At 38.5% G+C, this 57043-nt stretch overlaps 2 long non-coding RNA genes across 2 annotated transcripts; one reads left to right on the top strand and one right to left on the bottom strand.

Annotated features, from left to right (window-relative positions):
- Positions 1–12050: 12050 nt before the first annotated feature.
- Positions 12051–49894, bottom strand: LOC137193596 (uncharacterized). The gene is made up of 4 exons (XR_010930855.1): positions 46958–49894; positions 15168–15473; positions 14891–15070; positions 12051–12415 (listed from the first exon to the last, which is right to left on the bottom strand). It is a non-coding gene; the product is annotated as an uncharacterized lncRNA (long non-coding RNA).
- On the top strand, positions 49062–54444 carry LOC137193597 (uncharacterized). The gene is made up of 3 exons (XR_010930856.1): positions 49062–49152; positions 49420–49589; positions 52210–54444. It is a non-coding gene; the product is annotated as an uncharacterized lncRNA (long non-coding RNA).
- Positions 54445–57043: the final 2599 nt, after the last annotated feature.

Genomic DNA, 57043 nt, shown 5'->3' with positions numbered 1-57043 from the left:
TAACCGGATTCTCCAGATTAAAATGTTGATGTTGATTTGAATCTGGATTTTCTGGTTCTTTGAGTTGGCTTAAAATTCATCTGTGACTGTCATAACATCAAGTCCTTAAACCCAAACAGACAAAACTGCAGACTTATTGACAGTTAGCTGGATCATGACCAACACATTTTAGGGTGAACCCCAAACATGAACTCATTTTCAGATACAAATACTTTATCTAGCTGTCTTAGATTTATAATGAAAGAATGTTGATATAATTATAAATTTTAGATGAGAACATGCAGGTTATTGATAAATCATTATGATCTGTTGGTGTAATTATCACATTTTATTTTATCATGAAAAGTTACCTTTACATTCTCCTGAGGTGCCACCCTTTGCTGGCGACTCTGCCACCTGTGCATCTGTTGTGTTGTTTTTATGTGTTTTTAATGATTTTTAACAATTTTTGATTGTGTCGGGTGGATTGGATCTTGATGTCAACTTGTCTGAAATCAAGCTGAAGACCAGAAAGAGAGTCTGCAGAGGAGGGGCCCAAGTCAGGAACAGTTGGTGAGGGTATAAACCTGTGTTACCCTCCATTATTATGGGGAATGTCCGCTCCCTGGTTAATGAGGCAGATGAGTTGACAGCTTACTTGGGGTATGATTGTCTATACCGACGGAGCAGCCTACTATGTTTCATGGAGACCTGGCTGTCTGACAGGGTACCAGAATCCCATGTGAAAATGGAAGGATTTTCACTACACAGGATGGACAGAGACCCAGGGAGGACTGGCAAAAAACAGAGTGGCAGTGTTTGCCTTTACATTAATGATCAGTGGCATCATCCTGGTCATGTAACGATGAAGGAGAGACTGTGTGACCCTAACATTGAGCTGCTTGTGGTAAGTTGCCGACCTTACCACTTGCCCACGGAGTTCTCTAAAAAAATATAGTTCTCTATATAAAAATCTTCTCTAATAATAAACCTTGGGTGACAAGAGAGGTTAAAGCTTCTGCTAATAGGAAGAAAACTGCATTCTTCAGTGGTGACAAAGACAAGATTAAAATTGTTCAAAGGGAGCTAAAAGCAATTATCAAACAGGGTAAACGTAACTGTAAGGAAAGGGTTGAAGGACAGATGTCCTATCGTAACACAAGGGACCTTTGGAATGGCATGAAATCTATTACTGGCTATGGGACCAGTAATCCCAGTTTCCTTGGCTCTGGGAAAAATTTAAATGAGGCAAACCAGTTCTTTTCAAGGTTTGACAAATTTGATTTTTCTGCTTCCCACAGGAGCATCATCTTATTTCTTGCACAAAGTAGTTCTGAGGACTGTAGCCCAGCTATTGCTATTACTGTTCGACAGAAGTTAAGGTGCCTTAAGGCTAACAAGGCAGCAGCATCACTGAGGATGATAATAACAGGATCAATCAGATGATTAAAGAGGCTGGCTCTGTGATTGGCCTTACCCCAGACTCACTTGAGGTCACTGTAGAAAAGAGAACAAGGGCCAAACTAAAAACAGTTCTGTACTTTGAAGGCCAGACCAAAGCTCATTCAGTGAGTGATGCCTCAGTGTCCTGCTGAATGACTCAGAAGGTCTTTTGTTCCAGCAGCGGTCAGATTTTTTTAATGAACACTTTTAGATGTGATTTAGATCCATAGCACCATTCAGCTGTCAACCATGTCTAAATGGCTTTATGAGGTTATTTATTTGTTGTGTACTGTGAATACAATGTCTATATTGTTTGCTTCAGCTGGTAATCATGTCTCAAATGGCTTTTATGGTGTTATTTATTCACTGTGTCCTGCGAATGCATTGTCTATATTGTTTGTTGTCTGCATGAGTTGATTTGGTGGCAAATGAGTTTCCCCTTTGGGGATTAATAAAGCTGTCTAATCTAATCTACATAATAAAATATATTACACAAATATACAGAATGAAAGTTTGAACACTAAAAGAAATCAATCCAAATGTAGTTAGGGATACTCTGAGCTAAGAGGCTGACTGTTAAAAGACCAATGGAACCAAAATATATAGCATTCAATATTAAAGTTGCTTTCTGAGATGTTTTAATAAGGTTTAATTTTCATAGCAACATCACTCTCAGTCTAACCACATTAACTGGTAATATCTAAAACACTGTGGAGCACAACACAGAATGAAATAACAGCAGTAACAATGCAGAAACACAGAAAATCAGACTAATTTCCAGGAATTGCCCCAGTGCATGCTGGGTTCCCAATACACCTACTTCATTTTACTGCAATAACATGGTCAGCATTCAGCCAATTATATGAATGCTGATGATTTTGCCTTTATTACTTAAGATAACTTCATCCAGGATTAAAAATCAGTCCTCAAACTGCCTTCAAAGAACCAAATTAGCAATATGAGTTCACAGGATTATTTTAGACTGACTGACTGTATGTTAACCTGAATTAGTTAAGCCACATTTGAAGAACAGGATTGAGGATGGCATTTAAAAAAAGAAAACAATCCAATATTGTTGTCTATTCTATATTTCTGTTTTTAGCGGCCTTTAACAAAGCCCATTTCCCACAAGCCTTAGGACATTCCAGTTGAACTGAATAATGTAATAGTAAGTGGTAAACTATTCCAAAGTTTAGGACTAAGACAGAAAATGCTTGGTCTCTCTTTATTTTAAGTCAGGCTCTGGGAACATCCAGTAGACACTGATTAGACTTCATCATAGAGACTTCAAACTTATATTGAATTCTAACCTCTACTGGTAGCCAATGGAGAAACGCATTGGCTATTAAAAGATCCCCTTCAAATGTGCTTTCAATGTAAGCGATGGAGGCCAAAATCCAGTGTTGGACAGTGTTTCCCTGTTGAGTTGTGGTGGAAGTATAGTAACAAAAAGAGGGACTTTGGCATTAAAAAGACTGTAATGTTGAAAGATATCTACTTGATTTGACTCATTTGGACACTGAAGCTTCATATTAGCTTCAGATAAACTTTTAAATACATTTTTGCATAGAAGGAGGACCGTGGGTTTTGTTCCCCATCACTTACATTGTAAGTGCATCATGAAGGGATCTTCTAATGGTCAGTATGAACAGGAGGAATGATTACAGCAAGAAAAACATGTTTCACTGTTCATTTGGGCTCCTGACTGTTGTTTTAAGACAGACTTGTAAAATTGTGAAGCTGCACTACTACCAATACGTTATTGATAGCTATGGGTCAAATGACTATATGAAATGTGTCGCCCATAGTGATGAACCCGCAAAGAATTATCACCAACTCCCCTCAGCTCTCTGGAGTGTTTTAGCATCTTTCAGTTCATTGTTTTGGTTTTACAGCTTGCAGCTTTACTGTTCTCGTTCAGTTTCACAGCTCTCATTATCCTTATTTCCAGCAGCATGCAGCTGTTTTGTTAGCAAAAAAATAAATGCTTTAACAAACTAACTGTACACTAAGCAGTTCAGCACCAAATGGCAGTCAGGCAAAATTAGCGATTTACTGATGACCAGTAGTAGAGAATATAGCTCCAGTCATCTTTGGGAGTCAGTGGATACTGCATTATAAATAAAAGGAGAGTGAATATAAGACTTAAGTTCACCAGATGACCAGAAACACAACTCCAAATGAATTCAAATGTTGCTCTGTTTGTTTGGTGTGTGGCAACACACACTGATGGCATATAAAACATGTCAGGAGAGTTGACAACATGTCAGCATTTACTGTCTGGATTGGCATCTTGGCTAGTATGCCTTTATGACTTCTTCTGTATGTATGACAGTTTATGACACGTTTAGCAGCACTACAGCTCCGGTTGATGAATGTCATTATTTACATATTTTTTAGGTATTGGGTTTCAGATCAAAGTGCTGCACAAATTAAAATTGTAACCTGTGGATAGAACTGGATTGAAAATCAGGGGATCACCAAAGCCACTGCATAAACATATACTATTTTTAATACATAACAGTAACAAATCTGATTTATTCTACTATACAGTACTTGACAAAACAAACTTCATATTCAATGTCAATTTACTTACTCGTTCTGGGGCTTTTAACCATATCACGTAGTCTCCATTAGCAGTTAGTAATTTAATAGAATGATTTTTAATTGGTTGCACTTAAAAAGAAACCTACAACAAAGCAATAACACCCCTGCAGCTAACATTAATTGTAGGACCCAGTGAAGTCCTGATCCATGTCGAAGGACAGCAAAGAATCACAATGATTTAAAATGATTTTCTTTTGAATAACGTTCATGGTTATATGTGTTTATTGCTGGGTTTATGAAAACCACAAATCAATATTACATGTAAGTGTTCATAATTACAGTTTATTGAAGAACACTTATTCAGCCCACCAGTCTACTCTGTCAGTAGACTGGTAGGCTCATTGCCTCAGGATTCATGTTTTTAGGGCCAGTCGAGTCCTGATAGGTTGCAGAACAGGAAACTAATGAAGCTGAGGTTGAATTAAGCCAAGTTCACAAAGGTTTTTTCAACTCATACAAAATTCAGCTGCCGTAGGTCTTACCGGTATAAGAAAACATCATCACCTCACTCCAATACTTAAATCACTTCATTGGCTTCCCATTCAACAGAAAATTCACTTTAAAAACCTCCTACTGTTTTTTAAGGCACTAAATGGTTCAGTTCTCCAGTATATTTCTGACCTGCTCACTGACTATACCCCCCTCAGACCTCTCAGGTCTTCAGAGAGTGGCTTTCTGGTTGTACCCAGAATAAAATCATGGGCTGGTAAAAGCTTTATTTAGTTACTGTGGACCTGCCCTCTGGAATGCTCTGCCTGAAGAACTGCAATCTATAAAAACTGTATCTACATTTAAAACTAAGCTCAAAACCTTCCTGTTTCCTCAGGCCTATGAACAGTGTTAGTGTGTGTGTGTGTGTGTGTGTGTGTGTGTGTGTGTGTAGGTATTGTGGGTATGTAAAAATATAAGTTGTTTCTTTATTATTATCGATTTTATCATTGTTATACCAGTGCGTTGCATATGCTCGATGTTTTTGTCTCTTTTTAAATGTAAAGCACATTGAGTTTCTTTGTAATGATATGTGCTCTATAAATAAAACTGCCTTGCCTTTTACACCATTTCTGTATCTCTCCTTCTCTGTTGCTCTATCCCTCGTTACTCACACATTCACATTTACACACATTCTTATTCTTTAAACGTGTCAGGCTGGTGCAGTTGGAGACAGAAAATGGCCGGTAATAAAACGGCAGTGGGACTGTCAGTGTTTTTAATGAGCTGTAGTGTCACATAGATCTGGGGGCTTTCGCTGTCCCCTCTGGGAAAGAAGACCTTGTCCTTTAGTTTCACTAGAAACTTTTTAATGAACAAAGAGCTGGAACTTTATTCTCAGGTAAGACTATGGCTTGCTGTACCCTCCCCTCAGGGAAAGTAGAGATCCTTGCAGTAGTAAAAACAGTTTAACCCGTGTTAGAGCACCAATTTCCTTGAATTCTCCAATGGAAATGTGTCAATATATAACATTTATTTCAAAGCAATTGAACTGGATTGAAAGTGCGCTATCTTCAATTCATGACTCCATTTGTGAAGATACTGTACTACTTTCAGAGCAGAACAAATTAACATGTCACTTTCACTTGTGCTCTCTTTAATCAAAAGGAAATGTTGCATGAAGTCAGGCTGCAAGAACTCATTCTATTCCAAATCACCTTCAACAAAATCATGACAAATCAAATCACTCCTACATTACTGATACACTTACATGTAGGATTTTAAGATATATAACCAAACACAGCTCCTAGATTTTCAGGGGCTGAAAATGAATTTTCCCATGCTGAAGGGAGCATTAATGTGTCACACAGTGTCACTGGCAGGCACAGCAAAGGTCCCACGCCTCAACGCCATGAACGCCAGAGGCCTGAGCTATTCTGAGACTGTAGCTGTGTGTTATTTAGCATAGCTATAGCCTGGTGAGACATCTGCAGACACACTTCAATCACTGTGCAGCTACTCTCTAATCCTAATCCTCGCCCCAGTGTGATGCAGACACATTTCCCAAAATATCAGTCATATGCTTTGGGCAGAGACATCTGAAACTGGATCTGGTACAACATCGACCCTTGAGCACCTGGGTCATGCAAAACAAATACTGCATTTCTAATCTTCTGTTGTTGTTGTTGTTGTTTTTTGCAATTTTTGTAGCATTTTCATTGTAGAGACATGGGGCATCCACAAGTCCTGCTGCTTGTCTGTAAATGACTTGGAGCCTGAAGTTATATCACCACAATACCAACTGCTAGTCCTACATTGCATTCAGACAGCATTCAACAAATAAAAACTAAACCATCACGTAAAGACAAATGGACAAATTAAATGCAGTTTTAATTCAAAGACTTATTATAAAACGAGCTGCATGCATGTGTGGAATCACTGTAGCTGCCAATAATATCTCTTGTTCAGAAGCTGATTTAGCTGTTTGACCTGTTGCACGAGACACGTTAATAAGAAGCATCTTACCTTCAGTAACTGTCTCTGTCAGTAGACTGGCAGACATGAAGCAGGAAAGCTGGACACACTTGTGAAACATGCAGGCAGCACGCCCACATTTATATTGTTCCTGTTGCCATCAGAAGTAATGAGTCAGTTTCAGGGTTTATGCCGACAGTCAACCATCTAAATCTTCCTCTAGATGTTCACTAAAGAAATATCACTACATTATCCCACATTTGAGCTTCTCCTCTCAAGCTAAACCCAGACAGTGAAGAGGATTTTAGTGAACAGGTGAGAGAATGATCAGCTGAGAGCACAGCTAGCTGTGCTAATGCTAGCTAAACTAAACCAAACTAAAATGTCTTTAGTTTTTGTTGTTGCTGTTGTTGTTTTGTTGTCAAAAGACTAAAACTAAATAAAACTAAAACTTAGCTTCAATTTACTTGACTATTCATCAGGGATATCACAGATTAAATAGAATCAATATGAAGTCAATGTGTCAGATTTAGCCAAAACACAAATTTTGTATCTGCAGTCCCTGGGAATGTTAACATTATATATTAAAAGAAATTAAAAAGACATGAGAGCATCGAAGCGATGAATAGAATTTAGCTGGAAGCAGCAGGGAAAGCGTTGCATTGTTCTGACCCCCTTTGACATCACCCTTCTCTGTTTTTATTACAGTTAGGTCACTTCAAGACCTGTTGAACGATTAAAGTTATATCCTGCCATGCTGTTAGTGCTGCTATGTTAGTGCTTGGAGCAACAAAAAAGGTCAATGATTTAACTGACATAAAGTGTGAATCACTCTCTTTTTCTTTTATTCTTTGTTTTTTACTTAAAGAAGACATATTAGGCACATTTCCAGGTCCATATTTTTATTCTACCTTCCAATGAGCCCACTGTGTTCTGATTGTGCAGCTTCCAACTTGAAATTTGATGACTTTTTCTGGAGTGACCCCAACATTAGAAAAATGACCCCCAGGTGACTCAAGTTCAGACAAAATAAAAAAGTATTTCATACAAAATAAACATTCAAAGGCTATAAAGGTGCTGTAGATGACAATACCCCCAGTTCTGGCTTTGCCTATGAGCGTGCTGCATTGGGTCAGGTCCCCGCGGGTCCCCGTAAAAAAAATGATTCACGGGTGGCATTTTGTCTTAATTTTATTTCCAGGGTTTAGTTCTGGGTAAAACAACGAACATGGATCGTGGGTGTGTTGGATTATAAATATATTAAAAAAAAAAAAAATAATAAAATGTAAAATTTAAAATTTAATGTTTTAATCCTCTGACCTATGCACCACATCAATCCTTTCTGGGTCAGCTGCCAGCTGACTGGCTGATGAGGAGAATACATGACTGCCCACAACTCTTCTTCAAGAGTCCAACATCCAACGTCTGGGAGGCTTTTGGTTGGATCGTAGATGGTGAAAATAACCAAATTTCTGGGTTTGCTGCTTGTAAAAAGTGCAAGTGTTGGCTTATGATAGCTGAAAACTGGGTACCTCATCACTGAAGAAGCGTACGGCGTCAAGCTGCGCTGCCAATGCCACAGGTACAAAAACAATTGATCACTTCTTCACGAAAAACAGTGATCTTAAAGCAGCCAAAAGGGAAGACAAAGAGATGGTTACCTAACTAGCAGTAAATTTGCCTGCTGTGACATCAGATTGAAACAGTGTGTGGCAATGGTTTCACTGGATTAGCCCAGAGATTGATCAACATTGATGTTCATGCGCCAGCACATATTTTAGTGAGAAATCTTAATTTTTGAAACAGTTCTCCTCTCATTCTCATTCATTGATGCTGAATTGACAAGAAGACTGTTAAGATATGGCACCTTTTATTTTAATGTTAGAGTTATGTGTTTTTGCAGACATGTAAGGAATTGTTAAAATGTTATATTCAAACTGCTAATATGTTTTTTTTTTAACGTTTTGTCACCACTACAGAAACACCAGGTAACTGATATGATAAAGTTGTCTGACGTTGACTGCTGTTAGTAATTGGTTTGATGAATGATTTACAGTCTAATAATGTATGTTAGTATCGATTACTGATGGTGGCTGATCAGGCTAATTATCAGCTAATTGAATTCAGTTTCTAACAGCAGTATACATTAAATGGTTGCCTTTTGTGTGCATGTTTTTAAACTACTTCCTAATTGAACATGATGTGTTTGATGGTTCTATTAATGACTCCTGATAAAAGCAAAGCTCAGCATTCTTGTTGCCCTTTAGCTTCCCATTTTATAAGTCACATTAATATTTATTCACCCAGAAAAAAAGCTAATATTTCTCTGTATAATATAACCTTATCTTTCTTTCAGCTGCTGTGTGTCTGCAATGTATTTACTGGTTTGGGATTTTATTTGTTTAATTTTCAGATACATTTTCAACGTACATGAATATAATCATAATTACAGTATAACCATATAACTTCAAACATGAGTTTAACACTACAATTTGTCAAAAAAGTACACATTTTATTGGGGATCCTCTCAATTTCCCTGGGATCCACAGGTGCTCATATGGTGCTCACAGGTGCTCACTACATTGAAAACTTATCAACATCACTGGTAGTTTGATTGGTTTTATTTAGCAGCATACTGTATTAAAATGAAATTGAGGTAGAATTGGAATAAAGTTAGGATTATCCTAACATTACAGTATACTGTTCTATACTGCTGTATTGAAGGCTTATTGGCCTGGCCTATTAGGCTTTTCAGTTATTAGGTATTTTATGGCTTGTTGTTGCCATCTTTGTTTTTATCATAAAAAAGGTATCAGGAAATATATTTGTAGTGTTTGTAAAGTTGGATAGACCTAATCTTGCTCAAGCAATGGAGGGATTATCTGACATCGAGGTTTCCACGTCCAGTGATAAGTCCACCACTCAGGATGAAGTGGGTGCATACATCGAATTCAAGGCATTGAGGGAGGAGAATTTCAACATTCTCAACTGGTGGAAGGAGCATGCAACAATCTTTCTGAATTTGGTACACATTGCTCATTCAATTCTTTCAAATCTAGCATCAAGTGACGTGAGAAAAAATATTAATTTAAATTGTATTTCCTGATTTACCTTCATTTTAAAATATAGTATCTTAATTTCACATATGAAATAGCCTACTTTAAACGTACTGCTGCCTAACCAAATTAAAACAGACTCTGACATGATCCCATCCCACACTTTTTGAGCCTAAACGATCAATGTAATGTGATCACTATGAGATGTTTCCACAGCACAAAGTTATTATAGGATATGTGGTTTGGAGTCGGGCTGTGGATCTTGTGTTGACAGGTAGGGTCAGATTGCAGAACTAATTGGCTATATGTGGTGGAGGGGTGAGTACGGTATTGCAAATTGCAGGTGCCGGGGGGGGGGAATCAGACCCATGCAGACCTCATGGTGCACGTTTCGGTGCCCAACAGGTTGTAGAACGTCCAGGAGGAACAAGAGAAAATGATTTTGAAGAGGAAGAGGTATCTGAAGAAGAATATGGGGAAGAATACAACCCAGAGCACAATGCATTGTCTTCAGATGAAGAAGAAATCCCCCAAGCTGAAAGAAACAGGTTATTTTGCTGTTAGATATATATAATAACATGGTCCTTGTCACCATATGACAACCAGAGCAGGATGGCTGCACAAAATGTCATGAGGATGACCACAGGGCCCACAAGACATGCAGTTGCCAATACCCTGGACATCGCCTCAACATTCATCACACCAACCATTGAAAAACAATCATCCTGGAGATGACAAATTTGGCAGGTTTCTGTAAATATGGAGACAGCTGGAAAAAGATGAATGAGATTGACCTGCATGCCTACATAAGGCTGCTAATCTTAGCAGGTGTGTATAGGTCCCAAGGCGAGGCTACATCTAGTCTCTGGGATGCAGAGAGTGGAAGGGTGATTTTCTGTACCATTGTGCCACTGAGAGTCTTTCATACTTTCTCAAGAATGCTGCAATTTGATAACCGTGAATCAAGACCTGCAAGACATGTGAGAGACAATGGATTAGTGGATGAGCAACTGGGTATATGTACTTGAGTATATGTATTTATGTTATTGTTTTCTGTGACACTGATACTAATTACTGATAATAATGTCCTTTCCAGCAGTTATACACCCAGCAAGCCAGTACAGTGTGGCATCAAGATATGGTGACCTGTGACACACAATCCAGCTACACTTGGAAGATGCAAGTCTACACAGGGAAGCCAACTAGTGGAGGCCCAATGAAGAACCAAGGGATGTGGTTTGTGCTTGATGTGACAGATGGAATGAGAGGACACAGTGTCATGTGTGACAATTTCTTCTCTTCTTATAAACTCAGCCAGCAGCTCCTCAAGAGGAAGGTCACCATGGTTAGCACAGTTAGAAAGAACAAGCCTGAGCTCCCCCCTGCACTCCTCACAACAAGGGGGAAAGAGGCCTTCTCATCAAAGTCTGCCTTCGCCCCCAGCACCACTCTTGTTTCTTACCACCCAAAGAGGAACAAGAATGCGGTCCTCCTGAGCATACTGCACAAAACAGCTGAGATCAGTGATCATCCTGGACTACAACCACAACAAAGGAAACACGGAAAACTTGGACAAGACTAGACAGATTGGGACTTAATGCTGCAGGAGGATGACTGCCTGCTGGCCCCTGGTCTGCCTTTGTGATATGGAACAAGATCAACCCTACCTGGATGCCTGATAAGCAGAACAAGAGGAGGGTGTTCCTGGAGCAGCTGAGAGAGGCACTTATAACCCTACACATTCAAAGAAGGGAGTCCCTCCCCCACACAGCAGCCTCTGCAGCACTTGTGAAAGCTGTTCAGGGGGCTGAATCTTGTCCTGATTCACCTGAGGCTGCAGCTGTGGCAGGCAAGAAGAGGAGATGCCAATTCTGCCCCCCAATGAAGGACTGTAAAACAAATACTATGTGCTGCACATGTGAGAAACACATCTGCAAAGTCCATGCACACACTCTTGCATACTGTCCTACAGGTGCTAATTAGACTTGATTGATTTACGCTCTTCACGTTTTTGTTTTGTATATATTATCTTATTGTATTATTTTTTGTTGTACTTGTTTGTTTTTTACCATTCATGTCATCTTCTTCAATCCAAGTGTATTTAACTTATTGAAAGTTCTATAATAGTGACACTGTTCTAGATTTAAGACCATCGCCTACTTGACATAAGAATACAAAGTGATATTTAAGCATTTTAAGATGAAACATGTCTTGAAGTTAGCTGTAAATACTCATATTGAGCATTTCTTACTAGTATTAGGAAGTGCTTTTTGTGTCATAATAAGCCATAATGATCTAGCCTTGTCATCCTCTTCATTTCAATTCAGTTGTATTTAACTTATTGTAAGATCTATTATAGAGATACTATTCTAGATTTAAGACAATCACCTACTTCAAATAATACTGAAAACATGAAAACAAGTCTTGCAGGACTAAATATGCAGTCCTGACAAACCTGTGCATAACATGGAGACTTCTTCACTGCAGTGTATGACTGGAGCACCATTCATCACTCCCTCCCTCTCGCCCTCCCTCCCTCCAACCATTCTCTCCCACCACATAACAAGAGTCCCATGGACAGAGGTCTCATTTTACATTGAGTGTTTAAGTTATTCACAACATTTGCATAGAATGAACACCATTTTACACTGGAATTAGTAATATGTTTTTTCAGTGTGTATGGAACTGTAACAAAATAATGAAGACAGCAGAACATGCCAAATATGTGTAACACTGGGTTTTCTGTGGCTATGAGGCAAATTAAAAAGGTCGGACCCAAACATCTGACCATTGTGTCCCTCAGTACACCTACAAAGTGATTAGCATTGTCACATCCAAATTAAGGGTTTTGGGCTAACATCAACGTTTGGCTAACTTGGCTTAATTCCAAACAAGTGTCAATGGCAACGACCATGGATTTCAGTAGCCTAGAATAGAATCTCAGAGAAAGAGAGAGAGAGAGAGAGAGAGATTGTGAGTGTCAAGTTATTGTTGTTACCTTAATTAAACAATTCGACACTGTTTCTATGCTTTGGCAAAATTGCAACTTCACATAGTCCTGCCAGTGCATGCACTGTACAGTAAATGTGACTATATAGTAGAGTTACATACACAAACACACACACACACACACACGCACACACACACACACGAAGAAATTGTTAAATTGCCAATATGTCTTGTTTCTCTTGTGTCCCAAAAGGATGAAATGTAACTGATCTGTGGTTGTTTTCTCTTTATCTTCAGCTTTTCCATTAGGAATATAATGTTCTTATCCTGTCGCATCTTCCCTAGCTAATGTTTATGTACAGGTACCTAAGATTTGAGCTTTTGATTTATATGCTTGATGCTAATATAAATGTTTATATTTCTCATAAAGACAATGTGTTAATATAAGTTGAGATTTGGTTAAAACTCAATTTGTGGTGTCATGTCATCTTTTAATGAACAACCTCAAGACAGATTTTCCTTTAGAGAGCAGTTGCTTTGTCCTTGCTTTTTAACAAGATTTGAAGATTTATGCAATATGTCAGAGCACTGAGATATTTGTCATCAACACATATTAATTGGCTTTATGTCACATCCTACTTAAGTTAAATGAAGGGAAAAAAAACACCCCTCAAAGTGACATGACAATAAAAGACTGCTCTGGGTAATCATTTTAAAGCATAATAGCTTCTTGATTTAGACTATTAATCAGTTCATGGTTTTTACCTTTTCTTTCTTTTTTCTTTGCTTTCACAGATTTTCCCAGAGGTTGAGGCTGCGCCAAACTGACATATTGCAGGATGGGATTGCATGAAGTACATGCACACCATCCAAAATGAGAAAGAAACTGTGAAATGTCTGCATTCATGCAATGAAGAGAAAGAGGAGAAACACAGGACAACTACTTGGTGGTCCTCATGAATTTGTGATGCTAGATGAAAGCAACTTCTGCCACAAACAGAAGGTATTTGTTCTCTTGATGATAGTCTGATTTACTACTACTATTTTTATGGAGCTTAGCATAAGTTCAAGCAGGAAGACAGTTTATTATTCATTCATTCTCATTCCTCTCTCTCTCTCACACTGCTTCTCCTGCTCTCGTATCAGCTGATTAGGGGCATTACTTTTAGTTAACAAATCTGATTCTGCCACCATTTCCATCAGCCTATCACATCTTAGCTACCAATCCTCTAAACTGTTCCTCTTTTTGCCGTTGTCAGCTGTCATGTAGGATGTATAGGGGGCTTGAGTGTATGGGGGCTTCAGGTGCGCTTGTAAACCACAGAACTATATGCAACATTCAAAATATTACTACCTTATTGCCCTCCTCATTTAAGGATACAGCGTTGCTAAAAGTGTATTCAGTAGGCTATGTAGGCCTATATCAAGTGGATGTATCACTGTTCAAGGCATTCCAGGTAATCCTGGTAAATCATGCATATAACTGGTGCTGGTGTCCTGGTTTATCGGTGTCTCTCAGCTACTTATCACGTTGCTGATCATGGCTAGCATATTCACACTTCTTACAACATCAAGACTTTCATATTCTCATCTTATATCACGTGTGTATACCCTATCGAGCCTCATGTCACTCTGCTTTTGCTCTATCATGACCCCTAACTTTTCTCTTTTACGTGCATGGGACCTCATACATCAGCTCAATGGTCAAAAGTTCTTTCCCTCTCAGTCTTTCAGCTTTCAGTGATGAATATGGGTTTTCGGAATGCTAGGCATCAAAGGAGAAAGAAGACTGCCAATTCTCAGACTTTTGAAGAAGCTCCCAATCATCAGAAGACATGTTCGTCTGGGATCTACAATTATCTCCTCTAGGCTCTCCCCTAATTTGTCATTTATCTGCTAAATGATTTTGGTTTTAGTGCATCTTTCTCTAGTATGCTACACTTCATTGCTTTCAACAACAACACAAATACAAAAAAAAACAACAAAAAACAAAACAAAACAAAACTCATGTTCCACCCACTATGTTGTAAATGTATCAAAAATACCTTTGGGTCTATTCTCATAGAAATTTGAGCAAATGAATGGTCCTGAAATAAACTTTTATGTAAGCGGAGTCTAGCTAATTTGGTCACATATCAATTAATGTATGAAGTAACTGATGATTGATTGATTTAACAGTCCTTAACTGATGATCTATTAAATGTGAACTAATCACATAAAGTCATAGTGACTTGATCATTGATTAATGGTGAGCAACTGGAATTCATGATACATCCTGCATTAATTCATGCATTAAATCATTGTGAGTTATGCATTAGTTTAGCATTACTTAAGTAAGAGATTTTGTTGTTTTAATGACCCAACAATGCAGGTTTATTAGACTCGTGAACATCACAAGTGGAAATACAAACACCGCACAAGGGTAAATTTGTAAATGCAAAGTTGGAACTCACCTCTTTCATTACCGTTTGGGGTGGCACTCCCTTCTGAGGAGCAATCTGGAACTGTCGAATCACTTGAAACAAATTCATCTGGGTCACTTGGCTGACCTTTGAATATCTCCCATCTGGAGTGGTCTTTTGGAGGGATCTCACGTTTTGCAATCTTTTGTATAGCTGTGAATACATAGTGACCTGTGACAAGACAAATTTAAATAAATCCTCAAATCTCTACTAAAAATGCCAAACATGAAACACTTTGGTTATCAGGTGGATGCATTTCAACACTTACCCATGTATTCTTGTTGTTGTCTCAGTCCTGCAGCATGGTATGGAACAGTACTATTCTCTTTGCCATAGCATCTGAAGTCCTTTGACATTTGGCAGTTGCTCCCTTCACCTTTCTTCTCCAACTCAAAGTATTCTTTTCAGATTGGCTCAAGTTTGGTGTTGTGTGCAACGCATATTCTGGGAAGGATAACTTCACAACCTTTTCAGGGGTTGTGTACTTGGCAGGACATCCTTTCACAGGAGTAGATGTCTGTGGCAGCGGAGACTCATTAATAGATTCTTCTAATGATTCTTCTCAGCCAGATTCCTGTAAAATAAAAGAAAGTAATTAACTACTGGTAAAAACAAGCAACATTGCATCAGAAGCCAGTTAAACTCTAAAAAAAACTTCTTGAAAGACAAATGATTATTCAGAACAATTTTAAACATGTTGAACAATCTCATAAAATTGCAGCACCACAAAAGTATGAAAAATAGTATGCACACACACACCAAATTCATGACCAGGTTTATATGGTGTGGTGTTATGAAAACATGAATTTCTTAAGCTAAATCCACAGAGACATGTATTTTGGAACTGACAAGTTCCATGTCTGAACCACAGCAAGTGAATGGACAGAAACTCCCTAACAAAATAACCTCCAACACACTCATTTTCATGAAACTTGGTTTGTATTAAAAGGGATAGTCCTTGTTGACAGGGTCATTCAATTTTTCCCTTCTCAGTCTAACTGTCATGTAGGCTAATGGCTAGGCTATTCAAAAGTCACAGGGATATTTAGCCTGTTTAACAATCTGAGGCTACATAAACATTGAAACACCTCAAAACAGCCTATTACAATGGGGAATGCTACTACCAGACGCTAAATAAATTCGCCTGAGTTGTTACAGTTATATAGTCTCAGTAATTTCTATAATAAGCTGAAGCAATGGTTACATTGGTACATATTGTTACATTGTAATATCAATTTTATTTTATGATCCTTTCAAGCACACTTTTTTTAGAACAATGTAACCATCATGTCATTAAGTGTTATTTTCTTTGACAGTTCTGCTGTTTCAGTGTACTTCATAAAATTTCATGTTTTAGTTAGTAGCACAATGGAACATATGGTACAAGTTTGTCTATATTGCATAGGAAAGGACACCATCCATTTTGATTAAAGGATGTGGTAAGGACTTTGTAATACCATGGGATTAAACAATGCTTTCTTACACAGTGCAGTTTCAGTTTACTTACTTTGTAAATTGTTAGTAATGTTGCAGAACATACATGATAAAAGTTTGTGTTTATTGCATGGAAAAGGGAATAACCAGCTACAAAGAATATGGTAAAAGTCTGGTAATACCATGGAAACAAACACTTACTTTTACAGTACAGTTTCAGTTTACTTACTGAGTAAACTGTCAAAACATTTGGAAAATCTTTGGTTATCTCTAATGTCTTTGGTTATTTCTAATGCCCCCCACACCCATCTTCCCCCCAAACACATCACCCCACCACCATTGTCACTCACTGAATATAGCATAAACCTTACTGTTTACAATAAATCTGTGCTATGGCATTGTCAAGATATCAAAATGCAATGAAGACAGCGGTAAATTACAAAAAAGCTGCACAGATCAGAAAGCTGTTGCACCACAGAGATAAGTTAGAACATAATTCTAAGTAAAAACTTAATAGGTACACACTTGACAACAACAAAAACAAAACAGTTGACCTTTTAATAAATACACAATGAAAATGTCTAAAAATAGAATAAAATATATTTTAAAAAGTATATAAATAATTTGAAAATATAAACTTGTGCAATTTTGCAAATACACTAATAAAAACAGCTAAAAGTAGTCCTTCCCTGAGCCAGGATGTGCAACAGACAACCATGTAGCAAAAGCTGACAGTTGTGGGCAGAATATTAAGAGCTTATAGCCTGTATGGCTTGGGGGAAGAAACTCCTTCTCAACCTCTCAGCTCTTGCTTTGAGGGAGTGGATACATCTGCTGGAAGGTAGTTGTGGGTCTTTGATAATCTGGTCTGCTTTGGGTCTACACCACCCAGTGTAGATGTCCCAGAGGGACGGCAGAGTAGTTCCAGTGATGCATTCTGTGCACCTCATCACCCTGTGCAGTGCCTTTTTGTCCTGAGAGGAGCAGTGAATCTAAATGGTTACTTTCTCACCTGAAAAATATTAAAACTTAATAAAGTGACATATTAACAGCCCTATAGCAAAAATTTCAACAGCTTTTCAGCCTAGCTCCACCATTACTGCAGGTGGCTTAGGGCAGCAATACCTCCTCTTCCTTTCATGTTGGACTGAGGGCAGACTGGACGCTACAGTAACTCACTATTGCCCCTGACACAAAAAGTGGTATTACGAGACAGTCAAGGTTGGATGGGGCTGGAGCTAACTGGTTAGCATGCTAACTTCAGTAGATCTCTGCAGCACAATACATATAGGTCTTTGACACAACGTCAAAACTGTTATTTCTTCACATTCTGTTAGTAATTTTAGTTAATTTTGGAATGTTTTAAACTAAAATTCTGGCCAATTCTTACACAGTGAACCTTTAATACAAATACTTGAGTCTGTATAGAATGTAATGCACTCTGTTTTGTGATGTATGAGTTGGGAAAAAACTGTTGACCTTGAGGTTTTCCAGTAAAGCAGATTTATTTTCTTAAATCTTCAAACAAGGTGATCATCTTTTACAAATAAAACAGCAGCTTCGTGAAAACCTTGTGACACGTCAAAAAAGCTTGTTTCATCTGAGATATGACTCAAAACAAGATGTTTTAAAGACTCTCTCACTTAACAAGATATTCATGATGCATTGTCTAAAAACAAATCCCTATATCTCATTGAAATTTTACTTGTTAGGTGATTGTGTCTTATATTAAGTGTAATGAGATATTTTGACTAGAAATAAGACAAATGTATAAGGTAAGATTTTGAGTTTTTGCAGTGTGTGTTGCGAAGTTTTTTTTTTATTTTTTTGTTAATCAAACTCGCCCACAAACGGAGCAGAACAGGTTGCCTTATTTGGCAATTTTAACAGTGCTGATTATGCTAATGATCTCACGAAGGCGCTCTTCCTCATGAACATGTGACATTCACCAGGCTGAAATGAGTGATTTACGATAAGAGGGTTTGATGAATTTGACTTGGAACACTCGTATGAAAAAAGTCAGTTTTAGGATAAAAATACCAAAATGTTCTTGCATGAGGCCCAATGCCAATGTAACAATGTGGCTGTGTCCTTATATCACTATAATGAAGCTGCTGAGTGTGATGTTATCATAACCAGTAAGAATGATGGTTGAAGTGTGAAAATATGATCCAGGTTGTAAAAAACTGTTTCCCTGATAGCAAATAAAAAGGTGTGTAATAGCTTTTATGGCAACCAATAATTTGAGAAATGCAAATTAATTATTTAAACTGACATTCTGATTAGATTTAATGGTTGTGTTTGAGTCACGTGTTACAACAGGCAGTTGGAAGCATGCATGTTGCATATGTTGCCAAAGCACTTTGGAAAGAAAGCATTCCTGTTCCCAGTTCTCTCACTTTTTCACAAATCACCTGAAGCCGTTTGTACCAATCATGTGAGCACTCAACTTTGAGATTTAAACATTTGCAATTACTTCAATCAATAATGAACATTCTCCTGGGGGAAAAACGGCATGGTGCTGTGGGAGCAGTGATAATTAATTATGCTGTCATGCATGTATCAAGCTGAGTATGAGAGTGTGTGTATATGTGTGTGCAGGTATTTGACATAAGCACAGAAAGAAATGCCTCGCCACTCAGCATTTATGCTAGCAAAGAAGGCTAATACTGGAAGGGACACAACTTGATTTCAGTGATTTTATCCTGAGCTCCAAGGTGAGCTTCTCCTGTGTGCTGGCAAAAAGAATTCACACAAACATTCTAGAAAAACTCTTTGATGGAAGCAGCTGCAATCAGCTGTGACCATAATTTTGCAAGTGCTTGTTGTGACAGGACTCCAGAAGCTCAATGTAGGCACCAGCACTGTAGGAGGATCTCAAGGTTCCTGTATAGAACTGACAGACCGACATTGTCATCCCTAGAATTACTCCAGAGCACTGGAGGTTTTTAACCAACCATCCAGAGGATGAATCTTGATTATTTTGGTGATCCCTTGACATTTCTGCCATGAGGCTGATATTTGTGCTTTTAGCTGAAATTTCTCCACCACTATTAGATGAATTGCATGAAATTTGATGCAGCTAGTACCTATATATGTAGTACATACTATCCGACATAGTATACTGTTTTAGTTGTTAGTATGCAAAATAATTTAGCATGTTTTATATGCTTTATACCAACAAGAAGTCAGATGTCAATCAAGCTGCAACTTTGGTCATCTCACTGCCAATATGATGGCACCTGCCTAACCTACCTTAAGTGCATTGATGCTGGTATGGTAAAGAGTTATTATTATATTCTTGTGTCCATAAAGGTATCTGGGAGAATGTGGGTGTGGCAGCCCACAGGATAAAAGGCCAACTCCCAGCATTGTTCAGGCTCTCTCACCTTGACTCATCCCAGCCAGCAGCAGCAGGCTTACACTTCATTGTTCACACATTCACACCTACATTGCTGATGTTACTGACTGACACACTCCATATTTGCAATTATTTCTCCAGTTGTTTACTTTATTATAATAAAAATCTTTAATTTACTGCCATCTGTTCCCACATTTGTCATGGCCCATGACAGCCAATTAAATATCTTGCTTTTTGTGTTTACTTTAAGATTTAACATTGCGTTTTTCTTTTTTATGGGTGTTGAAACCTGTTAATTGTAGTTGTATTATGTTGTTTGTGCAGTGGTGCCATATTCACATAGACACATGAGATTTTTCAGGAAGAAAGCCTGATAAAAATATAGTAATTATTTTTTGGCAATTTTTGCCTTTATTTGACAGTCAGTGAGGTAGGAAACATAGGGAGAGGGAGAGAGGGGTATGACATGCAACAAGTCCTCTAGACTGTACCTGGTCATCCTCTGGTTTGGACCCATGAACTGCGAAATCAGTCCCCGCCTATTCGGACTCCTTTTTATGGTCAAATTCCTGGGGGAATGTGCCAGGTGTGGCATAGATGGAGGGGAGGTTTGTGAAGTGTTTGGAGCATATGTTGATTTTGAGCAGTTTAAGATCATGTTCATTTTTCAACATATTTAGTAATATTTTTCCACTGTTGACTTATAATCATTATCTATTGGGTAATAGGTATTTCCTGAAGTAGGAGGAGCTACTGTTTATATAAGGAGGAGTTGGAGCTTCTCCCAGGAGTTCAGACCATGCTGACACAAGCAGGCCACAGTGGCTGTTTACTGCCAGGGGCCCTAAATGGGGCATAGCCCGGTGCAGAGTTGTTTTCTTGTTTGTTTCCTGTAATTCTTTGTCATCTATAAATTGGGAGTAGGGATGCAACAATTATAGATTTTGATGGTATAATTATGGTCTGAGGAAAAATCATGGTTTCACGATTATTTCACGCATTCATTTATTTCACAACATTACGGATAGATAAAATCACATGTTTTGCATGTTTTGTTTTGAAGAGAGAGCATATGACAAACTTTGCCAAGGATTCTGCAACAGTGGGTTGAACTGCAGCAGTACCAGGTAGTCTAAAAGGGTTTTGAATGAGTTGCAGCTGATTAGTGGTTTTATTTGGTAAAGCAGTATAAAGGGCATTACAATAATCTAAGCGTGGGGAAAAAAAGGCATGAGTCAGTTTCTTGCATCTTCCAAATAAAGGTAGGGTCTGACTCTTGCGATGTTTCTTAAATGATAAAAAGCTATCTTTAACATCGTTGATATGACCTTTAAAATTCAGTTCAGAGTCGAGGATAACACCCAAGCTTTTTACTTCTGGCTTAATCTGCAGAGCCAGATTTCCAAGCCTGCTTGAAAGTTCTTCTCTCTGTGCAACTGTGTCAATCTTAAGAACTTCTGTTTTGTCTTCATTTAATTTAAGGAAGCTACCACTCATCCTCTGTACAATGCTAGGGAGGCAATTTATCAAAGGATTTAGGGCCTCCTTATCGACTGGCGCTACAGATAAATATAACTGGGTGTCATCTGCATAACAATGAAAATTTACATCGGAAGCATATACAGGGAGGACAGTAGTGAACCAAGAATTTAACCCTAAGGACCACAAAAGAGAAATCACGCTTGTCTGAAAAATGTTCACCAAGGGTAACAAAATAGCTTCTGCCAGTGAGGTAAGCATTAAACTATTTCAGCGCAGTTCCAGAGAGTCTAATCCAACTTTCAGGTCTTTCAAGGATTGAAACATTTTTATTATCTGCGCTCACTCTAAGATCATTTATACTTTTGCTGTCTCGGTACTATGTCCTCTTCTAAAACCAGACTGGATTTTTTTTGTGGATTTTGTTGTTTTGCAAGAATGCATCCAACTGTTTAAACACTGGCTTCTCTAAAATCTTACCCAGAAAAGGCAGGTTTGATATGGGCCTAAAATTACTCAAAACAGAAGGGTCAAGAGTATGCTTTTTGAGTAAAGGCCTGACTAGAGCTGTTTTGAGTGTATCTGGGAAGATGCCTGTCTCTAGAGAGCAGTCTACAATGTCAAATACATCGAAGACAAAACTATCTAAAACCTCCTTAAAGAAGAGAGTGGGAATGGCATTGAGGGAGCAAGTGGAGGATTTCAGCTGCATAATGATTTTGATTTTTGGGAGTTCCCTTTCACTAATTTTACAAAAGGAATTAAGATTTCCCCAAGAAGCACTGGCAGGTTTTTGATTGGTAAAATTATTTACAATACTAGCTCGGATATTAGTAATTTTACTTCCGAAGAAAGATGCGAACCCCTTGCATTTTGACTGTGAGGCATGGTGTATTTTTTCACTAAGTTAGGAAGGATTTAAAAGGTGATAAATGGTTGAAAATAAAATTCTGGGGTTGTTTCTACTGTCACTAATAATGAGAAGAGAAATATTCCTGTCTCTCACAGTGTAAAGCTTTGTTATAAACAAAAATGGATTTCATGAGGATCTCTCAGTGGATTGTTAATTTGCTTTTCCTCCAAAGGCCCTTCCTTAACCTGTGATTTCTTTTTGATTTTCTCAGGTGCCATAATGTTGAGAGTTGATCTTAATTTACAGTTAAAGTGGTTTACTTGTTCATGAATTGATGTGATTTCATCAGAGAGAGGCTGGCCCACAAAAGTAATGTTGAAGAATAAGCAGTGTAAGTAGTGATCTGATATATTTATATCAACAATCTTATCAACCACAATGTTCAGCCCCTTAGATATCACTAAATCTAGTGTGTGGCCACAGTTGTGGGTTGGCCAAGCAGTATGTTGTATAAAATCGAAAGAGTCCAAAAGTTGCAAAGAGTCCATAGTATTGCAGTCTGAGACATTATTGATATGCAAATTAAAATCATTCAGTTCATCGTTATAAGAATCCTATCATGCACTATCATTACACTTTAAAAAGAATGGGAAACCATTGTTTAAGTATGTGACAATAGGTACGTGGAGAATAAAGATCTTTGTTTTCTCAAATTGTGTCCCATGGTGGTAGTTCCCCTGACAGGTAGAACCTCCATGTTATGCAATACAGCATAGTTTAATCTCTAAATAGGACTTCATATTAATGTGTGAGTGCTTTACTGTGGATATAGAATGAGGTTTTGAAGCCCACATGTTTTTGGCACCCAAACATTTTGCTTATGCAAAAAAAAATTCCTTCCCGTGGTGCTGAGATTAAAAAGGTTCTGGCCCACTGTGGGGATTAAAAGGATTATGTGGTATTCACAATACTTTGATGGTTAAGACAGGCATCATAATAACCTTGTTGTTATGCATGAGTTTTGAAGAGGATATTTTTGATTCAAGGACATCAGCTTGTTCTTGAATTTGCTGCATTTCAAATTCTTATGCATTAGCTGTCAGTGGGAAAGCATACAGCAAGGGACTCATAGTAGGTGTTCCACACTAGAATAGAAGATAATTAAAGAAAACTGTATTCAGAGACTGATTTACAAAAAAACTACTGATCATCTAAAGAAAATTTCGGAGCATTTTCTGACATCTTTTTTATTAAGTTGTATGTCTTTGCTGCATTTAGAGAATCATTTAACATTCTAAAAATGAAATATTTTCTACAGTTGGATCTGTCGATTTGAAAATGTTAAAGGGTGTTTAAGAATGGCTGTATACTTTGTAAAGATGGAAATAACTTCTATAAAATGGGCTACGTGGTCCGAGTCTTTTATTTCTGTCCAAACCATTTTTGTCTTTCCACCCACTCGCTTCGCTGCTGCATACAGTAGTGCTCCACACATCTGCACTGGCCTTTGATATGAGGCAATATCCATCAGAAACAAATAATATCTTTCTCTCCTAACCGTTTTCACTTAATTCAGTTTTTCAGGGACAAGTGTGGGAAAGCAGGAGAGTGATGCAAACAGGAGCAATATGGCGGAAAAGAGTGTCTGTCATGAAGTGCCCTCTGCACGAGTCTCCAAGGACTTTGGAGGAGATATGGGGGCGTGTTCGGGCCAGTGTGCTCAGTCAATGTGATGATGGCTTATTTCAAAAACCACTCTGACCAGTGATATGCTTTCAGGGTCAGTTTTCCTCAGCAATGTGTGTGAAAGTGAATGCCTTAAAACTAAAGTAAATAAAACAGAGATGAGAGCTACTGATGATTTACCGATAACAATGCATTCCTGTTTTAATCCATGCCCAGAGGAGAAACTACTCATGTCTGATTGATTGATGGATCAATGAATTGATACTCCTTGAAACCTCAAAATCAAATTTTGTGGGGATCTGATTATTTTGAATTTATCTGCAGTAGACTGCAAAGTTCATTTGCATGTAATTGTTGAAATGTTTACTCATATTAATGTTTACTAACATATTGTAATCATACCATTTAGAGCATTTAAAAGAAATCTGTGGTCTTTAATGGAAGCTACAGTTTGTTACAACTTCAGGTTTAATTTTAGTGCTTTTGCCATGGGTTGTATCAGTTAGAACTTTCTGCTGAGATCTCAGAATGTGGTGGAAACATTGGTCCAACAGCACATAAAATGTGTAGTCAGACAGGTTGTAAACAAGACAGAAGTTGGTCCCAGCCAGACAGGAACTGGGGACGTTGTGGTTCATGGTCGGATTAACCCCTAGGCCATCAGGGCGCCCCAAGAAGCCAGCAGTTTATCTGCATTACCTAACTTTTTTAGTTTGACCACTTTATTTGGAGGTCAAACTGAAGTTAAGCATACTGATGTCAGTAATAATCTCTTTTTGGACAGGAGAAAAATGTGCTAGAACAGTTACAGTAGCTAAATGAAGGAAGTTGGGCTATAAACTATGATGGATATTTAAAACAAGATGGTTTGAGTAATAAATTTACTGTTTGTCTTTATTTACTCTGCCATATAAGTTTGATCTCCTTCAAATAGTGTTTCCCATAGTCCTGCCTTCTGTTTATGGGGTAAAGGCTTAATTTAGATTTAGGTTAGGTTTTGCAGAAATGACAGGTTGGGGTTAGGGCCAGAGCCGGGTTGGAGTTAAGCATTGCAGAAGATGAAGGGTTGGGGATAGCGCTGAGGTTACGTTAGGGTAAAGCATTGCGGAAGATAACAGATCAGGGTTATGGTTAGTATTACAGAAGATGACAGGTTGGGGTTAGGGTTAAGGTTGGGTTTAATTTTTACAGAAGATGACAGGTTAGTGTTAGGGCTAAGGTTGTGTTGAGTTAAGTTTTGCAGAAGGTGACAGGTTGGGGTTAGGAAACAGGTTTGATTCAAATCAATGAGGAAACAGACTTCACAGCCAGACCAGGCTGAGCCAATGAGCAGGGAGGTCATTTATAGCTACTTTTTCTCTGTGGTGTTGTTGTATAGCTACTGCGATCGATTGGCAGATGATTACATAAAGCTGGTCTGTTTTTATCAGTACCACCAGAGTCCATTGATTGTCATAGGGCCAAAGACAATAATTACATACTGGTCACATAATGTTGCTGTGCATTTTTAATCTGTACTGTGATTGAAAAAGTAAACTTTATTTTGTCACAATCTGCAGTTCTTTGGTAAAGAAAAATACATTATATAATGGAATACTGCATTGTTGACAATACTCTTTTGTATTTCAGATTTCAACTGTGACACACAGCAATATATCACCAACACACAAGACAGTATGATCCCTACTCTTTCTGACATATATCAGGGCATAATGATACATTGCAAGCCTAGTACCATGTAATGGCATCTTTGTTTACTTTCTCCAAATACTAAGCTGGCCAACCAACAACCAACCCTGAAAAAGAAGCGATTAAGGAGAATGTAGTGGCAGCTAAGCTATTTAATCATACTGTTTTACCCTGATTTCAAGATATTGAGTGGAATACATCCATCTACTACATCTATCCAATCTGATAGCCTGCCAAATACAAAAGATGAGTGCGATAAGGCATAAGATAGAGAGGTGGGATGTGATACACAGTATGTTTCTTAGTGCCAATTAAGGTAGACTCACACCATGGGAAATGACAGGGTAATGTGTCACATTTGATCTGATGTCAGATTGGTGCAGGGATGATGGATCCTGAGCTTGCCCTTATTTTCCTGTCTTTAATATCAACATACCACTCGAACACTATTGCACTCATGATTTGACCTGGCTGGAGAACACTTCATATGCCAGAGCTACAAACATTCAACTCATAAACAGTGAAAACGTAATAGTACATGGTAATTTTTAGTAAGGTTTTTTTTGCTACTTTATAGCACAGTTGTTTGGTTTTTAGTTTTAGTTATGAAACATTTGGTTTTCACTGACAGATATGAACCGATAATACAGTTAATCAAGTTTTACCAACAACAGAATTCAAGACAATTAGAACATTCAAAAATGTTTCTCAATTCATTTGCAGACATTTTCTCACCTTTGTTTTGTTTGTTTTGCTGCTGTCTCTATCTGTTGTTCTTCATTTCAGAGCCCTTTTATTGTCTTTTTCTGCTCCCAATTTTACATCTTTTCTGTCTGTGTGTTTTTCTGTCTGTGTCTGAGCTCTGAATATAGTCACTGTCATCACTGTGTCTACTGCAGGACTCAAGTTATAACATAAAACAGACACAAACCCTGTTAGCTGTCTGAATGCCTCTCATATTCTTACATATAAAAATTGCTGATAGTTGGAACCTTACAGCACCAGCAAGTTAGAGACTGATTTTGGAGACAGAACCTTTTCTTTTCACAAATTTGAGGGTCAATAATGCATAAAAAAACCTACAGAAAATATTAAAAACTTGTCAAAGAATAATTTCATGTGAATAACACATTTTTGACTTCTTGGCTATGATTTGATGCATAGCGTCTCTCAGTGAATAGTTTCTCATACCAGAGGGGTATTTAATCAGTGGCTTGTTGCAAGGCTAGTAGAAGTAGGTAAACAGATGATGGTGTTTGGACAACTGAGGGGGCCGTGGCATTTAAATGAAAATGCCAATCAAGCCACATGGACCAGCCATTGTAGCTTATATGTGCTAGGGCTAAGTCCTGATTAAGCAAGTGTAACTGCTCTTTGCTTGGACGAGGGCAGGATTCAAGGACATCTTAAAGGTGTGTGGAGCAAGACAAGCATGGATGGAGGCTGGAACACTGAGCGGGACATGGCACTATCTATCAAACCAGTGGAGCCAGTCAATGTAAATTAGCCTAAGTAGATACAATGTAGATATAAGGCCAGGTCAAGCTGGGGGTAGGATTCAAAGGCAGTTTAAAGGTATGTTAGGTCAGGGCTAGAGAATGGTGCCACATGTCAGAGGGCAGCGTAGGCTGATACCCACTACATTCATATTAATAGGTCAAAACATCATTTAATATGAATACTGGGCTTCCATAGGAAAACTCACCCAACTTTTTGCCACATTTAATTATGTGTATTGATAACTGGCTGGCACTGCTTTACTTTCTATTTCCAAAGATGATAGGTAAGGGGGCACAGTGCAAATCATTTTCACAGTGCTCTTTCTAATTTACTTTGACTAACAGTGCAAACTGCCATTTAAACAGCTCACTATCAGTAATTCAGTGGCATTTAAAAACCCACGGGCAGGATAGACTAGGATTCTCTTGAGGGAACAGAAAACAGACAGTCTTTTCATTTTCGGATAAAAATAGATTTACTGTGCAGCAACCATGGTCAAAGCCACATAGCCTGTTTAACAAGTAACCCAAGTGATTTATTTTTTTTAATGGTTTTATGCTTTATACATTCTTATTGGCAGTGTAATTGGCATGACATGAAGTAGTGAGGCAACATTTGGCCATACATTACAGTAGGTTGACATGAGGCACAGGGACATAGAGCTGAAAGAACAGATTCGGTTACTCCAGAAATGTTGGTTGGTGTGATATTAACTAAAAGGACAATATGCACCTCTGGTCCTGAAATCAATGTCAGGAGCCATAAAATTCACATCCAAATGTTTCACTAAGAGAAGGCGTCTTAAAGATTTTTTACAGAAATTATAGTGCTTTTTAGCTGTTTTAGATGACAGCCCGGTAATACACACACTAACACATACCAGCAATGAGTAACAGTGAATATATAGTATATGTAATGTATTCCAAAGGATTATTTAAACTGAGTGTGACTTACCCCATAACAACTGGTTATAATAGCATTACACAGGCCAGGTTAGACTACAGAAAGTCATTATATAGGCATAAAAAGCACAATATAACTGAATCAACTGCATCACAAAATACAAAATGTTACAATGAATAAAATGCTTGCTCATGGTGGAATTGTTGGGTCTCTGTAAATTAAAGAGTACGGTCTAGACCTGCTCTATGTGAAAAGTGCCCTCAGATGACATTTGTTGTGATTTGGCGCTATATAAATAAAAATTGATTGATTGATAAATGGATTACGAATCTGGTGTATAGCTGTCACAATTATTGTAAATTTAGAGTATATGTACTTGTAAACCTCTTTGTAACACAACTTTGCAATTAAAATTATAAATAAAGTTTATGATGATGCTTATTGCTAATGATTATTAGGGATGATAGGGATACTTAGTTACTTAGTCCACCACAGAATGAAATTTAACTATTGGATGGATTGAGAAGAACTTTTGCACAGACATTCATGGTCCCCATAAGATACAACATATTGACTTTGGTGATCCTCTGACTTTTCATCTAGTGCCACCAGCAGGTTGACATTTTGTTTTTGTATGCGAGTATGTGTGAAATGTGGATGGACTGCCATGAAATTAAGTGCAGACATTCATCTCTCCCTCAGGATGAATTGTAACCCTCTGACTTTTCATCTAGTGCCATCATCTGATTTAATTTAAATTTGTCCAATATGTTGGTTTATGACCAAATACCAGCAAAACATTCCCATCAGCCTCAGCTGTACTTTGTGTTTAGGGCTAATTAGCAAATGTTAGCATGCTAACAGGCTAATGGTCTATTGATGAGGGTCTTACTAGTCACACACTTTTGATCATAGTATGACAAAAATAAATTTAAAGTCCCCGCTGCATTAAAAAATGTCTCTCTCTCTCTGTGCCCACCATTAGTTTGGAGCCAGTCGTGGTCCAGTACGCAACTTACACAAGTGTGATGTGGAAACTTCAGTGCACATACACTGAGAATGGACCTTACAATAAAGTAGGAGATATCTTGTATCCAGCAGCTGAAAGGAAACTATTCCAGTTTAATGTCATTTTAAGGATTTATAACTAGGTAATTGAACTTTAACGTGGGAAAGACATATCACAGTTTATTTTTCCAAGTGTCTTAATGTGGGGGAACTTTAATTCAAACACATCACAGTCTTCATTAGAGAATGGAGTTTGCTCAGTTGTCATGGAGATGGCTCAGTTGTCACATGTTGATGTAGGTGAAAGCTACAAAAAGTGAATTACCTTGTGTTAAGATTATTTGATCAAATTACAGTTTCCAAGGTTAAGAATGAACTCTAACACTCACCTTTATCATATTGTATGTAACCGCATGCGCAATGTCATATTCTCTTATTATTATTCTCTTATTCCAAACTACAAGAATGTTTTTTCTGGGAAATAAATATTTGTGCAAAAATGTATATGGATTAAAACCATTTTAACATTGAGTATGGCAGCTTACAAACTGTGAAATGTGAACTGCTGAGGGGGTAAAAAACCCTGCTTTATTCTTCATGTAATTCCTTCAGAGATTACATTGTGCCAACAGGCATACAGAGGATATACTGTATGCTAATGAGTGATCAGAGCACCAATGATTTCAAATGGCTGAGCAGAGGATAGTTTGTGCAGGCTGCCATTTTGACAAAATAAATGTGATCTATTTCCCACTGACTGCTGTATTCAAACACAAAGAAACATTAAAGTGGATTTTCCTGAATATTCTGAACAACAACCTGGCTTGTATTTTCATAGCTTGGCCATTTTTAAATTAACATGATCATACTAATTGTAAAAGTCCCTAGTTTAAATGAGAGAAGTTTAATTATACTATCAAGCAGCATTTTCTTTAAGTCTTTATTATGGCAAGCTGCTCTAAATGTTTCATATACAAGTTAGCGAGCTGCATGACCCCATGGCTGTTCGATGATTTTGCATTGTAAATATTCCCCCTAGGAAAACAAAATGCAAGTGTGTCCACTGTCTATGACTGTGTCCATTTCGGAGTATATCTGGCCTTTTAACTGCTATATATAAATTTGCCTCAGGGGGCTTTACAATCAGTACAGTAATACAACATCCTCTGTCCTTAGACTCTTGATTCAAATAAGGTGAAACTCTCTAAAAAAAACAACAACCTTTAACTGGGAAAAAATGGAAGAAACCTCATTCAGGAATAGCAACAGAGGAGTGATTCCTCCTCAGGATGGACAGTCATGCAATAGATGCGTGTACAGAATAGAACAAGAAAGACAAATATATATATGTATATGAAGAATGTGATCAAGAGGACGCCAAGCAGCTTCCAAGTGCCACCAAAACAGAATAATTTACCCTCTAAGAGAGATAACAGAGATAACATCACATAAGAAGCATTTTTGCTTTTGTTTCAATGTCACAATATCCAGGTAACACTGAAGCAGGTAGTAACATAATCAAAGTAACTTTTACCCTCCCTTTGTTCGCCAGTACGACATAGAAGACCGTGCTTCTACCTGCTTGGTCATCATATCCACATTCAACACATTCATCCACAATGTTATGAAAAAATCTACACTTGTCCTACTGATACTGCCGCATTATCAAGCCATTTGGTAAAAAATGCAAACATTGCTCTTTGGACCATCTTCAAAATAACAGTGGGTGCATTTCCATCCAAATGTTTATTCGCATTTTTAATTTGCGCATTAAAAAAACCTGAGTGGAAATGCAGAATATTCAATGCTTGGGTAAGGTGGAAATGTTGGTGTATTGATAAAAGCTAAACATGTCAAAGTGTAATGGAGACACTTTGCGAATCATGACTGAAGCATATGACTCAAACATCGACTGAAGCTTCCACTGGAGAGAATAAATTAGTGGCAGACAAAAAAATCTGTCATATTTCCATCATGTTTTCTACATTCTTTTTCAGCCACTGGATTAAGTACACCATTTTAATTACATTAATTACATTATCGCATTGTGTTGTCTTCTTCTGCAATGGTTTATTGGCCTCAGATTGGAAAATTAGCACCACCTACTGTTTATTCAATTCAATTCAATTCAAATAAGCTTTCTTGGCATGACATGACATCATGACATCAGAAACCTACATTGCCAAAGCAGTACAGAAAAGTATAAACATTGACAGATGATTAATAATTATACAATAATATGTAAATATAAACGATAATATTAAATACAATATAATAAAAGACATTTTCACAGATGTAATCACACAGAAACAATTACTACAGAGCTTATTTCTCTCAGATTATGACAAGATGTAATATATTTTGCAGCTATTACTGAACATTGACTTTTCTCCCTACATTCAGGATATATATGATTTATTTTTTCAAAGAAAACCTTTCTCAAATCCTTATATTTGTCACAGTATAATAGGAAGTGAGATTCTGTCTCAACTTCTCCTTTATGACAAAGTGAAGCCAGCCTGGCCTCCCTGGGGAGCCTGTTCTGCCTGCGATGACCTGTTTCTATGGCCAGGCTGTGTCCACTCAGTCTGTACATTGTCAGCATTTTCCTCAGTTTTCTATCAGTCACAGTGGTCAGGTATTCTGCCACCATGTACTCTCTGTTTAGGGTCGAATATAATTCTAATTTACTTTGTGATTTGGTGGTTTCGTTCCAATATTTGATATAATTTTCTTTTTGTTTTGAGATGATTTGGTTGGGCCAGATTGTTTTTGGTGTGTGTGGGCAGAGCTTCAGCAGCAGCTGGCAGAGGAGATCTTTGTTCAACTGGTGGCACTGAAGGGCTTTGTACTGGTGGGACTGGGGGTCGCTAGATTGGAGGTGTTTATAAAATTTGATGGCTTGCTTCTGAATTTTAATTAGGAAAGGGCATTGACCAAGTTCTGCCCTGCAGGCATTATTGGTTGTGTGTCTGTGAACTCTAAGTATGTTTTTGCACAGTTCTGCATGCAGGGCTTCTAGCTGGTGTTTCTCCCATTTTGGGAGGTTTTGGCTGGTAAGTGGAACCCACACTTCACTACCATATAACATTATTGGCTCTACTACTGAATTTAGAATTTTGAGCCAGGTCCTAATTGGAATGTCAATTGGTATTTTTCTTTTGATGGTGTAAAAAGCCCTTCTTGCCTTCTCCTTCAGCTCGTTCACAGCCAGGCCAAAATGTCCTGTGGAACTGATATTCAAGCCTAAATATGTATAATATTTTGTATGCTCAGTTTCTATATTTCCTAATGTGAATTTATTTTTCCGGGAGTTCGTTCTTTTTTGAAAAGTCAATATTTTGGTCTTGTTCATATTTACAGTTAGGGCCCATGTCTGACTGAACTTGTGGAGGATGTCCAGGCTCTGCTGTAAGCCTCTCTGGAGGGAGACAGGAGACCCAGGTCGTCAGCAAACATCAGACATTTGACCTCTGTGTCCTGCAGAGTCACACCAGGAGCTGTGGATGTTTGCAGTTGTTCTGCAAATGTATTTATATATACGTTAAAAATGGTTGGGCCCAAGCTGCAACCCTGTTTCATCCCATGGCACTGTTTGTTTATCTCGATAACTCAACTCCTAATATTCATAAAACGGCAGTGGATGGAAATGTTCACCAATTTGAATTTTCTTTTGCTGATTTTTTTGAAATCTGTGCTACGTTTGGATGGAAACCTGACTATTGAGCATTTCAGAACTAATGTTGGCTGTAAATTGGGCATGGATTTTTGAAAAATGAATAAATGTATTTAGTACATGAAGCAGAAAGTGACAATAAAGACTTTCATTTTGGAATTAATGTTAATGGGATAACTGTAATCTTTTCATCATGTGTTTGGAAACTTTGGGATCACTACAACACTGTATTTGCTCAGGGACACTCACCTAAATAGTCCTTGTCATTGCATTGTAGTTTTTATGTTCATTTTTAACAAGCTCTTGTCCTTAGCTTTCTGCCTCATATTTTCATCACCATAATGGCATTTTGCAATATGTTGTTGCTCACCCTCGTACAATTACTGTGTAATCTCTCATGGCTTTCCCACCTACCTTAAAAATCCAGAACAAAAGTAGCACATTCATCCCATTCATGCTAGTTCATTCACAGTAAATAAGGAGTGACAGGCCAGTGTCATCTCCTGATGAGCATGTAAGAAATTTCATAACCTGTCAGTTAATGAATAAATGTAGACATGTCTTCCAGGGGAGCCGTTCAGTTTGATAAAGAGGAAGACTCACTGCCATGGCTGCAGTTAAAATCTACCAACTGCTAGCTGAAACATCTGCCAGCATCACAGGATTCATAGTGTGGATGGAGGCGGCTTTTACTGTGAGGGCTCCGATTGGACATTGGGATATAAGATGAAACTTTATTGATCTCTGAGGGGGAAAATGGGTTGTTCCAGACGGAAACCAATAGGATGAAGCTAAGAAAAAAATAAATCAGTTATAGTAGACGTTTTATAACACATAAAGGAAGGAAATTCAACATACAACATCTTTCTTTAGGTATCTGAGAGGTATGGGAGTTTTCTGGCTGAAATTACAATGCTCTCTTTAATCCTTTTCAGTGAAAATAAGATCATCTTGGTTTGTTTTACTTCAGTGGTTATCCAAATCCAAATCCTGCACATTGCAGTAGAGTGTACTATTTCCACTTATATTTGAACAGAAATGAAAGCCAATAAAGGGTGCTTTCTGCTGTTAAAAAATAAACCTTCTAAAGCCAAATTTATAATCTTCTCACCACATTTGATTAAATATACTAAATATGTCTCCTTGGGGGACCCTTATTAGCTTGATTTCACTTCATTATTTAGACTAATATCATGGTTCCATTAGCTGATTTCTGTTTGGGAATGAAGGCTATTTAGTTTTGCTTTGCTCTTACTAATCAGTGGCAAAAAATCTCTCCATCCCACTCTGCCAGCTAGTGGTTGCTTGAAGCAGTAAATGACTCTCATCTAGACTGAGGAGAAAAAGGAGAAAAGAGAAAAGAGAAGAAATACGTTGATTTAAGAGTTGTCATTTCTTCCATTAGGTTTCTACCAATGTCAAAACAGAATAGCTGTCAATGAGCACAACACCAGGCTAAAGTGCCATTACCCACTCTAACCTCAATGGGTCCTGACAAGTATTAGGTTTCTGGTTGGGTCTGAGGCATTAGGTCATGTTTGGGTTCGGTTAGTTTTAAATCCTATTTATTACAGAAATGTTCTTTTCCTCTCTCTGAGTGTGGCAGTCCATGTGTTTTCAGCTGCAATAAGTAAATACACAATGCCAAGTGTGAATGGAGAACAATACAGGGTAGCCAATGGTCAATAATAAATAAGATATAGCTAAAATATGGCTTTTGGGTCAGGCTGAGTCAGTATTATCCAATCCTTATCCTTTAGCTCTAGGGCTGTATTTAGCAAGCTTCTCAGACTAGGAAATCACTCCTTACTGGCCAAAAGTTTAACACATTTTTGGTTCTACTTTTAGGAGTAAAAGCATTTTATCAAATTTCTTAATAAATGACTCTTATCTCAGTCAGTATTTAGGAGATCTCCAGAGTTTTCCTAACCTGTTAGGGGTTGCCAGGAGATGGCCTTTAGGCAGAGATATTGCGTGAGAGGGTATATTGTTTGAATGTAGGTTTCTATCCACCTGTTTTCTGTTAAAATATTGAAATATTGAAAAAAGGTTCTCACACTTGGTTGAAAGGTTGAAAAGTTGGTGTATCAATAAAAGCAAAGTGCAATAGAAACAGACTTCATGACATACATGAAGCATGTGACTTAAACATCCACTGCTCAAGCTTCTACTGTTTTTTTTGGCATGGTGGACAGTAATGAATTATAAATGCTTTGTTGTTGAATTTGTAATTAAAACACGGTGCCATAGTTGCTGAATTCACTAAAAAGTGACCCAGAAATTAAAAGTGAAATGACTTACGCTGCTTGCTTCATGCCATTGACATTATTTTTTTCATTGTAATGTGAAATTATTGTGGACACTATATAGTGGATCCATTACACATTTTATTTGTATTTATTTATTTGTACATTTATTTTATTTCAGACACAGCCACTACCTATGGGAAAAATGAATATGATTTTTATTTCTGGAACCAGGGTCACCCAAAATAGCTCCTGCCACTTCACAACTCTATTATAGACACTGAATACTTGACAGCTACCAAGAGAAGAGAATGGTTTAGTTTTATCACATATCTACTTACTATCTGAAAATCCTGTAGTTTTTAGTTGGTCTCTGTGTGGTTTAGTCTGCACCAAAGTTCGAATGATAGCTTTCACACAAGCCAAATAATACAAACTGGCAAATGAGTTCAAGAAAGGAGATTAATTGCATAATCTATTAATTTATTGTTTGTTTAGTTGCGTAGAATAAAAAAAATTGAATAATTTGCTTCAATGTATATTTACAGATAACTATACCCCATTTGATTGAAGTTTGCTTGAATCCTGCTGTACAGCCTGTTCCAGAAGAACATAATATTACTTTCCTTTTACAGGTTTGAGCAGTGCAAACTTTAATTCCCCGAAGCGCTGCACCTCTCACACACTCTCATGTTTCCTGACACTCAGGTAGGAAAATGACAATGTTCTCATTGTAATTCCTTGATAGCCGCTGCCTCCTGACAGCTGAGCAGAATCCAGCTCAGACACTAACCCAACAGACATCCATGTGTCTATCCAGTAAGTGCTTGCATGAGAACATCTTCACAAATCAACATGAGGACAGAAGTTTAGACACCCCTGATACGAGAGAACTTAGCAGAACATGCATTTGCACTGGCACACAGCCAGACCAATCAAGACATTTCCATTCTCCTCCTCCTGACTCTATGACAGCCATCACCACCTGTCAGTCTTGATTGCGCAAGCGTCTGAGGCAGAGGCCTCAGCTGCTGGACTCACTTCTCATCTCATCCTGTCTATTAAAGCCTCCTGTCCTCACCTGATGCCCTTGCTCTGCTACTGAAGGACCGATCACAATTACTCCCCAGTGTGCCGGGCATGTCAGCAGCAACAGCCACAACTCTTCACCAAGTCATCATCACTCACATCCAACACACCCAAACAATACCTTACACATATATGCAAAGAGATAGGTACATGTGCACACACACAGAGATACACAGCACGGCTTGCCTGGCAGTGACAGATGATTAGATGCAGTGATGTTTGTTGCCATGGAGACTCAAAAGCCAGGGACCCAAGGTGAGAATGTGATTTTTTGCCAATTTTGAATCTTGGAATACTTTTCTTGAACAGCTACTGTTTCATAAAAACAGGTTTATTTATTAGAATGAAAGAGGGCAATGCACTATTACTGCATCTGCTGAGAGGCAAGAAAAGAGGTACTTGAGGTGGTTTATGACTTTTTTGTTGATTGACTAATTTACAAAAAAGTCATATGAATTTAATTTTCTTCATTTGGAGAGTCTACAGGGTGCTTCAGGTAGAAAACACAGCCTGAAGTGGCCCTAATGATTAGATAAACAAACACATGTTCATTGACAGCCATCTGGACTGCATACCTCTACCAACCAGCTTTCTCTCAGCTTTTGCAAGTTGCTCCAGGAAGGACACTCGCTTGTGCTGTAGCCTGAAGCTCTGTTTAGGTCTTTAAGATCTATTTGAAACATAAGTTCTGTCTTTTTATTAGTCCACCACCAAGGCACATCCAAATGATAATTTTCTTACACCATGAAACAAACCCCATGTGACCACATCAGTTCAAAGCTACTCCAGTAATGCCTTTAAATAAGTACTGTGAACTAAAACATGTTTTTTGAGCTGTAAACTAAATTACATGACTGTACTGTGATGAAACACATCGATGCTTTAGTTAATATTGACATCGACACCAAATTTATAAGAACAAGGCTCAACCTGTCATTTGCTGTTTAAAATCAGTCTTGAAAAGGCAGGGCCATTGCTGACGTAGAGTCAACCGCTTGGGAATCCTCTACGTCATGAAATTAATATAAATGGCAGAATGATAACACCCAGCCCTGTGCTCATTTTCAAATATATGCTGATAGACAGAGACAGATTTGGTTTCAGGAATTAACAGCAGCTACAGCTGTGCTGGCCTGCTGAAGGGGGTCTGTCCATCTGCAAAAAAAGAAAAGCTGCTGGCAGCCACAAAAACATCAGAATTCCTCCTTGCATCTTGCCCTGCAGCTCTTCAACTCTCCAGCTTTCTGTTCTTGCAGTTATCAGCTGGTAAGATCTTGTTTAAAAACGTTTAATCACGGTGTAACCGGAGCTCCACGGAAACTGCCTGTCCTCTCTGTGGAGCAGAGCTGTGGAGTAGTGCTGCAGAGCTGTGGTCGCACAGGTTCAGTAACAGCTCCGGTTACACCGCGATTTAATGTTTTAAAAAAGATTTTACCAGTTGATAACCGCAGGAACAGACAACTGGAGAGCTACAAGACAACATGCACAATGACTTCTGGCCCGTTTGAATGTCGTTGCAATGTTTTTGCAACTCTTCCCCTCAGCCCCTTGCATGTTTTTTTTTTAGCATTTTTCAAAATTATGCAGTGCGTGGAGTTAGGCTCAGACCTGGTAGTGCAGTTACACAGTATGCAGGCATTATCAAAAGGCTCATTATGATCACTATCAAACAGGGTTTGACTTCACTATTTAGTGACTGAACAAGGTCTGTTGGCTGTTTGAACCAAGCAGAAACCTCCGGCGCTAAAAAATGAAGCCAATGCAGAAGTGCCAAAAACTGCAGTTTCTAAAATGACCACTTGAGGCTGACTCCAAAAGTGACCCCATAGACCCCCAAATTTACAGCAGAAATAAACATGTTGACAGCCTGGTACAAAAAACGGTGTTGGTGTCTGTAGCTAAATTGCCCTTTCATGACAACTGTATGGGGGGTGAATTTTTTTTATAACTCACCAATTTACATTTTATCAAGCTGTAAAGATATGCATAATTAAGGACATGGCCACTTTTAGTGACAGGTTGCTAGCTGCTAGGTGGCTCGTTTCAGCAACTAGGCTTCATTCGGCCTGACTCAGCTCCACCTTTTTGCCCATTTTGGATTAGCTGGGAGTTAGGAGTGAGGAGTGAGGCACTGCCAAGAAGGCGACAGCCGGGGCTGCCTACTTTGAGCTTCAAAACAGCATTTCAGAAACCATTGGGTGACATCACGGTGGCTACATCCATATTTTTTACAGTCTATGGTTTGCACTCATCCATTGATTTGCTGCTGCAGAGAGCCTATATCACAAAACAATGCCCTGTAAATTGCTGTGCATTAAATACACCACATTATAGTGTGTATACAAACAAACAGTAATCAGAATAAACCTGAATGAAATCAAGCATCTTGGAGAAGTTGCCACAGTCCTTCTGTGGATTTAGGTGCTTCAGTTACTTCTGTCTCTTCATGTAATTCCAGACTGACTCCATGATGTTGAGATTAGGGCTCTGAGGGGGCCAAACCATCTGCTGAAGGAGTCCTTTCTTCTTGTTGATGAAAATAGTTCTTTATGAATCTGGCTGGATGTTTGGGCTTGTTGTCATGCTGCAGAATAAATTTAAGGCCGATCAGACACCTCCCTGATGGTATTGCATAATGGATAAGAATCTAAAACTTTTGCGCACTACTGTATATATACAGTACCAGTCAAAAGTCTGGACACACTTCCCCATTCACTTGAATAAGAACGTGTGTCCAAACTTTTGACTGGCACTATATGTATATGGTCCCCAGCTGAAATCACACCACAGACATTGCATTACATGGTATGAATATTAACCACTAGGCTACCAGGAAAAAAGTTGACAAAGTTGGCAGTTGTTTCCTTTTTTGAAAGAGGCCTTTTAACACAGGTAATTAGATGTGAGATGATGATCAGACACTGTATAACCTTTTCACTCAGTATGCTAACAGGAACACAAGAAAAACAACATATTTATAGCATATGCACTGTAGCAACCTGGGTACTGAAATCCATGTTGACATGCATAAGGTCAGTAATCTGATTTCTACCCCTGACCTTATGTTGGAAAAATGGTTCATTTATTTTAAGAGTATTAGTGAAGCAAGATACCACTTCAGATTTTTTTCAAATGTATTAATTTTTGTCTTCGCATTAAGACTGAGCGTGGTTTGAGGCTACAGTCTCTGTAGTAAGAGAGCACAGCTTTTCCTCACAGAGTGAATTTATCTTATTTTCACTAATAGTCAGTGCTTCAGTAGAATATTAAAAACAAGGATGAATTGCTACATGTTAATGATCTTTCCTTTCTGCCCTCTGTTGTGGAGTTTTACATGCAAGCACTACAGACAATTAGAAACCAGTGGTTACTCATATTCAGTGTGTTTACATGCACTGAACCCCACTCAAAGCTCTATTTTGCTTCTTGTTCCTTCAGTTGGATGTTCAGCTCTTCATTGTGCAGAATGATGTACGTGCAGAGTTTGTTTTCGCATTCATCCGCTGATTTGACATCACAACCAGTTTGGAGCCAATCGTTGTCCAGTACATGCAACTTACACAAGTCGAATGTGGAAACTTGAAGCCTCCAGTGCAGATACAGTGCTGCTTGAAAGTTTGTGAACCCTTTAGAATTTTCTGTATTTCTGCATGAATATGATCTAAAATGTGTTCGGATATTTACACAAGTCCTATAACTAGATAAAGTGAACCTAATAAAACAAATCACACAATTCATTTATTTATTGAGGAAAATGATCCAATCTTACATATTTGTGTGAGGCAAAAGTATGCAAACCCTTGCTTTCAGTAACTGGTGTGACCCCCTTTTCCAGCAATAACTTCAACCAAACATTTCCAGTAACTGCACATCAGCTTGGAGGAATTTTAGCCCCTTCCTCCTTACAGAAAAGTCTCAACTCAAGGATGTTGGTGGGCTTCTCTGCATGAACTGCCTGCTTCAGGTCCTTTCATAGCATTTCTATAGGATTAAGGTCAGGACTTTGACTCTTCCTTTCCTCTGCTCTAACCATTCTTTGGCAGAACAACTTGTGTTTAGGGTCGTTGTCTTACTGCATGACCCACTTTCTGTTGAGCTTCAGTTCACAGACGGATACCTTGGCATTTTCTTATACAATGTGCTGATACAAATCAGAACTCATAACTCCTTCAATGATTGCAAGCTGTCCTGGTTCAGAAGTAGCAAAGCAGCCAAAACCATGATACTACCACCATCATGTTTCACAGATGGGTTAAGGCTCTTATGCTGGAATGCAGTGTTTGTCCTTTGCCAAACAGAACACTTCTAATTCAAGCCAAAAAGTTTGATTTTGGTCTCATCCATCCACAGAACATTGTTCCAATCACCTTCTGGCTTATCCGTGTGGTCTTGAGTGAACCGAGAGTTTTTGGAGAGAACAGGCTTTTTTCTTTGCAACTCTGCCATGCACACCATTGATGTTCAATGTTCTCCTGATGGTGGACTCATAAATACTGACTGTAGCCACTGCAAGAGAGACCTTTAGTTTCCTAGAGATTACCCTGGGGTCCATTGTGGCCTCCCGGAGTATTACACGCCTGCTCTTGGTGTGATTTTGCTGTTTGACCACTCCTGGGGAGGGCAACAATGGTGTTGGAGGTCTTCAATTTGTATATGATCTTCCTGACAGATCATATACATTGTGGGGTCCATTGTGGCCTCCCGGAGTATTACACGCCTGCTCTTGGTGTGATTTTGCTGTTTGACCACTCCTGGGGAGGGCAACAATGGTGTTGGATGTCTTCAATTTGTATATGATCTTCCTGACAGTTGACTGGTGGCGTTCAAACTCTTCAGAAATGGTCTTGTAACCCTTTCCAGCTTGGTGAGCATCAACAACTCTTCTTCTAAGGTCCTCATAAATCTCCTTTGTTTGAGCCATGATACACTTCCACAAACCTGTGTTGTGAAGCTCAGACTTCGATAGTGAAGACGCAGATTCCTCTTCTTTAAGCAAGGCAGGGCCTCCCAGACTCACACTTGATTGTCATCCCATTGATTGAAACACCCAACTCTAATTTCTCCTTCAAATGAACTGATAATCCTAGAGGTTCACATACTATTGCCACACACAAATATGTAACATCGGATCATTTTCCTCAATAAATAAACAAACAAGTGTAAGGTTTTTGTCTCATTTGTTTAACTGATGTCTCTTTATCTAGTTTTAGGACTTGAATGGACATCTGATCACATTTTAGGTCATATTTATGCAGAAATTGAGCAAATTCTAAAGGGTTCACAAACTTTCAAGCAGCACTGTACAGTGATAATTGACTTTTCAGTGAAGTAGGAGACATCAATATGTCCTGCACTGAACAATTGAACTTAACAATATTTGCATATTACAATGCATATACTTGCATATTCTATTTTTGTAGAAAAATCAAACACTAATTATTATTCAAAGCAGCAAATCTTAAAATATGCCTAGACTGTAAGCAGATTACTCAGAGAAACCAGGTTATGCAGGTAATCAGAGAAGGTGTTTACACGCACTGTAGTAACCTGGTTCTTGTAAATCAGCATACACATGCAGCAGATCAGCTATCCAATTTCTGGTCTACGTCCAACCTTATTTTGGGAGCGTGGCATGCTGATTTTCACTGTATTAGTGATCAACAAACACACACCAAAAAAAGTCAGCAGCATCTTCAGAGTTGGAACAGAAACCTAGGTACCTATACGGAATCCGATTTCTCCAATCCCCTACACCAATTTTGGAATTCAGGTTTCTCATTTACATGACAGTTATGAAATCGTCTTATTGGAGAAAGCTGACTGAAACCCAGTTCCTTAAGTGCATGTAAACCCACTGACTCAGGGTCTGCCCAAGCCTTTTTAGGCTACTATATAAATTATCTTTAATTTAACAAAATGACAATGTATGAACAAATGGCTTCACACTTGTTATTTGTAGACTGGAGGCCCTGAGCAGCTTAGTTCAGTTATGCCTCAGGTCAACTATACCTACATCCTGCACATATGGTCATTCCATGCCAAAAGCTATTCAAAATCTCTGCCCTATTAAAGATGAAAGTCTAGATTCACTTAATTTTACCATAAATAGTTTGTGTAGCAAAAGAAAAAACAACTGTAAAAGAAGCCTGAGAGCAAACAGCCTCTCCATGTGCTTACATGCACAACCTGCTTGATGAATATAATCCAGCGGGCTGCACCCTGTGCCCTACAGTCTCTTAATAATTGGAACGATGAGATACTAGAATAGAAAAGCCTCTGCATTCCCTGTCTGCCTTGCTGGTATGAAGTTTTTTTTGGATCGTGCTAAATCTTAATTTGCATGGTCTCCTGTAAAAAAAAACAATATCTTCAGTATAGGTGATGTGTTTATTTTTAGCATCCCTGTTCAGCAGCTTTCCTCCTGTTGTGAATGGTTACTGAATTTCTTCATTTGGTGTATTTTCCCTGTGCAAACATTTACTGAATCCAGACTTGATTGTTTTATCAGAGGACCATTTCAGAGCATGCATACATTCTGGAGAGATATTTATGAAGGTTCTGAACTTAAAGCACCCCTTAAACCTCCTGCTCCTCCTGCCTGTGTACAAACCTCTCATACACAGGCAGGCAGCTGTCACGCGCACAGTGAAAAGATGGTCCAACAAGGCTGATGAGGCTTTGAAGGACTGTTCTCATTCAACTAGGTGGAAGTTTTTTGTGATGCTCATGGGAAGGACATTGATAGCCTAACACACTGTATAACAGACTATATCAACTTCTGTGTAGAGAACACTGTACCCACCAGGACTGTACGGTGTTTTTCCAACAACAAACCCTGGATTACTCCTGACATAAAGGCTCTCCTCAAGGAAAAAAAGAGGGCCTTTAAGTCAGGAAATAAGGAGGAGCTGAAGAATGTGCAGAGAGCTGAGGAGGAGGGTAAGGGAGGGAAAAAACAGCTACAGGAGGAAGATGGAGGATCAATTGCAGTGGAACAACATCAGCAGAGTCTGGATGGGCCTTAAAACCATATCTGGTTACAAGGAACCCAACTCCCAGCCTGTGGGAGACCAAAAGTGGGTGAATGATCTGACAACTGACCCAGGGCTTTGTGGATTAGTACCAGCAGAACCGCCTCCAGATCAGTGCAGGGAAACCCAAAGAGCTGGTGGTGGACTTATGCAGGTACAAACACTCTCCGCCTGTACCATTGAACATCCAAGGAATGGACATTGAGATGGTGAAATCTTACAAGTACTTGGGTATTTACCTGAATAATAAACTGGACTGGATGGACAACACAAATGCACTGTATAAGAAAGGACAGAGCAGACTCTATCTGCTGAGGAGACTCAGGCCTTTTGGAGTGCAGGAGGTGCTCCTGAGGACCTTTTTTGAATCTATGTTGGCATCAGCCATCCTCTACGGAGTCTTCTGCAGGGGCAGCATCTCAATTGCTGACAGGAAGAGACTTAACAGACTGGTTAGAAGGCCAGCTCTGTCCTGGGATGCCCCCTAAATCCAGTGGAGGTGGTAGAAGAAAGAAGAATGATGGCTAAGCTATCATCCCTGATAGAGAACATGTCCCACCCCATGTAGGACATTCTAGCAGCACTAGGCAGCTCCTTCAGTGACAGTCTGCTTCATTTGTGGTGTGTAAAGGAGAGATACTGCAGGTCTTTCTTTCCTGCTGCCCTCTGACTTAACAATCAACACTGCTTCCAGTAGACTGCACACTACAAAACGGTCAATCTACTCGTGCAATATCAATATATACTAAACTGTGCAATACTAAACAGTCAACCGAATGACCAAAAACAAACTGACACACAGAACACCTGAAGGTCTGGGGCTGGTAATCCAGCCCTGTTTGCAATACGGGGATAATGAGACTCTTACACCACTTTTCTAACCAGTATTAACATGTGATTTGTACTGCATCTGGATATCTTTTTTGCTTTTTAGCTTTCTGTTAGATGGAGAAATGGAGAGAAAGTGGGGGCACAATATGCAATAAAGGTCTTTGGCCTGATTATAAGACAGCTCAAGAGGCTGCGTTGGTGGGGTCCAGTGTAGTTTGAATAAAGCTGGACAGACACTGAGTTTTTATTGATCTTACACATTGTGATAATTCACACTACACATTTTAATTTGCCTGTCTAGACGGCCAGAACCCGTGACTTGAATGCTCATACTGTACATGCTCATGGAACCCCCAGTACGTTTTGTCCATTGACTATTCCAATATATTCAAGTAAGATGGCTAAACAATGTTGATAAAAAGAGAGAAAGGCATCATTACTTTGTACAATTATACTATAATCAAAAGAACAAAAAAGGAAAATCTGGAGCCACAGATGTCTGGAGGATACAGACTGTATCATTGATAAATAGTAAGTAACCCTCCCACTACTGGATTCACCACCAGTTCCAGACATATGTCGGAGCTCTGCTGCACAACCCGTCAAGTCAGAGGACAAGATTCAAGATTTCCAGTCAGGATGCTTTCTATTGCTCCTTTGTAAAGTTAACAGGAACTTGGGACAAGAATTTTGCCTTCTTAAGTTTCATTAAGAAGTACAGTTGTGTCTGAGCTTTTTATTTTTTTACTAGGGTGGAGATGTGTGACGTCCGTGAAAGGCTCTCTGTGATGCTGATACCCAGGAACTTAAAACTGTCCACCTGCTCCACTGATGTCTAAAATCAACAATCAGCTCCTTGGTTTTGTTGAAATTGAGCAGTAGGTTGCTCTCTGTGCACCATTCTGTAAGATTGTTGATTTCCTCCTGATATGAACTCTCATCGTTGTTTGAAATCTGGCTGATGATGGTGGTGTCATCCACAAATGTCACAACGTTCTCTTCATGTCGCGGGATGCAGTCATGCCAGGGAGCTTAAAATTGTCTTTCTTTTCAATTCTGTGGACCAAGTGAGACTTTTTTTTCTAGTTAGTGTTGGGTTTTTGTTTGTTGTTTTGGCCTTGGAGACACTGATGCCTTATTTGCTTCCTTTTCTGCTGCGACTTCAGTCAGTTTATCTCTGTTAATCATCCTTTTTTTTGTCAATAAATGGTATTCCTTGTTACATTTTGAAGGTGTTTCAGCAGCCTTTTCTTGCCATTTTTTTTTTGGTAAACTAGTTATGTTACCCCTTGTGTTCCCCTAGACATTAGAGGTCTTAACAGGTGTCAGCATGAATAGGAGAGAGCTGAGCACAGGACTAACAACGGAGCCCTCCAGGGCCCCTCAGAGCACTAGAGCAGAGGAGGTGTGACCACCATTCCAAACTGTGTGGTACTCGAGCCCAGACTGCTACGTTTTCCAGTTATATTTAAACTTGAAACATTATTTAGGTGTGGAAAATTCCTGCAGTTAGGACAATATCTATTTGATATATTTCTTTACTTTTTTCCAGCCTTTATCCTTGCCTGTTTAGAGCTGATTGATGAGTTTTTTGAGAATCCTCAGCACCATCCACTTTACGTTATTTTCAAAGAACATGCTGAATATAGGCTAGGTGTGTTGAAAACAGCAGCACTGGTGTGTTTTGTTTAACTGTGTCAAGACGACAGAGAAATTCTTTGCACCTACCTGAGAAATGGAATATAAGTACTTAATGATGATTTATAGTCATGTATTTAGTTAAGGCAGTTTGACTAATTTTGATTTTTTTAAGAGTTGATAGGCTAAACTAGGCATAATTGGGTTTCTTTTGGTTTCTATTTTTCTTTTCTTACTTTCTTTACTTTTCTTTTGTGAACACAGATTTGTTTATAAAAATTTATTTCATATTTCTTTGTATGATTAAAATGAATTCCTTACAGTATATATTGTGGTCTATAGAAATTATTTAGAAGCAGTACATGTAATTTTATGATGTATTGTTGAATGGTTTAGTACTATGATATATATTCCTACAAAATCACTTGATGATACACAGGTCATTTAGCTGCACTTAATTGTTGATGCTAATTTAATGATTGTAAAAAAACCCAAAAACCTAAAGTAACCTTTATGCCTCTCTCTTTCCCTTGGTAGGCCAGCTGTGCGACTTCAGAGTCAATCTGTGTGTGTGTGTGAACCAGAAGCCTGCACTCTGCTCAAGTATGGGCTCTGGCCTGCAACAACAGATAAGCCTCAGACAGCATTTTCAATAGCTCTTCTGGAGCTTTTTCACTATCTCTCTTTAGTGCCAGGTGTCAAGGGACTTTGTATGTATGTTTAACCCGATTTTTAAAATGTTTTTGTTCTGCAAATGTTTCAGGATGAGCAGTCTTTCTGCATAATTAATGTCAAAAAAGGATGGATCAAAAAGATATTAGACATTCTCACTGATTGTTATCATATGTAACAGTTTAACTGTTTAGATGTTACTTAGCTATAATATGTAATTATTCTGCATTAAAATGTCTAAAAACAACTAGACTTATGTTATATATTTTGTTGAGTTGTGTACTTACATTATCCCAAATGTTTCCAACAATTTTCAAACCCGGAGAAATCAGTAATTTTAATAATCTCTCTACCAAAGAGTATAGTGCACAAGATGCATACGTCGGCGCTGTGTTTGTCCGCTACAATGGCGTCTACCAAAGAGTAACTTACACACATACAAGATAATGCATCGGCGTTGTGGTTGTTCCACAGAAACTGTTATTAGTTGACTTCAGTTTTAAGGCACGTTTTTAACTATATAGTTTAGCCGGATGAAGGATTTTAGTCAATGGACGTCTGGATCTTAAGTTATGAGAAATAAACTGGGCAAATGTTAGCAGCATTGGCAGAACAAGTCTTAGCAGCAGCTCAGCTAACAGCCCGTACCAGATGTCCGGTGTTCGCCGAACATCGTCGGAGAAACACAGATTTTAAGAAGAAATAGCTTTAATTAGTGTTTTTAGCGATTTTAATCTGCGTGTCTGTTTGTTTTTGGAGAGGAGGAGACCTCTCCAGACCAGATAATTCGGCTCCCGGTAGAAACCTGCCGAACGTCTGCATATAAAGTTATAAGAGAAATAAACCGAACAAGTGTTAACAGCAGCTCAGCTAACAGCCCGTACCGGACGTCCGGTGGTTGCCGAACATCGTCGGAGAAACACTGATTTTATAGGTGAAACTGCTTTATTCAGTGTTTTTACCTGTAATCACCGGGTCCGTTTGTTTTGGAGAAGAGAAGACCTCTGCGGATAATTCGTCTCCCGGTAAAAACATCCTGAACGATGAACACTGGAGTAATCCTCTCCCGGAGAAGCTGGTTGTTTAACAATGAAGACAACAACTCCCATGATCCCTTGCTACTTCACACCGTCATCATACTCCGTCTTTTGTTATTGTTTTGATTGAGAGACCCCTAGCGGCTGAAATTACATATTGTACGTTTAACAAAACTTGAAATTTTAGTTCTTGAAGGTCAGTAAGTCACCTGTACTATTACACAATTTCAGTTCCCAACATAACTGCAGTTTACAGTGCATTGTGGGAAGCTTAAAATTAGATTGGTTATATAGGTTAGATTCAGATCTAGATGTTCGTAGAATTAAATGAGAAGTATACATATTTAGGCTGTATGAAAATAAAAAAAGTAAATAATAAATGTTGCTCATTTTGCATAGTATGATCCTTATAGCTCCAAACCAAATGAGGTGAGTAAAGTTGAAGACTTTGTTCTGTTCTGACTGCTTTTCACTGTCAACTATGAGGTGTCATCATAAATTTTAGTAGAAGCCACATTCCTTTGAGTTGTTCACTCTCCTCTTTTTTTAATGCACACTAAGTGTCTGAATTTGTCAGAAAATGCTATTAAATGTGTAAATTCTTGACTTGTCTAACCCATGTTAACTTTTACTGTGTTTTAGAACTATTAATTATTTTTTATATTATGAAATTCAAACTGTGCTTCAAAATTTGTTAATTTTAAGTCACACATATTATTGCATTTGATTTATTTGATATTAACCAGTGTAAGTGTATTATTTAGCCATGGTTTGAAGTTGGAAATGAAGGTTTATTGATTTTAGTCTGTATGTTTATGTGGTTAATCCATATTGCAACGTCAAATTGTTTTCTCACTGGTTCTCATGATGTGTTAACATTGACGACAGAATGAGTGAGTATTCAATATGCAGGCGCGTAAAATCTTCAAATATTCAAAGTATAGTCTTCAAATATTCAATAGGAATAAAATTATCTCCCTTTTATTTGAGGATCAGTTTTTCTCCCCACATAAAGGAATTAATTAGTAATGCATTCCCTTGAAAGAGGACCAAGGATCCTTTTTCATTCAAAACACGCATCCTAGACTAGAAAACCTTGACAACTCTGTGTCAGGGCTCTTCTTCTTCTTTTTGGCTTGCTCGCTGGCTTGTTGACCATTTTTGTTTCTTCTGTTTTCTCTCAGCTGTGATAGCTGTCCATGCATTTTGGGCGTTGTCCTTTTTACTCTGACTGAGAGCTGAAAGCTCCAGAAAAAAAGCAAAAGACTGCTAAGATGCCTAAGCCACAAGCCAAGACACACCAGTTGCCATTTGAATAATCTATTATTTTTGTTATCATCTATTTTTATCATGTAGTTAAATTTTTTTAAAGACTTTTCCAAGGACTCTTCTGATTACCCATTAGTGTAGAGCTCCTTGTATCTAACTCACCAGCCTGCCGCTGCCCTGAGAATGGGACATCTCCCTGCTGTGGTTGTCCACTACATGGCCTCAGGTAGTGTGAGACTGGATTCATTCTCATGAGAAGCAGTGAACCATAGTTGTTTCACTGAACCTGCAGCAGCCATCTCATGTGGCTGTTACTCTGGTGACACGAGGATCACTGAGTTTGTTCGCCTTGCTCTGCGCTTTCCAGGAAGTTTGCCCATCATCAAGCCTTTATCACCACTGAAACAGTAGGAAAACCTTCTGTCTCACAGTGGATACAAGAGCTATTCAAAAATTAAATTTTTATTGGCTGTAGTTGGAGTCTAGGTCCTTCATTGCGTTTTTGACTGATAACATTCATTCATTCTGTTGGCAATAATTTGTTAATTTAATTGACCTATTCATCAATGCATTCATTCATCCATTTTAGTTGTAATTACGTATTTTGTTTAGTTTTCCCTCTTCACTCCTATTCCCTGGTAGTTCAATAAATATGTAAGTCATTGTATTTATCTGTTCCTGTACAACAGAGATGGAGGTCAATGCATTCAGAGTTACATTAAAATAGATATTATAATATTTATTTTATGTACTGTTTTGTGTTTGATCAGAAGAAAAGAGAAGGAGGACTACAAGGCGTATCATTGGCTGTACCAGCGTTTTATTTTTATAGACATAAACTGCAGTGTCAGGTAATATTTTTGGTCCGGCAGTGTAATCATTGTTATTTATATTTATGATCTTGTTAATAGCCTTTTGATGCTGGCATAGCACTATAAGAAAGGATGAAGCTATGGAGACACCAGTAGACTCATTGACAATCTCAAACACCCACAAGTACACACATGCACCAATTTATTCGTTCACTCCCTACCCTTGGTGCAACACAGTTGTACAATTGCACTGTACGTTGTGAGTGACATATAGACATACTGTTAGAATGTGTCTGTTATTCATAGATCATGTACAGCACAAGAGGGCTTCAGGGGTTTTGGCTGACAGATGGAAAAAGCATGGAGAAGTTATGATCCTTTCTGAGAAGATTTGCACAAGTCACAAAAGAGATGACTCCTTCCCATCAGCTTGACCTCGACTTCTTCATTATGGGAGGAGAAAATCAGCTGATTAGGTTTGCCTCCATCTCTGTATTTGCTGAAAAAATTATGCAACTAATGCAGCTTCCAACATTTTCACATGGAATGTTTTTTGAATAACACGTATGTTCTGTTTGGTGATGTGTCATCTGTATACCAAACACAACTTAGGTACAATATATGGAGTTATTATTGTAATAAAGGTTCAGGAACAAGACCACGCCCCTCTCTCTCACTAAATTCAATCACCTGCGCCTCACTGATTCAATCATCCATGCATACCTATATATTTTTGCATATACTATATATTATATATAAGCGTGTCTAACCCCTTTCTCTCCCGTTCGTCTCAGTTCTCACGCAACCTACAACACGCTTGCATCGCAAATGCTTACCTCCCGCCCATGCTCCGTGATCCACGTTCCTCGGCAACATACCGCCCACGACTAGATCCAGCAATACCAACGTGATATCTCCTTCACCACCACATCCACATGGAACCCTTCTCCTCCAGACACCGCGCTTCTGATCAGCTGGGATCCAGACGCTCCACACGCATCCACGCAATGGCCCACTCGGACGCAGCTCTTTTCCAAGCGATTAACATCTTCAACCGGATGTTTGCTCACCTCCGGCGAGCTCTCAAGGAGACGGAGTCATCTCACTCCTACGAAACGATGATAAAGACAAACTTTCCAACTCTATGCAGACTCTACTTCCATTAACTCTCTCGCCGGCAGCTCAAATCCTCCCGCTCTTCCGGGCCGCCGCCGGGCCAACACGCACTGATGACGTCACAACGCCGCCTACTACAACAGAGCGCAGACTTCTTCAGCCCTGGCCGAACTGACAATAAAGCCAGGTTCTTCCTGCTCCTTTCTGCCTCCACTTCCACCACCGCTCCGGACAGCTGCTCACTTCCACCCAACGCCACCTGTACGCTGCACGTTGATGACGTCATGATTCTCAGCTTGCAAAGGTTATGCAAGCTGAGAATTTCAGCTATGAAAACATAAGTAAGAATAATGGAGGTAAATATAAGCAAACATTGATTGACCTGCATTATGGTTTACTGACACAACAAACCCTTGATATAACAACATTGAAAAAAAAAAAACGTCATAAAATTGAACTTACATGAGTAGGCTAGCTAGTATTTTTACACCTTCATCTGAAAAGTAGCAGCTAGTGCCTTTTTTCAGTTTGATGTGGCTATTTTGTAAATAAATTTTATTTAGTATACTACTACTTGGATGTATGGACGTCAACCAGGTGACACAACCATGACACACATCACTGTTTCAGTGTACAGAGATGACTCATACATAGAAGTACAAGTTAAAATACAATAACTAAATTGACCTCTGAGTCAGTTCAGTTATATCAACATTGACAACTTAGAACACAACAAACAAGAGCTGGCAGCTGGTGCAGATAGTAAGGGTAATCTTTGATGACATCACTGCATAAAACAGGCTCAACTTTGCAAACCAGTGACTAATCTAATAGATGATGGTAACCTAGTAAAGCCGACCTTAACACTAGTAACGTTACTGTTAAGAATTTGGAACATCCATCGTAAAAGCTAATGTCATGCAGTGCAGTAACAATAGCAGTAAGCTAAGTTAACACTAACGTCAACGCCGATCCATTGCCACTGTAAAACTAGCATTAATGTCATAATTTTAATGTTAATACATGTGTGTAAATACATTTTCTGTACCATAATTGCTTTTTTAATGACAAAATTATGGCAAACTATTTAAACATAGTTTTAGTACTGTTTCCTGCCATGTACTGTGCTTCCTCCCAGTGTGAGGTGAGTTGGACTGAGTCTGTGATGGATGTGGATTCATTTTTATCCTCCTTGCAGTGATCCAGCTTACTGATAGATGGTAACGGCCTACTGAGCCAATTAGGAAGTATGTCAGCTTTGCCTACTTAATTTGCATATTTAGATCACAATGCAGACGAATCAAGATAACAAGAATGCATATTCATACCTGGTGTTCATGCAAATGCCACATGATTAGATGTCATTATATAGATAATATACATTATTAAAAATGGAACTGAAAAGCTCAGTATTAGGGCCATTATTGTTTATCTGTGAGGTTTCCAAAATATGACATTTGTTTACAGTGGAAACTGCTTATAGTGATCACGGTTACAGTGATAAACCACTTATCAAAAAGCTTGGGATAGAGTCATTCCTATAAAAATGCTGTTTAAATAATTCACTTAATAGTAATCAAGTAGTCTGCTTACAGCGTTCATTTTGAGTCTTTTCATACATGAAAAAATATGAAAAAGAAATTAAAACTACGGTAATTCTATTTTCTTTTTTTTCCCTTACTTCTATGATATGCTCGATTGTAGATTAGCTACAATCACATTTCCAGGTGATGCAATGGTAATTGTTTTAAAAATGCTATGTAGCATGGGATTTTATTGATTATTGATATTTTGATATGAGAATGGATACATGGTTAGTCAATGTGATGTTGCAATTGACAAACCAGTGTCTTATTATTATTATTATTTTTTTTTTTTTGCAGAAATATATTGTGAACATAGTTATTACATATTATATGGAACAAATAGCCATATCACCCAGTTCTGGCATATCATTTCTTCTCATTTGTTTTCTTTCAGGAGATCATCAAGCCCACAATGTGTGCTGACACCACAGAGCCCAGCCCCTCCACCTCAGGCACATCTTCTGTGGCACCCTGTACCTCAACCTCTCCCATGGCTACCCCTAGCCCTCCAACCCCTTCACCCAAAAAGAAGAGGAAGACAATGAAGCTTGATTTATATATAACTTATTACATAGAAGTATGGGGAAATAACATACAAATACAATTTTCATTGTGGAGAGCCATAAGAATTGTAAATAAACCACTTACTAGGAACCAACAAATTCACCGTTTGTCAAATTTAAGACTCTAAAATTCAAAGCTTTGGTCGGCTTTAAAATGTTTCAGTTAAAAATGAACTATTACCTGAAAGTATCATAAAGTTGTTTGAAAGGTCATATCATGCCACTTTCCCAGCTTAATATTTTTGTGGCCTATTTTCAAACATTTGCATGTTTTCATGGTCAAAAAGCACCTAGTTGCTGCTGTACAAGCCACGGATGCAGCCTCTGTCTCACTTAGCCTGAAAGGGGTTGTTTTGTGTCTGCTCAATGCCTTTCTCTTCTGATTGGCTAAACTGTTTTCTGAGTGACGCAAGCCCACAGGTCAACCACAGGTAACAGATTGTAGCACACAGAGAGCAGAGGAGAGGAGAGAAACTAGAGCCACCGTAAATCACCTCAAAACAGAGAAGACACTCTCACACTGAGTTGAAATGAAACAAGTGCACATAAACTAGGTAAATAACATAAATAAACATTTTGTTTCTTTCAGGAGGGGCGAGCTGCACCTCTGAGGCAATGGAGGCAAACTCTGAGCATATAGTTGTGAAATCACAACCTTACAGAAGTCCAAATGGCTCATTCAAAGGCACAGCTTCTGAGTACGGGCTGTGTGCATTTCTGCATGAACTGAGCATTTTGATACTTTCACAGTATTTATTTAAGACCTGGACTTGCTTTATAATCAAAACAGAAATGGAAATCTCCCTTCCTTCAATATCTCCCCTTTAAAATGAGAAAAGTTCAATATGATTTGAGAAAATGAGAGCAACATTTGCATGTATGAACTGATTGTGAGGACTAATGCAAAGAAATCACTGTATTTAAGTCAAAGGGGTGAATTTATGGAACAGGTATAGTGAGGAACATTAACAAAATGTTTAAAAATAATTTACTGAACCAATATAAAAATGAATGATCAGAAAGGAACATTGGCACTTTTTGTTCGATGTTTCTTCTTGAAGCCAAATAGGATGTGTTGTATAAAGGGTCGGAAAAATATGATGTAGTTTCAGTCTACACCTTTTTCAGACTGTAGAAATCTTTGTCATGTTATTGTGTTGTTTCCAGCTGTGGTATTTGAGTAACTGTATTTTTATGCGCGCACACACACACACACACACACACACACACACACACACACACACACAACCTAATTGTCTCTGTTATTGGTTGCAGGCTGAAATAAATTTCAATTTCAATAATGTATCCTGATACAGATCACATGTTAATGTGACCTTGTTTCCATCAGGTAGAAAGGGATGACCCTTTCTACTCTGACCCTGTCAACATGAACAATCTGAAAATTCATCTGTGATTGCTTTGGTCTTGGACAGCGAGCTCCCAACAGTATTTAGTCTATGAAGCTGATTTAAAAAATACTAAATCAGTTTGTACTTATCTCTCAAATAATATATTATGCAGGTTTTTGTGAGAGCTTCACTTCAGCAACAAAGAAAGTTCTCATGATGACACATCTTGAAAGTCTTTTGGTTAGAATCCCAGCTGTTTTTGACTCTGTTAAAAAGTTAAAACAAGAACAATCTTGACAGCTGTCAAATTTAATTTCTTGAAATGACATTTCTGTAGATGTCAGTGATAAACAAAGATTATTTGGTAGCTTCCAGGGGAATTTTGGTGCTTCAGTTGTGTAAGGAACGTAACATGTACCAGTGGTACTGCAGGCGTCAATCCAGCCCCGGCCCTTTGTCACATGTCATCCACGTCTCTGTTCTGTCCCGCTCCATCATAAACTACCCAACAAAAACAGCAGAAGTACTAGAAAGCAATCTCAATAATGTGCACTTTGACTTGTACAGTGCAGTGAATCAGTGCTAATGCAGGGCTTTTCACTCTGTTTCCTGGACTAATGCCACGACCCTGAGGTCACTGGGAAGTCGTCCAAGTAAATCTCATCTGCACAACTGCTTGTCTTTTTGATTTTCTAATAAACAGACATGCCACCCCCACCCTGTGACACTGGCTTCTTTCACATTTGTGAGGCCAACTGTTCACTGGCTGCCCAGCCCAGTCCAGTCAGATCACCATAATGGTTTGGCTGCAGATGGTGTGGACGTGGCCAGCATGAATTGTTCTCACTGAACTGAGCAAAGTCAGCCCTCATATCTGCTTTAGCCAAAAACACTCTGAGCTAATTGATGTGCTAATTTTGATTTCATAGGAGTCAACCCAGTCTCACACCAGTTCATGAAATAGCTTCATGTACATGGACACAAATTTTCCATTTTTTTCGTGACACTTAGCACAACTCTCAAACTCATTTATTGCAGTTGGAAGTATCTTTTGTGCGTGTATCATGTTTTTTTTCTGTCATTCAGGACTCAGGAGCACAGAAGCTGTACTCTTCTTCCTTGTGGGTCTATTGTATTGTGAGTGGTTGACACGCTCAACTCCTGTTTTGGCTAAAATATCTGATATAAACCAACATCTTTACTTTATTTAACACATATCATCTACATGCAGTGTAATTACTAGTTCGGCTATACTAGATATTTGATATATTTAGTAGATATATCTTTTTACAACCCTAATCCTGAAGAGCTACAACTGGGGTGTAGATTTGTATGAAGCTGCATGGCAAATATTAGTGCTTTTCCTAGAACTGGAAGTTTATACTTAATTGAGAGTACACTGAGCAGTTTAAGGGGATGATAAACACACTTGTGTAATCAGATTTTAAATATCTAATTGTTATATGGGTGAAAATATTTTTCCCATATTTGACAGTTGTTGACTTTGCTCACATCATAGCTTAGGACAAGAGCTCTCCATAACAGTTGGTCCCATGTCAAACACAAACACACATAAATGTAATGTTGTGGTGTCACATTCTTTAACTTCATAAATAACCATATATGTTGCCTGCTGAATATGTATAATTACTAATAATAACCTAAAAAAAAACAAACACTTTTTTTATCTTTTATGAAAAGTGCAAGTTACGAGCAACAGAATGAGTTGATGGGGGAAAATAATATAAATCGTACCACTTGTGCAACTTCCAGACCATTGACCTGTCCCTCCAAAAGTAACTGGCCCATGGGGACATAACTCCGTAACACCAGCCTACATGCTCGCTTTGTGTCAGAACCATAAACTGTATATAAAGATGGATGTCATGACAACTCCCCAGACATGAAGCCAAAACATCTTGATCGCCCCCTGGTGGCTGGCTGCAGTATAGGTTATAAGTCCCGCCCCCTCCATGTCAGTGGATGGGACATGAGCCAAACTAAAAAATCAAAGTACACGTCAAATAAATTTTTCCCAAAGGTGGTTTCTGTCATTTCAGGTAGTTCTTATCATGCTAATGTTTGTCCAAGTGCTCATTTTTCTTATAAATTTGTTTTTATTTGACGATATAGAAAGGGGGTATTTGATTGACAGCTGTGACAACCGCTCTCAAACCTCCATCAGGCGGCGGAACGGCTGTGGGGGCGTGTTCCATGGGCCATCATCCCAACTCTACTGTGGAGACTGTGGCTCCAAATGACATCACACAAGCAAGATGGCAGCTCCCAGACAGGAGATATTTTGGCGTCACTATTCCATAGCAGTAAGAAGTGGAGATGTGTCGTCCATATTTATATACAGTCAATGGTCAGAACTAAAACTGAAAAATTCAGAACTAAAACTGAAAAATGGAGAAGTAAAACTGAAAAAAGTGACCACAAAAGAAAATCCTGATTAGTGAGAGAAAAGTGGGGAATATCGTTTTATTATAATTTCTGCTTTTGAGGCAATTCACTTTCAATTGATTTTTTTTTGTGTGATTCTTGGGAGATTTTGTTCAGTTATTATGACACAAATTTAATCTCATATGCCATAAGATTTACTGAGTGAGTCACTGACTGGCTGCCACATCTTGGCCAGGTGTCACCACATGTTGCCACTTCCTGTACCTGTCATTTCAAATTAAAAGCCCTTTAGCGTTTCATACATGGTTCAGCCATATACTAGGTTTTGACCTACTCTTATTTAAGACTTTGTTTGGAATTTGTATCTTTAGAATCTGTAATTTCCTGGAACCATTGCTGGTGAAACTTAAGATGAATGGCAGAAATAAGAAAGGACATTAATAAGAGTTCCATTTTACTTTGTATTGAATGATTCTTTGTCCTAACAGAATACTAGAACACTATTTGTATACCTCATATCAGCTGCACATTGAATTGCTCAGTAAGGCCTCTTTAGGCGAGATGTATACACAGGCTTTCACAGTGGTAAATAGAACTGTCAAAGGCAAAATATGGGATGCAACTTATCCAGATGGAAATGGTAGTCTGCTTAGTGAAAGTGGTGCAGTCTCACCTGAAAATTACTGCTGTTTGGTGTCATGGGGTTGTCTGTTAGTCAATGTATGTCTTATTGAAAGTTGGAGTTTTTGTCTGTGGGGAGCTATCCTTGTTCAGGTCAGATGTGCACCACAAGGAAACTAAATAAAAATGAGTGTTACTCATCTGTGCTGTTTTAAATCTATTCAGAAATATTCAATGCAGTTTTTAGAATCTCAGGGTGTTTTCAAACCTAACCTGTTTGGTTCGGTTA

This window comes from Thunnus thynnus, chromosome 12, assembly GCF_963924715.1.
Source record: "Thunnus thynnus chromosome 12, fThuThy2.1, whole genome shotgun sequence".
In the NCBI taxonomy this organism is placed as follows: domain Eukaryota; kingdom Metazoa; phylum Chordata; class Actinopteri; order Scombriformes; family Scombridae; genus Thunnus; species Thunnus thynnus.
Note: the sequence above shows the minus strand (reverse complement) of the source record. Positions and strands in the feature narration are given on the sequence as shown.